The sequence below is a fragment of the Vidua macroura genome, chromosome 1 (assembly GCF_024509145.1).
Source record: "Vidua macroura isolate BioBank_ID:100142 chromosome 1, ASM2450914v1, whole genome shotgun sequence".
Taxonomy (NCBI): Eukaryota; Metazoa; Chordata; class Aves; order Passeriformes; family Viduidae; genus Vidua; species Vidua macroura.
The window spans coordinates 142664539-142725486 of record NC_071571.1 but is presented as its reverse complement, the minus strand read 5'-3'; the positions used below and the strand labels follow the sequence as shown (position 1 = coordinate 142725486).

The 60948-nt window shown below is 40.8% G+C and overlaps 1 protein-coding gene across 2 annotated transcripts; it reads left to right on the top strand.

Annotated features, from left to right (window-relative positions):
- Positions 1-4130: 4130 nt before the first annotated feature.
- On the top strand, positions 4131-35053 carry TMEM65 (transmembrane protein 65). Of its 2 annotated transcripts, XM_053987385.1 has the most exons (8): positions 4131-4561; positions 7262-7501; positions 24962-25006; positions 27066-27133; positions 27886-27940; positions 29132-29174; positions 29821-29926; positions 31513-35053. In XM_053987385.1, the coding sequence occupies exons 1-8, from the start codon at positions 4243-4245 to the stop codon at positions 31603-31605; spliced, it is 969 nt and encodes a 322-aa protein (XP_053843360.1). In that variant the 5' UTR covers positions 4131-4242; the 3' UTR covers positions 31606-35053. The 2 variants fall into 2 exon arrangements, with proteins under 2 accessions (XP_053843360.1, XP_053843369.1); XM_053987394.1 differs by lacking the exon at positions 7262-7501 and having other exon boundaries at positions 4144-4561.
- Positions 35054-60948: the final 25895 nt, after the last annotated feature.

The window sequence follows — 60948 nt, the reverse complement described above, 5'->3', positions numbered from 1 at the left end:
ACCCTAAAAGGCAGACTAGACAGAATATGTGTAACTTCACATCTTGTATTTGATAACCCCATGCATATAATTCAAATAAACTCACTATCCCTTTCAAGGCACAGTGTTCCAGAGGGAGCTTACTTCAGTGATTGTCTACCATGATCTTCAGGTTTGTTCAAACTTCACATTGTGCCTTCCACTTCCTGAATGTTAAAGACATGAAATTATTTACAAAAGAAAGATGAAGAGCAGAAAGGATCTTGACACTGTGTAAGCACTGTTCAGCAGTAACTGAAGCATCCCTGTGTTTTCAACAGTTTTCAGCACAAATCCCAAACACAGCCCCATACCAGTTACTGTGAAGAACTTTAACTCTGTCCCAGATAAAACCAGTAGAGTCTAAGCCAAAAATTGTCTTAAAATAATTTATAAGTGTTTATCAATATTATAATGCATATGATTGTACAAAGCTCTACAAGGAGGGAATTGGTGATGGTGAGAAAGATCCTCTGGCTGCACTTGATCTTCTTTAAGTTCTTAAGCTGGGACAGCAACTTTTTACAGAGGCAGATCATGATAGGAAAAGGGGCAATGGTTTTAAACTTTTAAAAGAGGAAAGATTTAGATTAGATGTCAGGAAAGAGCTCTTTACTCAGAGGGTGGTGGGGCACTGGAACAGGTTGCCCAGAGAAATTATGGATGCCCCATCCCTGGATGTTTTAAATGCCAGGTTGGATAGGGCCTTGAGCAGCCTGGTCTAGTGAATGACATTCCTGCCCATGACATGGGAGTTGGAATGAGATGTCTTTCAGGTCCCTTCAAGCCAAGATATTCTGTGATTCTATGATTATTATTCTAAGACTGGTGCAAAATCTTCTTTTATTCCTAAATGATAAGATCTTACTCATTTTTTTGCACTATTGCAATAAATAATGGTAATTTAACCTCCTAAACTTGTCTTACATTAATATTTTAGACTGTATATACAATTTTTAATTTTAGCAAATGGTCAATATATTTCAGGGCTCCTTTTTTAAGTGAGCAGTTGTGTTTCATACTCTGTGGATTCTTCCACCTGTCAGCACACAAAGGACTATAGGGTCAGCCCCTAACTGGGCTAGCAGGACCAGAGGAGCCACTTGTTTTTCAGAAATGTGAGGCAAAATAAAAGTATCTTGTACTCTCTGGGGCTATTTATCTGCAAGTTACCCAGAAATTTTGACCTGCATAGGTAAAAATATATTACTTTATATAAAAATATAGTACTTAACTAGTAAAACACAAACTGTGCATAGTTGCAATTTATGTTATTGATTATCAACCTTTAAATCTTGGTCTCACCTTAGCTAACAATATTCACTTTTAAAATGGGCAGAGAAATCATCCTTAATAGAAAGTTCCATCATTAATATTCTATTACTCGACCACATAAGAATATAATTATTAAATGTACACCCATTATTTATATAGGATGAGGGCTGCAAAGTATTTCCTGCCAATATCCACAAAAAGACTTGTCTCTCAGCTCTGTAGTCCCTAGAAAGCCCTGCGAATTCTCTTAAATAAGGTTGGCATTTTTCTGCTGCTTTCTACATAAACTGCCTTCCAGTTTTTAAGACTGAACTTACCTAACTTTCTGTGTAATATTTTTAACAATTTCCTTATAGTTCTGTCAGTTGGTGTATAAGCCATCTCTATTAGTCTGGGCCCTCATAATATAAATCATATTAGGAAAAAATTAGGCTGTCAGGAAAAACCCTAAAAAATACAGGGAAACTTATGCATTTTTCAGAACATTGTGAGAAATATGGATTTCAGCAGGTTCTCAAGCTCTGCTGGAGAGGCAGGGACTAATGAAAGTTACTGTACACTACCCACTGAACAGAGTTAAGTAGACAGTCTGATTAATTGAAGTGTCAGTTTAGCCAATGGTTTCAATTTCCCTTTTTCACAAAATAAAAGCTCCAACAAAAAATATGGAAAAAACCTATTAGGTTATTTAGGCAATTTCCTGTCCTTGCAGAATAGTCTCTCCAATGCTATTTTTATTCCAATTTGTTCAATGCAGTTTAAAGGCTTGGAAAGGTGTAAACCACAACTGATGGCCAAGAATTTACTGTCTGCTAATCCCTGATCTCAATCCTGACACACAAGTAATTACTTTTATTTTCAAAACAGTATTGTATATTGTCTACTTAAATAATGTCCTTGCACCTCTCTATAGAGTGAATATTCCTATACAGCAAATACCTAAAGGCTATGCTAGAAACTTCCTGCTCATTGTGCTTCAGTGTCTGAAAAGACCTGCAATGTTTTGAGTCTTGTCAAAACACCTGAAGAATAATCCAGATGCAGTCACCTTTTTTAATATCTGAACAGTGTGATGAAGGCTGCAGTGGTGGGAAAGGGATAAAGTCTCTTTTCTTACCAGAGGCCAGTGTTCCTTCTTTGCACTGTCTCTGTAGTCTGGTGCAATCCAGCTGTGTGAATGTAAAATCATATATAATATATAATGCAATCTGAAATACATCTAATTGAAGTATCAAAGGCTTGGCCTCTGGAAAGTTTGTTTTTTTCCTTATTTTTCATGTGGCTTTTTTTTTAGGTGTTTGTAGCCCCATTGCATGTCCTGCCTTTCCATGTGGAATCATGCATTTTTACTGTAAAAGTGATATGGCTACCAAAATTTTAACAGCATTTTTGAACAGACTTATGAATATTGTTGTTACAGTTCTCTGGGATTGAAAACTATTACTGATTTCCATATGTCGCCCAAAGAGTAGCAGAAGATTCCACTTTTTCAATGAAACAATTGGGAAGATAAGTACAATTCTGAACACCATCAAAGGCTTAGTGGCTTTGGGTCAGGGGTGTACAGAGAGATAAATTGAATAAAATTTTTCCTCTCAGAGGCAGGCTCTATTAGATGCATGGGGAAAATACACTTAAACGAAAATAGTAGCCTACACTTATCTATCTCCACTATTTCACTAACAGGGTGAGAATTAAAATATTATATGTCCAGGCCTTTACAACTTATTTTCTATATTTCTGCACTCACTTTCTGCTCCTTCTGTACTGAACATGTAGTATATGTAAACATCCATAGGTTTGAATGCATAGTCTAGGTAAGGCACCTCTGTTTATCATGAGATCTTTGTCTTTATACCAAATGGTAACTCTGCAGCCACAGAAATGGAAAGAAAATGCTTTGTCCAGCAAAGTTAAAACTTTCTGTTTGCCTTCCTCCAAGAAGGCAGCAGATCCCCCTGGCTGAGGAAACCACCTGGATGGACATCAAATAGGTCTGCTACCTTTGGTGTTAAAGAGCTAGAGATATAGCAGTAAATTCTGAGTGCCTTCTGAAGTCACCTTTGTATTAAATGAACGAGGCATAAAATATGTGAGTTCCTTGTAGTTGTGTAGGTTCTTTGCAGTCTAATTACAGTATCTAACACAATTTGAATATAGTGTTTTGACAAAGCAGTGAACTGTGGTGGTATTTGTGATATTTGTACAATGGATGGTATTTGTAGCAGCAAAGCTAAGAGAGGTTTAAAACCAAACCTGATTTTAGAGCAACCTTTGTTCCCTCGAGATATAAATTCTGTCCTTAATGTGTTTGGTTTGGATTTTTTTGGTTTTTTTTTTTTTTTTTTTTTTTTTTTAATAATTGTTCCGGGTGTGTCAGGTAGAATACCTGCCAATTAATTTAAAAGAAAACAACCGCTATATGCAAGTGAAGTGTACTTAACCTAAAACTGGATGATGCAACACCACAATACTCTAAGGCAAGGGCCTGGAAAACGGAAAGACAAGCGAAACCTCATTTCTGTTGCCCTGCTAAGCTGCTGGAGCCAGGCGCTGCGAGCAGCCCCGTGAGCTCTCAGGCACCACAGCGGAGGGTGTAAGGGAAGGCTTTGGGAAGGAGCGCTGCCCGGGGCCGGCGCCCGGAGGTCGGCGGGTGCTGCCGGCCCGCTCCCCTCAGAGAGGCCGGGCGGGCGCCTGCGCGGGGCCGCCCCTCGGGCCCCTCCCTGCGGCCGAGGCTCCCCGAGCGGAGCGGAGCGGGGCTGGGGCTGGGGCCGGTCCGGGGCGGGGCGGCGCTGCCGCCGCCGCTGCCGCTGCTGGCGGGAGCTCGGCGGGGCGGTGCCTGGCGCGGACCGCCCGGCCCCACCGGCGGAGCAGCCGCGGGAGCGCGGCCCGGGCGACTCGGCCGCGGGCGGTTCTGGCGGCCCGAGCGCCGCGCCCTTCCCCGGCTCCATGTCGGCGTGGCTCGGCCGGGCGGCGCTGCTGCTGGGGCGGCCGGGGGGCCCCGCCGCCGTCCCCTCGTCCTGCCTGGGCTCGCTGCGGGGCCCGCGGTGCTGCTGCCGCCGCCGCCCGGGCAGCCTGCGGGGCGGTGCCGAGGGGCTGCTCCTCCCGCGGGGGTCGCGGGCGCTCGGCACCCACCCCAGGAAGGAGCCGATGGAGGCGCTGAACACAGCGCAGGGGGCCCGCGACTTCATCTATAGCCTGCACTCCACCGAGCGGAGCTGCCTGCTGCGGGAGCTCCACCGCTTCGAGTCCATCGCCATCGCCCAAGGTGAGCCGCGACCCACCCCGAGCCCGGCTGGGGGTGGGGGGGCCGGGCCGGAGCGGGGGCTGAGCCTCTGAAGTTTGGGGGTCCTCCCGCCCTCGGCCAAGCGACTCCTTCGGGCGATTAGGAAACTCCAGCAGGAGGAGGCATGGAGAAGCGCTCGCCCCTGTGTGTTCGCGTAATTGGTATAAATGAGGTACACGACCTGAAATTTACTTTCCAGAAGCATCCGCAGCACCTTTGGAACTTAAATTTGCCCAGTGTGGGAAATCCTCGGTGGGTCTGTCATCTCACCGGGTGTGTCAGAGAGCCACGGGTGGCCATTTTTCGGAATGGGAGTAGGAAAGTGTGTCTCATAAAATCCGCCTGACACCAGGGCAGCAGTAAATTGATTTCAGACCTCTTAAGAGACGCCGGGCTGCTGCTGCGCTGGGAGCTCATTCATGAGTTACACTTCCCTGCACGGAGCGCTGCCGGCGCTGCTTCTTGGAAGTGTCGGTTCTCATTCGGGAAGATGTGTATGTGCTGGGAAGGTTTACAGATGTATCTCTGAACAAAAAGCTATGCAACGCCAATTAAAGTAATTCATAGTGACCCTTCTAGTCTGATCCAACTGTTCTTGCCAACTTCATGCTGTTCCTTAAACAAATCAAAAGCTGACAAAACCAAATCCTCTTAATTACAGCCTCCTTACTTCTAGTTCTGATCCTCAGTTGTAATTTACAATCCCTATTGCAGCAAAGATGATAGCGGGTACTTAAGAGATCAGTGTGCATTTGATCTAGGCCTCTGTGACTTTGATAGTAGCGTGTCCTTGGAAAGGGCATTTCTGTGTCTTGTGGCTCCTCTGTAGATGTCTGGAAAAAAAAATAGGGTGGCAGAGACCAGATCTGAGGGTCAGCTGTAAAAGTGTGGCTTTTGTGAAGAGACAGAACCCTTTCAGGTATCTCTTTGATTTTGTTTGTAGCACACTTGCACTAGTGTTTCTAGTCAGAGTGAGAGTAGTTCATTTAAACACCTCATTTTGGGAGCAGCAGCACTTCTGTTTTGCAGACAGTGAATCAGTTTTATTTGTTTTACAACGCAGAGAGTAGAATGCTTTGAACTGTAAGTTGACAGTAACTTTTGAATACTAACAACTAATACTCTTCCCAAATAATTCCTTCTCAGCATCTGAAGGGTTCTTGCCATGAGGTTTTTGTGTGAGTTTCATCAGTTATTGCTCAGGTTAAACAGAATGGAACTGTGTATCTGGAGGATTGTGTGGTGGATATCAAAATAAGACTTTAAAATTTCAGTATAGCATCTCAATTTTATACAGATATAAATCAACAGGTGGTCGTATTTAATATCTTGTTGCTCAGATGCTGTTAGGTGTAATGTGAAAGTCTGTTGTGTAAAATGCTGTGACTTTCTGATGATTCAGAATTTAGAAGCAAAGTAACAAAAGCATTTAGACATTAAGTTTGCATTTAGACATTTTACTGCATGGGAGATTATTAGTTGGTTTTAAGTTTATTCCACTAGTGGAAATTGCAATTCATTTGTGCCTGAAACTGTAATCGTTAATCTTGCTGGAGAGATTATTTCAGCAAAATCTTAGCTGTGGGCTTAGTAGCCTCATAGGTAAGGGCTGCATAAAGTGTTGTAGTGCCATCAGACCTCATCCTTGGAGTCAGATTCTTGATCTGCCCACCTAGCTTGATAAGACTTTTTTTTGTAGATAACCCTTTCCATTAGCCAGCTCTCTTCATGGGATGTTTTTACCAGACTGCAGCATGGTAACAGCTGTCAGCTTTTACCTACACGAAATTCTGTTTCCTCATGTGTTATGAAAAAAGAAAAATCATAACTGAAAAGGGCTTCTAGTAAGTCTGTTAAATAGAAATTGGAGAAAAACTCTATCTCGAATTTATTACCCATAGCTGTTTTCTGTAGAGGATTGGTATTGAAAGAATTCAGATTTTGTGTGAAGAAGGGCAGAGAGGTGTTGGATATGTATCATCACTCTTAACAGTGTGGAGTGCCAGAAGACGACAAGGTGGATAGAAGGGCTACACTTGAAAGAAAATTAGAGACTTTTCTGAGCTAGATGTTTGTATTCTGTATTTAAAATGCTTTATTATATTTAGAAATATTTTGTGTGGTTGCTCTTTCCTGCTGTTGAAATGGTGACTGTGTAGCAATGACCTGAATAGGTACGCAGGTTGTGAGTAGCAGATGAGGGGAGAGCTATTTGTGCCTTGCTTTCCAGGTACTTTCTTAGATTGACTTGTGTCACTTTTGATCTATACAAATCGTGAGTTCGGTCAAGACAAAACTGTTTTAGAGATGTTGGGTTTCTTATCAATCCTCTTATTCACTGGCAGCATGCTGTAGCTCCCAGCAGCTGATTCTTTAGCTGAAGTCCCCGGTTGTAGTTTTGTGTTGATTTCCAATGAAAGTGATCCAAACGCAGCCTTCAAATTCTCTTCTTTACTGCTTGTGTAAATTCCCATGTTCTGTTTGAATCTGAAAAATCAGTCTCTCCTTAATCATGAAAATGCCTATGCAGTTTTGCTGCTGTGCTTAAGCTTGTTTTGTGCCTGTGATCTTTTCATAATTCTTTATGGAAAGGGAGGTGTTAGTCCATACCCTTCTTAACGCAGTCCTTATTGGGTTAAGTTTTGACCTTCTTCCTTCACTACCTCTTCTGTGCCCTAACAGACCCCATATCAGCTAGGGGAGGCTGTCAGCAATATGGGGAGACCTGGGCACATCAAGAACCAAATGGGGCAAGTTCCTCAGCCCATTCCCAGGCCTACCACCAGAAGGATGCAGTTCCACCAGCTAATTGCCCTAGCACGAAATATGACAGGACACACTATCTGTGGCCTCCGCTAATGGCAGAGGCTGCGGGGAAACCCATCCTTTGCTGCGGCTGCTACGCTGAAGGACGGTCCTCAGGTAGGTGAGCTGTAGCTGTTACCTGTAAGTTAGGTGAGTCTCTGAAGAATTTTTGAAACTTAAAACATCTGTTTGTGCTGTAGTCACGAAAACTGTAGGTGGGGAGAGGTTTGTGAGTATGTTCCTGTCTGCCATCACCTTGTCACCTGTATTACCTGCAGGTTCATGGATAAGCCAGATACCGGGCACAGGAGGTCAGTTAAGCAGCCTAGCTTATGAGTAAACACTGACTGAAATTCTGCTGTTTGTTTTAGTGCTTCAGAAGACAGAACTCTGTCTGTGAGAATGTGATGGCTGAGAGCTGAAAGCCTGAGTTTAGATGCGTTTTGCATAGTAGAAGCTGGGGGGAAGACTGTGAAACTGAGTCTTGATAGAATAGTTCTCAGAAAATATTTTGAAAACTGTCTTGATTTAGACTATAATCTGTATCTTACTATCTTAAAATTTAGTCAAAACATCACTGAGCTGTTCTTCCTGAAGGCAGCTGCAAATCCTTTCTCATCTGGATTTAGTTTTCCTTCTGCATTGAAGTCTTTAAGTATTTTTTTTTTTTTCCCTTGGAAAGATGAATAGTGTCCCATTTTCCCAGGAAGAGCTTTGAAACAAAGTTTTTAAATTTTAGCTTGTGTTTCTTGTAAGCATGTCAGTTGCACACAGCCACACTAGATAGCGACGATACATGTGGAATCGAATACAAGTAATTTGTATATTTCTATTTTCATGGTTACAGGAGCGCTGAAGTAGCAAGTAGGCTGGTTGATTTCAAATATAATAGTCCTGCTTTCTTTTTCTAGAAGTGGTGCCCTGTAAACAAGGCTTCAGATAATCATATTTCTCTTGTTTCTTTCTTGCATGATGGAGATGAAAGTGTAAAATCTTTCAGAAAATATGCAGAATGATTTAATGCTTCTGACCTTCTATAGCAATAGTCCATTGACAAAAGTGGCACTAGGAAGAAGATGGAACTTCTTTCTTAAGGAGCTTATATTTAGGGTTTCTACCTTTAGTTTCCAGTGTATGATATGAGATGATTCATGAAAGATGCACTTATAAGCAGTGCAGCAAGCCTGGTAATGAGGGGGGAAAATATTAAGGGGTTTGACTTTAAGTAAGAAATAGTAAACTTGGCAATTTTGCTGTGTCTTTATTGCTTCCTAGGGTACTGTTGGTCTTTTATGGGCTGCTTTGCAATATTCTTGAGCCCAGATCTAACTACTTTTCATTAATATTACTAACATAGTGATTATCTAGGGCCTCTAGGAAATCTCAGTCTTGACAGTGAGAGAATCCTTTATTTTCCCATCTTTTGTTGCAAAGATGGGAAAACAATTCCTGTTTTCCTATCTTTCTATACATACACATAAAATACATATGTATGTGCATATATGATACGTAAAATAGATGGTTTTAGTATATAATGTGTGTACATTGATCACAATTCCTTTAAAGCACCCAGTTGCATTTTATATTTTAAGTGGAAGAAGACTTTTGTGAAATGATCACTAAATGAAAGGTCTTTTGAAGTAGATTTTCTTCTCCCTCTGCCTGGTGAGGTTGTGTATTACCTGGAAAACATGCAAAAACACCATAGCAGTGAGTCTTGACTGGCTTTGTAATTTAATTTGCAAGTTTTGGAGAATGCAGTTTCTAGCTAGATTCTGTTTGAAGGCACTGGGATGTCATACCATTCATGATAATCTGAGATACATAAATAATATGACCCAAACGGGGCATTCTGATAGAAAACTGTTCATATGTAGTAGTGACTTTATCTTGTTTTTGTTTTAAAAAAACCAAAACCGTAGTGTGCAGGTAAAGGGCTCCACCTCCTTGCATTCAGTTGGGCTGACAGCTGGTGCAGAATCTCAGGGAATTCACAAGGCTTTAGCTGTTGTTGGGTGAAATCTCATTTGGTATCAGAAGAAACCTCACTGGCTTATGTTCTGGTGTTAAATTTATGAGCTCCCCAGTTTACTAGAATCGCTTAGGGAGTGTTTGAGCCTATGTGCCTCTAGTTCCACAGCTTTACAAAGAAAAGTTAATTCAAAAGATGTAGTGTCATCAGATGAGTGGATTTCACTGAGGTTTTTAGACACTCTAAACAAGTCTGTGAAAAAGATTCCCTTTTGTTTAATGAGTCAGATGCTTCTTGCTGATATGAGCAAACTGGTTTGGTTTGTTCACCACTGCCATGGTGGTTTAGGACTGCTTGGATTTTAGCACCTCTTTTTGTTAGAACTGAATCTCTGCTAACACAACAAAGCATAATTCCATCCTTCTGGAAGTACTTGTCTTGTTTGAAGAGTGATTTCACAGTGCAGGTGTGAGGTTTGTGGTAAGCACTGCCCTCAGCCTCCTGAACTGGGAGAACAGGAACTGTTCGTGCTGTTGAGCTTTGACAGGCACTGTGGCACCTGGTGGGGACAGTTCTCTCTTCCTCTCTCCTTCACAGACCCAGCACATGCAGGTGAATGCCATGCTGTGTGTGGAGCAGTGTCATCTACTTCTCTCTCCCTTGCTGTGACCTAGGTCAATACATTTTTTTAACTCTAGTGTTTGATTGCTATTCTGGGAAAAGGTCTTCTGGCAGACTAATTCACAAGTTTGAAGTGCCCTGTCAAGGTGGTAACATGACAAACCCTTGCCAGCCTGCCTTTGTGAGTTCCTTTATGCTCTCGGACCATTGCAGTCTATGCCAGAACTATTACCAATCTCACTGCTGTGTCAAAAATACTAGGTGGTGAAAGAAACACTGTGTTTCAGATGGAAGGATGAGCTACATTTTGCTTTTGAAACTTTTTTTTTTTAATATACCCCCCACCTCCTGCCCAGAGTCTTGGCGCTCTCTCATGAAGGCAGAGTGCAGAAGGAAAAGTGCTACTGAGGCTCTATTGATCATTTTCATTAACATCTGAACCTCATGAATCACAGAATCATAGACTATCCTGAGTTTAAAGGAACCTATAAGATTCATCAAGTCCAGGTCCTGGCCTTGCACAGCACACCCCCGAGGATCATACCATGTGCCTGAGAGCATTGCCCAAACTCTTCTTGAGCTCTTGAGGATTGATGCTGTGACCACTTCCCCAAAGAGTCTGTTCCAGTGCCCAACCACCCTCTGGGTGTGAAACTTTTTCCTAATACCCAACTTCAACCTTTGCTGACACAACTTCAGGCCTTTCCCTTGAGTCTGCCACAGACAAGAGATCAGTGTCTGCCCCTCTGCTTCTCTGGGCTGAGTAAGTTTGGGCTGTTCAGCCTGGAGAGCTTTTCTCCAGTTAGGAAGAAATTCTTTACTGTGGGGGTGGTGAGACACTGGCATAAGTTGTCCAAAGAAGCTGTGAGTGCCCCTTTCCTACAAATGCAGGTTAGATGGGGCTTGAAGCAACTGGGTCTAGTGGAAGGTGTCCCATGGGGTTGGAACTAGATGATAATTAAATCCCTTCAAACCCAGACTGTTAGGTAATTTAGGGGCTGAAGTTTTAATGTCATAAACAAGAAAATTGGTGCATGGTCGCTCTTGGTAAAACTATTCTGAAACTGCTCTCTGAAAATGTCAACTGTAACTGTCTACCTTTTAACTACCTGCAGAAAGGTAATGTTTTCTGAAGTTCATGATTTTTCTGTTGTAGTTTGGTTTTCTTCCATATTCTGAAATTTTACTTGCTCGTAACTTAAAGCAGGTTCTAGTCTGCTTAAATGCAGAAACATTCTCTTACTTTTTTTTGCAGAGAAAACCCTGCAAACAATCAAGTGGAATTGGTGTAAAACCCACAGAAATCCAGTCTTAATATTTCTAAAGGATCTTTTCTTGCTGGTGGATGCTCCAGTATTGATTGGAAGATTTTAAATAATGACTGATTGCTGTTTTGCTTTTGAAAACTCGTTGTAGCATTAAGGTATCCTAAACCACTGGTACCACTGGAGAAGCCAGCAGAGGAGGTAGAGTCACCAGAGACGACCAGTGAATTTGGTACAGTAGAAAAAACCTAAATGGAAAAGTGTGTTTGCTGACATGTGCATTGCATAAGGCCAGCAGGCTGCTAGTTTGACAGACTTCCTGCATGCTTGTTTTGATGCATTTGGCATGTATTGCTGCAAGAAATAGAAGTACACAGTTTTTGTTCGTATTCATATAAAGCCTTCAGTCTCAAGAATTTCAGCAATTCTCAACTTCAGGTACTTACGCTTAATTTGACCAAGGTGTTGCAAGCACAGGTCTTTTGAAACTGCTGCACTATACTAGAGTATAGTGCAGCAGTTAATACTTGGTCAAGTTAATACTTGACCAGAGATTTCAGATGATGCAGCAGCTTCATTTTTTTGAAGCAGGTCAGTATCAGCTACCTTATGCTTTTTTCTTGGAAAGTGATGTGCATTAAATTATGAGGTCCAAATATAATGCAGGAATGATACGATTACTAAAAAAATTTATTTAGTTAGCTGCCTTTGCCCTTTCCTGCCAAAGGTAAAATAAGATTGCTTCAATTAAAATAAAAGATTGCTCCAATTAAAATTTGTTTTTTCTTTTGCATATGTTTCAGCCCCTGATAAATACAAAATATGTATCATGCACAAATATCTTTTATATAATGAATCAGAAAAAAAATCTGATTCTTAAGCCATTGTTCTTCAGCTGTGTCTTTTGTAAAACAGTACATTTTAGAGCTAAAAGGAATCTCTGTCTCCCAATAACTCTCCTGTCCAGTACAAAAGCTGCTTTTGATTCAGGGCTTTTTACGAAGATCACTTGAAATACAGCTTTTACTTAGAGTGCAACTTAAACCCTTGAGAGTGATAGATTCAAAACATTTAGATCTCCCTGGAACAGGCACGAATGAAATAGATAATGTTTATTCTGTGAACACAGAGGTTCTAGTGTGTAACCTCAATTAAAAGAAAAGGAAGTCTGCCGTTTCTCTAAGAAAGAAATTATTTAAAGCTGACTCATTCAACTGAAAGCTCTTAGCTTTAGTCAGCCTCATTTATTATTTAATCAATCCAAATATGAAACTACAGAGGCATCTGTTGTCTCCAGAAAAAAATCCTTTCTAAAAACAACAAGTAAATGGAAAAATAAATATATCATGCAAGCAGAGTACTTAAAGAAGCTGTCTTGGGTGCCTGTGCTGTTGTTGAGATTTTTTTACAAAAATGTCTCATTTTGGGGAAAGTTGGACATGAATACGTGAGCTGCTTTGTGCCTCCCTTCTACTTTATCCTTAAATTAGCACAGTGATATTTCAGATATTCTGAAAGCATGCCTTTTTGTTTCTGTTTTGTTGCTGTGTGTGAGAACTTCCTTTAACAGTGAATGAACATAGAATTTTTGGGATGTGACTAACTCATGCCTGAACACATGGTTCCTCTGAAACATGGGGAGTATTTTAAGGCAAAGCCCACAAAATACTTTTTTCAACCCAGCAGAGTGCATGTTTCATTCAAAACTATGGAATATAAAACCATAGCTGTTTTTTTTCCAGTGTTCATTTGCTTAGGATTCTTAGCTATTTATATGCTAATTGTTAATAAAATACCTTCCCTAGCAGCCATAATACATAGTGATACTTGCTATACTTCTCTCCTGCATCAGTTGCCAGTTTCATTTTGTATGTGTGGGCTCATAATATTCATTCATTTTTGGGTATCTTTTGAGTTCTTATTCAATTTTATTTAGACTGAGATACTTTTGGCAAATATTAACAGGTAAATTTTTTAAAATCACATTATTTTCTTTAGATAATAGAAAAGGGAAATAGCAACATATTTAAGACCCTGTATTTTGAGATGGATCATATTCTGTATTAACTCTCCTATCTCTATTAACTGTCCTTAAAGCAGCCATAAGAAGAAGGTGGTTTGTTTTATTATCTCCTACTGCTTGTGTGTAGGGATAAAACCTTTCCTTAATGCTGTTAAAATACTTCATGGCTTTTAGGCATTTCCAGAATTAAAACATGCCTTACTGTTTGGCAGTGATCCTGGTGAAAGGCTCCTGCATGACCTGGGGGAAGGACACAGCTTTGAAAAATGTTTCTAATTTCAGGAAAAATGGAAAAGTTTGAGACGAAAAGATTTCTACAGTGAGACCAACTTCAACTGAGAGGAGCCAAATACAGTGTCCAGAGTGGCCTGGCCTTAGGTTCCTGAAGCTCACTTCTTGGAGATAGTGTGGGAGCTGTTGTCTGGGCTTCCCAAAACATTCTTAGAAGCCTTGGGGGAGGGTTAGGAGAAGGTCCCTGGTGTGTGATTCTTGTCTGTGCCATGGACAGCTGTCTCTGCTTTGGGTTGTGTTGTTGTATGTAAACTTGTATTGCCACAAAGCTCAGGTCCAAATGCTTACTGGGAGCCAACAATTGCTGCACTTTGACCTGCTACATTTTTCTTTTAGGCATTATCAGTTTCTGGTTATTGTACTGTTACAGTAACTTTTTAAATTATTTGCACTTGATAGCGTTTGACTTTGTGCAGTGATCTATCCCTTAGTGCTGGCCAGTTTGCTGTAACTTATCTTACACTAAGGGTATGAATCATCAGTCTCCATGAGGATATTATTCCATCTTTCATAATAATCTGAATTGGGAGAAACTGTGGTTTTTTGCTTTATTTAATTTTGTGGAAGACTGGAGAAAAATGTGCATGGAACAAACCAATTTCTTTAGCCAGCTGCCCTTTCAAATACCATCAGCTTGTATTTTCAGATTACAGATAACCTCTTGATCCAGTTGTTTCTTTGCTTCAGTTCTGGTAACAGGCTGATTTTCACAAAGTGCAAGTAAAGCTTTGATGTTACAAATGTAAAATTAACTGTTTTGCTCACTAATGAGATTTAACAATTTCCAGCCATATTGTCTGATAAAGGTTTTCACCATAAAGAAGAGATGGGAGAACAGCTTGAAATCCACCACTGCTTCCACAATTTCATTATCTATTTATATTATTTTATGGAGTAAAGTAAATCAAGTAAATAGGTAGCGGCAAAAGTGACAGTCCTGTTACAAATAATCAGCCTGGTGACCTTTTCCTCTTGCAAATATTCAACAGACTTCTTCTGATTCAGTGTCCCTTTCCCTGAACAGAAGAAATAAACCAATGTGCAGTTGAGTTCTGATAAATCACAAATGGCCCAGGCTGAAAAAGACTGTTCTTACTGGGAATTATATGTGACCTTTTATAAGTTTTTTACTTTTTTATTGGATCTGGTTTACAAAAAGAAAAGAAAAAAGTCTGGATTTGTAAAGTTTTCACTGTTGGATTACATCTCAGGAACCTATTGTGTCTACCTCTTTTCCATGCTTACATCAGTTTTTGCAGTTGCATATTACTATGGCTGAGTTTTACTGTGATTTATGTCTGATCCTGTGTTAAAAGCTCAGTTTAAAAAAAAAGCTCACTTTAATTACTTTTCCCAGCCATAGAGAAAAAGCATTCTCTGGGTTTCCCACAGTGGGTAAGAGCAGGCCTGGATGAGCTGTGGATGAGGTGATGTGTAGTAGATGTGACTTGGCCATATGGGTGTGGATTTACTGCTGGCTTCACCTGTGTTGTTGTAAAGAGTATTCTTTCCCTGTCCCAAAAAACCTCTGGGTATGAAAGTCTCAATTCTGCTTCCCATGGTCCCTCTGGAGGTCTTCTCTGGGCCTGGCTGTGTACCTGACTGAGAACAAGTGCCAGAATAAAGGAGAAGTCCCAAATATGTGATCAGGAGGGAATTTAGAAACAGGAGGAAAAGTATCAAATCACCCCTTGCAGTAACAATGTGACTTCAGATCAGTTCAGGGTGCAGTTTTGTATTTGACCTAAGGTTCTGCCTTTCTGTTTTCTCATGGGAAGGGCCAGGAGGGTTTTTGTGCCTCAGGCAGGAGTCTGTTCTGGGATCTCTGTGTCGCTAACGGCACGCGTGACTTGCACTAGTGAGCAATACTGGTTTCATCTCCCAGGTTATCTTTGCAGTTTTGGCAACTACTTGCAATTATATTTTTGTAACATTTGTCTCGTGCCTAGGAAGGGAGCTGTCTCTCCTCTCCCGTCCTCTGGCTGTCTATTCAGGATTAGTCATGGTGGTCTGAGTGGCTGCCCCCAACATCACACAGTACTTTGCTTCAGCACTGCAAAAAGCAACCTCAGCCTGAATCCATCCCCTTCTTTGCTGCTGGAAAAGGGGCTGTGTAAACATTGCACATATTTTGGAGAAGCAGAGGGAGAAGAGAATGAGGGAGGGAAGGATGCTGGAGGCACACTGTGATCAGTCTCCATTGCACAGTGTGAAAAGCTACAGGGTTGCATATTTCATTAAGATCTCCGGTAAACAGTGGCATTGCAGTATGTCACTGAGGTGGGCAGTGCCACAGCATACTTTCCATTGCTATGGGAAAAAGTGTTAAATACATTAGATTCCATATTTCCTTTCCTGTGGAAAACAAAGCAGACTTCTGTATGCAGAAAACTCTGAGCTGAGGATTTGTGTTTGTACTTCACTAATTCTCAAGCTGATTAGGAGAACTGGAGGTGAAGGGTGTAATTTCAACACTCACAGGATTCTGCTGCCTGCTTACAGTGAAGTTGTGACGAAAGAACAGGTTAAAAAAACCTGTCAGCAGAAAAGGGGATATATGTTTTGTTTTTTGTTGAAAAATAAAAACTGTCCTAAGTAACAAAACTGTGTGTTTCATAAACTGGCATTGGGTACGTTCTGGGAAGGTGAAGAAGCATTGGGATTAAATAGATGGACCAGATGTGTAGCTCTTCATAGAGCAGAGGTCCTGAAGCAGCTTTCGAGGGAGTGTGTGCACAGCTGGCACTTGCAGGGGTGTGACAGGAACTGAAGCTTGCATTGGCTCTGCAGCTGAAGCACTTGCGATTGAATCCTCCTGAGAGAGGCCTCATGCTTGCCAGAGGCTGGAGAAACACTGACCAGGAGAAGGCTGTTCCTTTTTTTGTTTTGCAGAATAAAGGCAATTGATTGAAAGAACAAAAAGTGAGCTTAATCAGAACTGTTCACTTCTAGGAAGAGTAGAACACAGTAGCCTTTGTCTTCTGCTTCTTCCTTCTGTAACTTTATTTGCAAAACTTTCAAAATATTTCAGATAATTTTTGTGAACAAAGTGAGTTTTTTATTAGAACTTAAAATTCACGTGCAGAATAAATTATTACATAATGCAGCTGCATAACAACCCAGTAGATATTTCATAATCTTATAAAATAAAAGGTAAAAGAAAATATTTTAAGGTGAAGTTTCATGTGATTTGATCTGTTTTTATATTTTAATCATTCCTTCAGCTATTTGCCAGAGACAGCGGTCATTGCAGCCTGATTTTGACTATGCAGGGAGTCAGATGGGGGAGTCAGACTATTTTCTCAAATGAAGTTTTGCTAAGTTATATGGGGAAGGGAAGGGGGTATCAAAGTGATGAATTTACTGCACTACCTCTAGCAGCAGGTGAAGAGTTAAGAATAACTTCATTCCTACTGCATTCTGTATTCATTAGGCATTTATATAGAGAGGCACAAATTACTTGAGTGTAATTTATGGCTGGAACTTAAATTGTCAGTGGTTTCCTATGGTGTTCCTTTTGCTGACACGAATGGTTAGATTCTTAAGGACTTCAAGGCAGCTCATAGTTTTGTCTTTAATGCCCCTATGCAATGAAAAATTAGGAGGAATGTCATTACACTTAGTATGAATCTGTAACAAAATGTTTGACAATCATTAAGTTTATCAGTCCTCTCTCTCTTATTTTGGGTTGCTTTATTAAATCTGAGACAGATGAAAAGCAATAAACTCCACATGCATTTAAAGTTATTTCAGACAGAAGCTTATGTCTGCAGTTGTACTTGCTTCCAAGGTCATGCTCAGGCAGGGAACGGAACTTTCTGCTTACAAGAGGGCTGGTACTGAGTGGTATGTGATTTAATAGCAGTTTGTCTTCAACTCTCTGTAAAGATTGTAGTCGAGTTTTCTCAAAGGAAAAGATTCATCCCACCAAACATATTCTACGAGCCAGCACACCCCCCCCCCGCCTGATGCTGCTGTGCTGCTGCAGCTGCCTGAGGTGGTGGTGGCTGTGGGAAGGGTTGTTGCTGTCTGAGTGCAGGTACTGCTGGTGCCAGGGGCTGTGGGAAGCACAGCTGTGGCTGAGGCACAAGCCCTTTGTGTTATTACACTCTCTCAGTTTTGTGCCAGGGCAGCAGAAGAGGGAGTGTTCTGGTTCCCCTGTGTTCTGCACAAGCTGTTGTCACTGAGCTGTCTCCTCTAAGGTGTTCTGCTGCTGGCTGCAGGTATCAGACCTGGCCTTGAAAGCCAAAGCTGCTCCCTGTTCTTAAAACCGCTTTCCCACTGGCTTTCTTTCCTGGGGAAAGGAATACAGCTTTGTGCAGGATGGGAAAGGGCATAAGGGAGAGGAGAAGCAGAATAAACAAGCTTGTCTCTCGCCAGCTTTTCAGATTTCTTGTTAAAGCAGGGCCTGGGGGGAACATAAATGAATAAAGGATATTGTACATATAACTCCCTAGATATTTCATGAGCTCTCATGTTTAGACATCAATGCTGCCTAACACAACTCTATTTAAAGGTGATGAAAGTTCTCTAGTAGATCAGATCTCTGATTGTGCACAGAGTGCTGATAATTTTTATTAACAAATCTTATGTGGTGTCCCACAGAATTGCTTTGCTTGTCCTTTTACAGGAATGTATTGCACTCTGATAACCATGCACAGATACCATGGTCTTGTTTCCAGTTCAGCACTCTTGCTGTGCTGGTGCTCTGCTCAACTGCAGACCCATGAAATGATGGCTAAATCCCTCCCTTGAATGAGAGGGGCCCAAGAAAAAAACTTACTGACAGAGAAATGCCAAAACCTCACCTTCTGAAACAGTAAAATGAGTATATTTGGATGACACTAATTCCACTCTGTTAGTCAGAAGGACTCATCTGGTCTTTTCCCAAATCTAGTGGAGAGGTTGTTAATAATCCCAGGCAAAGACTCATTGATCCAAAATGCTATGCCACTGGGAGATGTCTGTCCTTTGACTCCCAAGAACTCCTTGCAGTCCTCAAGCATTGAAATAGAGAGGGTGAGGAGGCAAGGCAGACCCAGCCTCCTCTTGGCAGGATGAGTATTTCATTTTTTGAGGCAGAGAATTTTAACTCTGAAGATGGTTCTTTCCAGTCAGGGAATTGCTATAGGAAGTTTGTTTCTTGGCAGCTCTCAAGTACCACCTTTTTTATTATTATTATTAAATAATAATATAACCATTTACTTCTGGAACACCGATCTCATTATTGTTCCTGTTTGCTCTCCTATCAGTTTGACTACATTCCTGGCACTTTTATGCAAACACTTCAGCTGTTTTTCTGATATTTTCTATTTCTCTCTAAAGGAGACAGCTCAAACTCTATTTCTGTCCTTATGCTGCATCTCTGTTACAAGCTGCAAGTCCTTTCTGTGTTGTCATCACTTTAGCTGATTAACCCCCTTGAATTTCGAGGCAAGCATCTTAAGTCTAATTTTTTTTTTCCAGCTGTGGTTTGAGACCTTTTTTAAGCAAACCACTGCAAATACTATTTTGGCATGAATCTACTTGAGTGGAAATGCTGACCTTCAAATTTATAAGGCACTGATGGAGATGGGGATTAGGTCAAAGATAAAACCTTCTTAATGATGAGAACAGTGATTTGAGCCTCTGGGTACCTGTTTGCATTTCATGCTTTCTCCTACATTTCCAGTTGGGGTTTCCACCTTAGGTCTCTCTGTTTTGTCAAGCATCTTTAAAAGGATATGAATGCTGAGCCTCATTTTTGGAAAGGATAATAGGATAAGTGTATTGTATACTCACTATAGAGGATCACAGGAGTGAACTAAGCCTGAAGTCACTACTGGGGTTTGTTCTGAATGGAATTGATTGGCCAGGGAGCACACTGCATTCCTGCTAAGCTTGTTCAAGCCCTTTGTTCAGTAGATCTAACAAAAGTTTCAAATAAAGGTGATACTCTCCTGCTACTTCAAGGTTTTTCAGGGAGGGTGATGCAACATGATTGCTGTGTAATTCTCGTTACAGGGAATATTAAAAAAACCTGTCCTATTTCTATTTATGTCCAAACAAATATTCTGCACAGTTACCTTCTCCAGTGTAGTAGAGAAATTTCTGTCACCCTCTCTGTCTGTTTGTGCCAGAGCTTTGCCCAGCTTTCCCTCTGCTGGGCATGTGACTGAAGAGGCTGACAGCCAGGTTTATATTTAGCACTGCACAAGTCAGCCTCCTTTCATGCCTTAATTGCTGTAGTAACAGGAAACCACTTGTAAGTTATAACAAATGATGCAGAATTTTTCTTTTCATGTCAACTCATGAATTGTTTCCCCGTCTGGAATACTAAGGGAACCCAACTGAAGATCAATGGGACAAGATTTTTCAATTTTGCTAGATTGCAGTTTTGGTGAAAACATTGAGGAAGAGCAGAGGAAGAAAAAAGGATAATGAGGAGGTGCCTTATGAGTTTATTCTATTAATGAGCTCGTACATCAGAGTCAGAAATTGCTTTTGAGGATCCATCTCTGAACAAAGTAATAACACAGCTCGTTTTTAGGCTCCAGTCCAGAATTTTGGTTGTATAGATCCTCTCATGAACTCATGTGCAAAGTACATCTTTTTGGTAGACACAACAATTGTTCTGATTTCTTGTTCTGTGTAAGTAATGTTTTTGCAGTTTCAGTGATGTGTCTGAAGGATTAGCTGAAATGATCTGGACAGGCTTTTTGGAGGAAACAGATTGATGAATTCAAGACAAAACCCTCTGTAACTTCTAGATTGCATGCATTTGGAGCCTAAAATGATGTTATAATAGATCTAGATTATTAATATTTATTGTATTCCTCTTCTTGATACTCATTGTTTAATAATTAATTTAAGCAATTCAGTCACTATTTAAAAATCTATAAAACACTTCTCATATTTTTCTCTCAGATATGGCAATACTCAGCCAAAGCAAGTATTTTCCTAGGGTAGCTCTGGCAGTAGTACCTGCATTCAGTGTTAGTGTTTCCTGCCCCTGGGTGACAGTAGCAGACTTAGCTATAAAATTTTATAGTGGTGTTAGCTGCAATTTAGATCAAACATAATACATGCCTTTAGGCTTGCATGTGCCTAAAGAATGCCAGTTCTTAAAAAATTGATAATTCAGAAACTGGTGATGACAACTTGCTGGGTTTTGATTGTTTTTTTTTTTAATAAATGCACTCCCATTACCTGTTAGTCAGTTGTGGTTAGTTTGTCAGCTAAGAATAATAATTCTAAAACTAAATTGCAAGTACTTGGCTACAATTGGCAGAGTGGCTTTAACTTGCTGATTTTGGACCAAGTTGTGGATGTTGGTATTATTTATGTTGAGGGTTTTATATTTTACTTCTTCACCCCCATGCTCTCCCCACCCCCCGGTTTCTAACTATTTTAAAAAATATTTTTTTAATATTTTATATTAAAATTACAATTTTTAAATTTTTAAATTTTTTATTGTTTTACCTAATTTTTTTTTAATAGAGAAAAAGATGGTAGTATAAATTTTAAAAATATCAAGAACAGATTTAAGAAGCAGTAAATGTTTTTCTGCTTCCCAGACTTTGCTAATTCAGGGCTCGTGACATGTATTGCACTTGAACCTTGGTTTATAACCTCATTTATGGTAATGAATGTCAGTTAGAAAGTAGCAATTCCTCACTCCACCATTTCATTTTATTCCTTCTGCAATAAGATGAATTCTGTGTCTTTACTGAGTGCTGTGATGCAGGATGAGCTGGTGAATGGCCATCGTGAAATGCAATTCTGGAGTACTTTAGAGTTGGTTTCTTTTTTCTCCAGACATTTAAACTCTGAATCATTTGATTCTGACTGAATTGAGCTCTTTAAAGAGGGTTTTGCAATTTAGATTTTTGTTTTTCCTTTGCTGTACTCTCTGAATATTTTTATTCTCATTTTTTGCTGAGACTCGAAAATTCAAATAGTCAGAACAACTTCCTACGGATACCCTATGCTGAAATACATTTTGCTATCTAGAGTTTTAAAAAATTTGTTTTAAGAAATTTTTTGGCTCTCAGTGCTTTCATATCTTGCAGAATTTTAACGTATGTTATGCTTTAAAAAGGTGATAGTGGAAGTGATTCTGTAAAAAGGTTTTTGGCTTTCATGCCACAGTGGTTGGGCGTTTTTTTCTGCTTTAATTTTTTTTTCCTTTCTCATGTCCCAGCTTTAGACCAATCTTTGGCCTCTGCAAGTAGAGCTGAGCTTTCCTGCAGTGGGCAGTGCTCTGTACCTGGCAGAGGCAGAGCATCAGTTGTCAGAGAAGTTGCCTTTGTTCTTTAAAGCTTTGTTTTGGTGCTCCAGATGGGACAGCTTTTCCCATGAGCCTGGTCCTGCAGGTACCATGTGAGAAGCTCCTGAGCCCCCTGGTCTGACTTGGCCCTGCTCTGTACTGGGGGAATGAGATGCTCTCTCGGGCTCTGTCCTGGCTCAGGCAGAGAGGGAGCTGCCCTGTCCAGACCATGCGCAGGGCTCACCAGCACCAGTTACTGAACTTCATCTGGCTGACTTCTCCCTGTCTCATTAATATGTGTAATCACAGATTGTTTTCACAGATCAATTTTTATCTTGATGATGAGGGAAGCTGTAAACCAGACATGCTTCCACATGAGTTTACAAGACTCTCTTTTATAAAATAAAGTTCTTGCATGTGCAGTAGGAAGATGCCATTACTGGCATGAGCTCCCTATGGCTGATCAGGAGCAGTCTGGTCCCCAGAGCATGGTGCCACCATGCTGTCCCCAGTGACTCTCTTGCAACTTCTGTCCTGATAGTGTTGAAGGACTGCTTGATGAAATGCCTATTTAGCAGGAATCCCATGCTACTGAAACAGATTATATCAATGATTAAGTAATTTTTGTTTATATTTGATCCCCTGGTATTTCCCTCTATCTTTCACTGACTTGTCTTTCCTCTAACCTTGAAGTAGCATCCCCCAGCCTCCCTTCTTTTAGAAACATCCCAAGGTAGTCCTTGGTGTATGTTCAGAAGGAGGAGCTGATGTTCTTTCTAGTTATTGTAACGTGGAACTCTTGTTATGCCTAGACACAAGACATTTTTATTTCTTTTTCCTTCTACCAAACACCCTTAATTCTTCCTTTTGGTGCTAAGTTTCTGAAAATCAAATATTCACTGGGGTTTTTAGCTTTTTTTAATAGCAGTCTAGCTAGACTGAGTAGAGTGTAATTGTGTAGACTGACAGGTGCTATCAAACTCAGTTGTAGTTAAATCCAGGGAGCTGATGTTCTAGAGCTTTGTAATATTTTGTGACAAGCTGAATAGTCTTTTGTATTCTGTATTGATACCCAAAATAGATTGAAATTATCTAATCTAACTGGCTGTCATAATCAGGGAAAACTATGAAAAGATGTCTTTCTCAGAGGTAGAGTGTTTCCTGGAAATGTGTTTATATTGTTACAGTTTCTTATCACAAAATCCTTTATATGGAGACCTAGATCTAGAAACTAGATGGGCACTGCAGCAAGGGTGGTTTCAGTGGCAGTGCCACAGGAAGCCCAGGAACCACAGTGGTTGGTGTGAGGGCTTCCTATCAGAGCAGAAAGCCATGGAGGGCAGCACTCTGTGACCTCCTGTGCTTGTGTTCGGTTTGGGGTTTTTATTCTCTCCCTGGCATTCAGCAGGATGGAGCAAATGAGTTTAGGGAAGCTTCATCAGGAATGTGGCAGTGTTGACTCAGGTTGCCTGGCCACCCTCAGGGCATCTGGAGCTTTTGGAAACACTGGCCTCAGCTAATCTCTTTGTTTCATGGTGGCTCCGGTTTTCCCCAGTGTTGTGGAAATTTACTGTCTCTGAGAAGAGACTGCCCAAAGGGCAGTACTGGTGTGTACAGATAGTTCTTTCTCTGTCTGTTCTTCTGTAAAAGATCTGCTTAAGCCGTGAGAACAGGAGACCATATGAAAGTCGGTCCCGTCCCCAGTCCCATTCACCCTGAACACACTGAAAATTTTGGTCTGAAGTTTTCTTGCTGTCAATACTCAAGGCTTCAGAAGATTGACTCTCACAGGGGCCCCTTCTGTTTACCATGTTCCTCTTCCAGCCTGAGCTTTGAATCTGTGGATTCCTTGGCATTTTCTAGAGGAGAGCAAAGTAATCTTTATTTCTGTAGTATTTGGGCTATACTTGTCCCATTTGCATGGTAAGTACATCTGGTGTTTGTAGAGCTTAGGTAGTGTTTATATTGGGCAGAGGGAGGAAGCACCTCTTCAGTAACTGCTAGAGCTTGGAAGTGTTAAAGTCCTTCAATTAGTGAAATTGTTTTGGAAGTCAGTGTCCTGGTTGGCTGAATACTGGTATTATGATCTAACGTTTTTTCCTCAAAGGTACTTTAAGTGAATATTTTTGTTTCTTCCTTAAAATAGCTTTGAATATAAGAGAGACTTGGATGCAAGAATTCTCACTCTGGTCTGCAGTGCTCAGACATAGGCTCAAATTAATCACACTCTGTGTTTGCAGCATTGTCTTTCCATGTACTTGTCTTCCCAAGTACAATTTGAATACTCGAGTGTTGTAGGTTCCATGTTTTGTCATTTTTAACCTTTATCTGTAGAAGTTACCTCAGCAGAAGTATGGAAGCAACTAATCTCAGGGTTCATAATATTGGAAAATATTTAGGGAATTATTTTTTTCTGTTTTAAATAGGAGGTTTTATGCTCAATATCTACATTAAGAAATGCTCAAGAGAAACCTAAAAAAGTAGCTAGGTTTTTTTCCCTCGCCGCTGTTAAATGAGTAACTTGCTGCTGCATTCTGCCCAGCATCTCTGATCACAACTGTGTTGGTTTCCTGTAGAGAAAGTACTCTGTCAGCTTCAGGAATGATGTCCTGGTCCTTGCAAACTCTTACTGATTTGAGTCCAGGATACCTGAAACATGCTCCAATGACCAAACTTATTCTGCTGTTACCAAAATCAGTGGTCTCTATTTTTCCTTCTTATATTGCTGTAAAAAGTACCTTTTGTGAGAATATAAATGGTAGAATTTGTTTTGCAGACTCTCTGGGGGAAAGAAGGTTCTCTGCTGCATGTTTAGAGGACCTCTAAAAAAATAACATACAGTTGTCTGTAGAAGATTTGATTTTTCTAATTTTAGTGTGGCTTTGTAATTTTCAAATTAAGATGGCTGTTGGACTGGTTCTGAAGTATGCTGTTACTTTGCATAATCACCTATACTAGTGTAAGCTTGTAATATTTTAATACCATGTTAGCTTTTGTAAAAAAAAAAAATGTAGGTGTAAATATTTTTCTTTCCCATTTGAAAGCTGTAAAGTAACATAACTGCTTTTTTGCCTGCTAGAAATTTTGTAAAGACTTGATAATAAACTGAATTAGTGATGAAGCAGCTAACTTTCTCATTTCATTTTGACTTCTCTAGAGAAGTTGGAGGTTGCACCACCATCTCCAGGACAACTGAGACATGGTAAAAGAAAAATGCTTGTTGAATGTGGTTCAGTATTTGTGTTCAGTATTTCAGTCTCTCTTTGAATTGGCTTCATCTTTGTTCCACAAGTGCTGGTCTGTCCTCATCCCTGTTGTATGGAGTAAGAGAAAGCCAAAGCAAGCACCAACACTCACCCTGCTGCCTTTGTTTCATAACACCTCGGCTGGAGAATGTGCAACACTTAGAGAAAGTAGGACAGAAAGCCCAAATGAGAGCACACTGTTCAAAGCCAGCAGCAAACATTGTTTTTCTAAGCCAAGCAGTGTTGGTGCTGCAGTGCCTTGTGGAGGTTTTGTGTTTTAAAAGGACTGAGAAGTGATACAGAATTGCACAGAAATTGGAAAGAGATTATGCATTTATAATACCATGATTCAAATTCTCATTTAGTTTCCAAATTAGTGTGTTTTTGTGGTTTTGTACTCTGCAGTGAGCAAATTTATTTAGGCAAATATTTTCCTTTTCTAAATATCTACTTTTTTTTCTAATTTGTTCCCCCCCTTGTCACTGGAGTTCTGTTTTGCTCCATGAATTCCAAAATTCCGTGCATTTCAACAAGAATTTGAGGTGTCAGTTTAGCTCCAGTACACATATTTTGAAAATACTGGGCATATCTGTGTGCTTGTTTTGTTATTTATGTTTTGGTGGGTTTGCCCTGTGATAGTTTAAAAATAATTGAAAGTTTCATAGGTTTTGTGCTGCAGTCTTTCACCTGTGCAGTTTAGAAAAAAGGTGTATTCTCACAAAGTAGTTACAGATGACCATTCATGTTCTAGTACCTAATGATGAAAGATCTTGAATGTAGCTTTGGATTTTTTGTATGGTCATGGATTCATACTGCCTGCAGAAAGGAATCCCAAAAGGTACTGGGTACCAGTTTCTTTTCACATGACTGTGAGGTTCATGCACTCTTCTTTTGTCCCTCTTCCTAGGTTTGCATCTCTTTAAGTTTATAAAATGTAGAAGTTATAGTCCAGCATGAAGTGAAAAAAATACCCCAAAACTCCAACCAAATCCAAACTGAATGCTGCATTTTAAATGTTAAAAAAATTGAAAAATTTCAACTTTCAGCTGTATTATTGTCATGTAGTCTGTCCTCATGCTGTATTTAGTATTAAGAAGTGAGCACCTTGAAACTCAGCTGGAGATAACACTGTGCAAATTCAATCCCACCCCCATCAAAAGCTTACAGGCAAAAACCTGAGAGAAAAAATTAAGCAGGACTAAAAGGAATGATACAGTAGCACTGTGCTCATTCTTAGAAATTACTCAGACCAGCATGTTCCAAGCTTCTGCAACAGAAAATATTTTCAGAAAGGGTTTAATGGGTTTTAGAAGTAAAAAAGAAGAAAATATGTGAAACAAAAGATGGAGCTTGGTTTCTTAAGCAATGTATTAAGAAGCAGCAACGAGTCTGACTTGCACTGAGGATAGTGCACAAACAAAAGCAAGTTACAATTCACAATTGAAATTGTGATATAATTAACATTATATTACACCCTAGTGAAACCCACCTTAGCATTTGCAGATTTGGCTGAAGGAGTTTTGACAAGAATTGTTTAGCTCAAAACAATGCTTTTAAAATACAGAATTTTAGAAATGTGTGAAGATGGAGCTCTTGCACAGAAATAGTAAGGGACTTGCAGAGAAAGTGCCTTTATTTCAAGAAGTCTGGTAAGACAGTTTGATCTTCAGTGAAACTGCAACATCGCTGTAAGGTCTGTAAATAATACCAGAGTTTGTGTAGTTTTAAGTATTTCTCTTATGCACTAGTAGGTATAAGTGGCTTCCACCTGAAACTGTAAAAGTATTTTTAAAGTAGGTTGTTTAGCTGGTTCTTCACAAGCCATTAGTAGCATTTGTGTGTAGCAAAGGGTTTTACCACACCTGCCAGCAAGAAAAAGGTGGCCGGTAGGAAAGGAATTTTGTGTATTTTGGCTTTGTTTCTCTTAAAACCAATATTAGACATTTCAGTTGTTCCTGTGCACTAGTGAACGCTCTTATAAATATTTATTTTTTCTTTGTTATTTATTTCTTGTAGTGTTCTTCCACAATGCATTACCTTTTGTAGGGTTTGGATTTTTGGATAACGCAATTATGATTGCTGCGGTAAGTTCACTATTTAATTCCTTGAACAAGTCTGTAAGATTCATATTTTTCAGGAGAGCAGAATAGAATGGCCTGTGAGGTCTATCTAGAAAGTCCCCCGCTCAGGACCTTCTCAAGGTCTCTAGTCTAACCTGCTCAAAGCAGAGCCAGCTGTAAGATGAAATCAAGTTGTTCATGTTTTTGTCCTGAGGGACTTGAGAAATCCAAGGGCAGCCTGTCTGAGCAACCTGTTCCAATGCTCAGCTGTCCCCAGGATGGAAAATGATTTGCTGTATCCAACTGGAACACATCTTGTTTTAGTTCATGCACATTGTCTCTCATCTTTCCACCATGTACTGGTGTTTCATAATGTAGACCATGTGGCTTTGTTTCTTCAGCTGAAAACATAAGGAGCTGTGATACTGTGTTTTATTTGTTTGCTTGGTATTTGTAGAAGTTTTGGTCAGAGCTCTACATTCAGCTAAGAACTGCAGTGGGGAAGATGCTATGCAGGGATAGGGGTTGCAGGTTTGTCCACCAGCTGCCTGGTACAAGAGTATGAAATATTGAAAGACTTTCAGAAGTAGGCCCTTGCCTTAGGGGGGAATATATGCCAGGAAGATAAGATCTCTGTGATCTAATACAAGAAATGTCCATTTATCCTTTCACTTTTAGCGTAGACAAGCAATAAACAATACTTTTGGCAGTTGTAGCAATATAATTTATTTTAACTCAAAATCCCTCAAATAATGAGAAAACTGTTTATTTTTCAGGGAACCCAGATAGAATTGTCAATTGGAGTTGTCTTAGGAATTTCAACTATGGCAGGCAAGTATTAAAATTGCAGCACATTTAGACTGATATGGCACATTCCTATATTTTAGGCCGAAAGTAGTGCACAGGGCTGGAAATGGCTCTTCCTCAGTCTTTCAGCTGCTTTTCCTAATAAAGAAACAATCTCTGGGTGAAGCTAGGACATATTCCATTTGTAGAAATGGAATTTGAGTTCAAATAGCTTTTGAAATGCTTGTTGTTGATTTCAACCTAGTAATTCAAATCCTGGGTCAGTTGGGAAAGTGTATTTATGTTTCTGTAATGGAGCTGCCCTAAATTCCCCAGGGCCCAGTGTCAATGTATGTGGATATATGTATTTGTACCTTGCTGTTTGCTTGCAGTGCTAAGGGGAGATCAGTGTTGGTGTCTTTTTACTGCACTTCTTGGTGGCTCCTCTGCCTTAGTGAGATACCACAGGAAGGCCAAGCAGCCACCCTGCTCCTGCACTGGGCCAAGACTGATAAGCTTTGCTCAACAGCTTTGGTGCCTCTGCAGTGTCAGGGGGTGCTCATGGATCCACCAGCTGCAGGTGCAGCATTGCTCAAAAGCACAAGAAGGGAGAGCTTAACTGAAAATGTTACAGCAGAGTGAGTTAAAGATTTGGACATTTGCAGGCTTTGGTTCAATGTAAGACACTCACAGGGAAGCTTATCTTACTAAGGTCTGCTGTGAAATCTTGTATTTTGTGTGTAGCTTTGTTCACTTGTGTACAGTATTTCTTCCTAAATTGACACAGTTCATGGATATATTGACATGTTTATCAAAGCTGCATACCTGAATGACAGCTCCTTCTATTTCCAGTGCTCCTGTGCCTCTTCAGGCGCTGGAAGGCCTCGTTTGGTGTCCAGCATTAGCTGCATGGAGCTGACAGTAATGCACAGCTGTTCTTAACTCTGATCTCAAAAGTTATGTTAATTTCCAGGTGTTAGTGTTGTCTTTTTGTATTTGTCAAGTTTTCTCCATATAAATTGAGCAAAATAGTCGCACCTCTTAGTAATTCTAGTCTGCTGCTCTTATTAAACTGTAATAAGGTCAGAACAAAAACACTAAAATACAAGGAACTTAGGTCTAGTCTTTAATTCTATATAAATTGAGAGTAAGTGAGGGTCACTGGATGGTGGGAGCTGGTTGGTTTTGTTTGTAGCTAAAATAATACCTTTTTCTTTTCCCTCTTCCTTGCTCCAGCTGCAGCTCTGGGAAACCTTGTTTCAGATTTAGCTGGACTGGGGTATGTATGAACTTGTGTTAATAATATTAAGTGTATTCATTGCAAAGTGGAAAAATAATTTTTTGTAATATAATATAGCTCTGCCTAATATACCTTCTCAGGTTGTTATCCCCAACATGATCTGAAGAGATTTCCTTCTCTGCAGCTAAAACAATATCTCTGCAATGTCTTCAGCTCTAGGCATACCTATTTCTGATAAAAACACATACAGCTTATTTTAGTTTTTACAGGAAATTCTCACATAACTGCTGAAAGTAAAGCTGTTTGTTATGCCATTTTTTCCACTTTCCCTCTGTTTTGTTTTCTGCAAATTACAAGACTTGCCACTAACTAGTCTGTGTGTGACCTTTCCTTCAGTAAAGGTTATTTAAAAAGCTCTGCAAAAATACATTAGCAGTCACACCAGATGTGTTGTACTGCATAAGGTTTTTTGGAAATACTGTATATTAAATCAGTGAGATAATGAAATTACATTGAAAAATGTGACCTTTAGAAGTCTGAACTCTGTCCCATAGTTTTCTCTCAATCACTTTATTGGTATGCTGAAGGAAAAGCTCTGGGTTTTTAAGTTCATGTATTTCAAAACCCTCACTAGAAGATACTGTGAGATTCAAAACTGTTTGTTCTTGTTTTCTTGTTCTTCCAGTCTTGCAGGTTATGTGGAAGCTTTGGCTTCCCGGCTGGGTCTGTCAATCCCTGACCTGACACCCAAACAAGCTGACATGTGGCAGACCCGTCTCAGTGCACACTTGGTGAGTATCCTGTGGGCAGCACTGCTGGTGTGGAGCTTTTTGTGTTTAAACTAGCTGATAAATGCTTTTATGTCACTTTTTCCATTTATTCCTTAATGACCACCAACTTAGTGCATGTTCCCTAGAGGGTTTAGTCTTGAGCCCATGTCAGGACAATCAAGAGATTGGATTTTTTTGAGCTTGAGTGGGTTTTTTGTATGCAGCCAGCCCCAAGTGTTGTGGATAGTCTCTGCAATGACTTTGTGTATGCTGTGCAGATACCTGGGTTGAACTCTGGCTATGGTGATAAGATAATTTACTTGGAAGTTATGACCACTTAGTAGTTTACTCCTATACATTTTGCCAAGTGCTTGCTATTCATGTACCTGTGCTGGTTTGTACTAATTTCAAATATTCTATAATTAGCTTGGATAAGAAATCAGCATTTCTCTGGCCAAACTTTTAGCACTTGAGTAATAGTCACTGCCTGTGTTTACAGTTACAGGACACTCACCTTGCAGATGCATTTTCAGGGTGATTACTTACTTAACATTTAAATATTTGAAGTGGTCCCACTTCAGCACTGAGAGCAATGATTCAAGAAACAGATTATCAGAAACTGAGTAAAGAAACAGATACTTCACTTTGCCAGAATGAGCCTTCATTGGGAAAAATACTTTAGCAGATTCAAGGGAAAAGAAATAGCACTTACTGATGAAAAGTTAGGGGAGAAAAAGTCAGGTTTTAGCAGTGATAGATCAAAGCACAGAGCAGTGAAGAGCTGGCATGTTGTCAGGGTGCTGCTCCATAGTCTAAGAGTCTTCTCAGTAAAAGCTGAGCCTGTGGCAAAACCCTGTCATTGCACTCAGTTTGTTCATATTCCTTTTTTGTGAAAATACTTCTCTGCACCTTTTTCTGTATTGGTAGCATTTTGTCTTTTTTACCTGGTGTCTCAAATTTTTCAACACTGTCCACCTGCTGCTATCGATGTGGTTTGGAGGGTGCTTGTCTTACTTTATTTACTCTCCTCTTGACTTACACATTCAGGTCAACTGAAATGTTTTCCAGTTTTTGTTGGTTTTGCCTTGTGCCTTTGAAAGCCATTGTGTTTGCAAGGAGCCACTCATTCCTTTGATGACTTGCAGTACCAGATATAAGCAGATGTATTTATAATTGCACCTAAAATGTGTGTAGGTGTTGTTTGGTGGTTTGTTGGGGTTTTTTTTGTTTGTTTGGTTGGTTTTTTTGGGTTTGTTTTTGTTTTTTTTTTTCTTTTTTCTTTTTTTTTTCTTTTCTTTTCTATCTTCTTGGCCATTCTGCTAATCCTTTGAATGTCTGTTTCCTCCCTTACCACATGTGCAGCTCTTCATGATCATTGCCCACCTCCTTCTTCAGAATTGTCTTTTATCACACCAAACACTGTTTCTAACCTTGTCATATCTGTCTCTCTCTCATAGACTGTGGTTTCTAGTCTGCATGCTAAGAAAAATGTGATTCCCAGCTGAAAACTAGAACAAGGGTTCTGTGTCCCTGGTTGTGGTGGTACATGGGAAATGAGTAATAACTGATCAGTGAAAAACTTAATTTTTTTCCCCCTCTTTCTTTAGGGTAAAGCTATTGGAGTGACCATTGGCTGCATTTTAGGAATGTTTCCTTTGTTGTTCTTTGGCGAGGAGGAAGAAAAACTGGAAGAAAAATAATAATCTTTTTACAAGACATATACAAATGTAAACTACTGTACCTCAATTATTCAATTATGCCGTCAATATTTAGGAATTAACAGACAGTAAAAAATGTATAGACTTGGGAACAAAACCTTCAGCATGTCATTTTATGGAAACACTAATTTATTGTGGCCTTGTTGTGTTCAGTACTTCTTTTTATAAGATATCATCTAACTTTTTATTTAATTGTAAATTTTTGAAGTGTTTTCACTTATGGCAATATGTTTACCACTTTCCCCTTTTAACTTACTCTTTAATGGATTATTCAATAATCTACCATGGATGGCAGTATCACTCTTGAGCTGCATATTGGTTGCTTAACAGTTGTAATTGCATGACAGAAATATCTCTGGTGTTCATCAGGTCCTTCAATGCAGATTATTAAGAAGGTCAGTGATGAGTAATTTGAAGTCCCTCACTTTGCAAGGAGACTGGTTGCCCCTCACCAGCCATCATTTTGCACTGCCTTAGATTACATATTTCATTGATCTTTGACAGTATAGTTTCATTTTTTTCACAATTCTGACTTAAGTGTCTCTGAATTGTCTTCTGAGACGATCATGTTGATGCTTTGACAAGGTAAGTGTTCCCAGTGTAGGCTCTCTACCAAGTCCATTTTTAAAGTGGTGTTTTAACACCTTCTGTACTTCCATATTCATGTCTCTTTTTTTCCCTTTCTAAACAGTGTTTTGTGAATTGAGTTGAAATATCCTTAAAATTGTCTTTCTCTGGTTTGAGTGTGGTATTAAAGAATTCAGACCAACTGTTTCAAAACCACAAACAACTTTTTGTATTGTTCTGCTGAATATAAGGTGTGAATAGCTGATTGGGTAGATGAGGCCAGGGAACAATTCAGGGTATGAATGAATGCTGACATTGCAAGTTTGTAATGAGTGGTTCAGTTTAAATGATAAGTATACCATCAGTCTGGATTAGAGGACCTGATTTGATGATAATACCTTTGTTTTTAAGATTAAGCCTTTCCTACTTTTTTTCCCCTGAGACAATTAGCTTAAAAAACCAAGCAACAAAAATAGGAGAATTGAGGCCTTTTTACTTTTTTTTTACTTTTATTTTTGTAGTCTTACTTGGCGTATGATGGACTTGACAGTGCAGTATCATGTAACTGTGCTTTTTTATATGGTTATGAATAAAATTATGACAACTATTGAATATTCATAATATTTCAGGATCTTACTTGCCAATAGCATAATGCTAAACTGCTAATTATCCCTTAGAGGAGAAGGTTTCTTACTTGTTTGAATACCATTTGGAAAAGCCACTAAAAAGTGGCACAGCCAAGGCACTTTGAAAGTTTTATTGCTGAAATTGCGAGCACTTCTGAAACCTCAAAAGAAATGTTAAAAAAACAATCAAAGTCCCCTGATGAATTTTATTTGCTATAGGAAAAGTCTTATTGTAACATTTGTGTTTTACAAAGCTCATTGCTTTTCTCATTGTTACAAATCTGACTTCTCTGTTCTGATTTCTAGAAACCCTTTAACTGCAATACTGAAACTGACTTTAATGAAGGTGACACTTGTATCTGTTTCTTAAAAAGCAGATGTTGAAAGCTTGGAGTGAGCAGTCATAATAGTATGTGCTGTACTTTGCACATTAAGCCATGAAAATCTGGACCAAGCTGAACTGAAATTGAGCGAAAGCTCAGCCAAGCTTCAGACACATATGCAGAGGAGTTTCGGCTTGTGCTTCAAAGGTGGAAGCTTTGTTAAAATAAAATTAAATAAAAAAACAAATAACAACAACCCCCACAACTCTAACAAAAAAAATTTTAAAACCTCAACCCACAAAAACAATCCAGAAAGGCAATTATGCACTCCTTCACCAACAGATTGCTGCTGGTTTACAGTACTTCAGTGTTCAGAGGTTTTTGTACTCATCCACATATTTGTCTTTTAACTTGAACTTGTCTTGAACTTTTAACTTTTCTGCCTCTGCATGCACTTCTGTTTCTATACAAAGCTGTATGTATTTTTCACGTTTTTCTTAAACTGAAGTACAAGTCAAAGCAATTTTGTATAGCTTCTTTTGTTGCTGTTTTTACAATTACTTCAGCACTGTTTCCCATTATGATACTGGCATCTTGATTGGAATCTTCCAGCAGTGGCCAAATCTCTGGTTTTTGGCATTGTACCATTGGAACACTGTTTTCATCACTCTATTACAGCTCATGAGAACAATTGGAAGGTTGTGCCAGCTGACACAGTAGTATTTGTTTCATAATGGCAATAGGAAAGACTGTGTACTATTGTTAAATAGCTTGTGCATGTAAATTGAGTACCTTTTGTTGCTGTATGTCAAACTATTGTACTGCAACCAGTGCTTTTATTGAGAATCAATGAACTAAAGTATCTTGAAAGAAGTTAATCATGTGTCGTCTTGTTAAACTGTTTAGTTGACCACAAAAATGTGGAGGGCAAGTGACACATGGTAAGAAATATTGGGTATTTCAGTCTGATACCATAATGAAGAAGGTGACTTCTGGGGTTTTAGTATTTGATAAAGGTGAAGAAGAACTTGTGATGTGAGAGGATTAGTGGTGCTGTTGGAGGCTCAGAGAAGGTGTTTGTTGGGGCCAAGCTGCCTCCCTGAGAACCAGGTAGTTTCCTTTGGCTGCAGGATCCACACTTGTGTGGACATGGCACTGCTTTGTGTGGAAGGGAAGATCTGTGCCTGATCTGTGCCCTGTCTCTCCATTAGGAAAATGGGTTTTTCTGGGGTATATGGATGAAAGTAATTGCTGATGCTCTTATCACACTTACTAAAAGCCTAACTGAGAGACAAAGTCCCCTTCATTTTCTGGTATCTTCTCCCTCCTTGATAAAAGGAAAAAGAAAACACTGCGGGGTTGTTAAGCGACTTCAGTATTGCTCTATTTTTTTAATTCTATCAGTTTGTCCTGTGTTAACAGGGATTTCTTTTGCCTTGAAGGGCTGGTAGACCCAAAATTGTGTTTGAAATACTGTCTTCTGTTGTAATTTAAATTATAAATGTATTTTTGACTGTATATTATCTCTAGGAACAAAGAACATGCATCTGATAATAGGGTTACCCAAATCTTCTTGCCAGTATTTTCTCATGCGTGTACTTTTACATAAATTATTTGAATTCAGACAACATATTTTGTATTGTCTTTAATTAAATTGTTGAACTTTCTGTAAACTTTTGTACTACAGCAAAGCTGTTCTGTGTTTCTTTATTAGACCAATTGCTGGAGGGGAAATATTACTAATATCCTGTGGGTATTCAGCCTCAGTTATACAAAACAGGAATTTATTATATTTAAGTTATAAGCAAACAGTCCTTTTTCACTGTCATAGGAAATACCACTATGGAGTGGTACTTCTGTCTCTTCATGCTCAGAAGAGAGCAATTTAGATAATTAAAATATTTGCATGGTAAACTGTGGTGTTTGTGATTAATATTAATCAGAAGTTCACTTGCACTTGAACTTTTGGAATTCACTGAGGTTTTTTTGTATGTAAACTAAACCTTTTTGAACTTTCCTGGACTTTGGAGCTCCTCAAGTTTTTTTTTTTTTACTTATTGGTCAGTCCTTTTTGTGGATGTTTGTGCAAGAAGTGCTGTGAGTAAAACATCTGTACTGTAAGGATTCTCTCATTTAATTTTGGGAACCTGTACAGGCTGGCTGTTGTTTTACTCCATTGTGGTTGTGTTGTGTAGTTGAACTTCATTCCTGCTGTTCAGAGAGTCTGTTACACTTCTACCTGACATTTCCCTTTTCTTGGTCTGATGTTTTACAGGGTCTTATGACAAGCTGACAGAGCAGCAGTATATAAACTGAAGGCCTTAATAGAGTATGGAGGAATTATCACCCTTCTCTAAGAGTCTTATGCCTCTGGAATTTTTCAATCCAAAATATTAAGAAAATAGCCAGTCTTAATAACACAAACTCAAGGTCCCATTTAAAAGTCTTTGTTAGATGTTTGTTAAGGCTTTTCCCTTGTCTCAGTGTTCAGGACCCTTGGCATCCAGTGTTGCTTCAAAATAACGTTGGGGCAGGGCGGGGGCTGTGGGCTGGCGGGGGCTGTGGGCTGACGGTTTGGGCAAACTTGAGATTCTGAAGCCAGGCAAGATAAATGCAGAAGGAATTTTTTTATTTTGTGTTGGAAGACAGCTGTGTGTGTTAGAGTGCTGATGTACTTCTGTAAGTAGATGATGCCAAGGTGAGGCCTTTTCTGGGCAGGAAACAGTTCTGACTTAACAGTCTTCAACTTAGATGTCGACACTATGTGAGCCAATGGCTTGAAGAACTAAATGCTGCTTTACAGTCATGAGTTACTCCTTCTGTGTATGTGTGCAAAGATTAAGTTGCTGTAAAATACCAAAATTATTTGAGACCTTAAATTAAGGCATTTTGTGTTCTGTTTTTGATACTGTGCTTATCAGAGTGTCTTGTTTTTGTCTGTTGATATGAAAAGGACCTTAAGGTTTTGCCTGAAGAGCTTAAGTACTTCCAAACATGTGAGTATTGATTTATCTGTTAGAAAATAGAGTATCTTGTTATGGAATATGAAGGGTCTTGAGTGGGACCATTCACTGTTTAGAAAACTTGGATCCAAAGGGTGAGATTTGCCATATGGGACCTACTGCTGCCATTCCTGTTGAGAAGATGTTTCCACTGAGCAATACCGTGGACTGGTAGAACAATAACAGGGAGTGCTACCTTGTCTTTGCAGAGCTGTGCTGCTTGGGTTTGGCAGGGTGGTCTGTTTGCACTGTGGTGTTTCTTTATAGTTTTGCGAAAATGACTTGTCTGTTACTTCCAGCTAGTAACAAGGAAAGTGAGGAGAATGAGATTCTTCTCAGTCATTTTCCCTACATGGGGATGCATAGGGGTCTTATTAAAACGGGGGGGGAAAAATTATTTTCATTCATGGTACTTTCCTGCTGTTCTCTGTGCCTTGAGAGCGCTTTTGACATGCTGGAACATTGGAAGATTCCAAAGGGCTGGTGAGGTTTCCCTCCCCCAGACTGGCTTCTCTGCTCATCTCAGCTATTGAATCATAGAAGAAACCATGAAAGGAAAAGGGATAAAAAAGGACTGGAGTCCTTGCACAGGAAGAGAAGAATGTTTACAGGTGATTGACCTTTCCAATACAAGTGGCAAGCTACCAAAGAACACACCAAAAGCCAGTTGAATATTAAAAGGGGAACAACCTCTTTTGATGAAGTTTCAGGTAGGCTTTCATGAAGATCTGTGACTGTTTTCTTTTTCTGCATGGTTTCTGCTATTAGTTACTTGCCCCTTTTTATGTAGGAACACTGGAGGGTATCATTTTCCTTCTATACACTGTGTTCCCTGAGAGCTCCACAATGTTCTAAGGAATGTCAGTCTTCAATCAGAGCCAGTGTTTATAGGAAAACATCCCATCCCTATCACAGCCCATGCTGTGATAGGTGGTCACATCTTCATTTGTATTCCTCATTTGCATTGTAAACGGAAGCAGACATGGGGATAGTTTCTCTGGGAAAAGAAATGTTTTTCTTGGATTGTATTAATTTGTGGCAAGGGTTATTGTGCTGACATGCTGAGGAGCAGGGCAGTCCTTCATATGACTATTAAAAAAAGAAGAGGTTTCTCCTCACCCCCACTGGAAACCTTAATATCACATAGGATAGTCCTCTCCTAATCTCTGCAGTAGATGAATGGCCTGGCTGTATGATTTGGCAGATTATAAAGTCCTAGGAAAACCAAAAGGCTGTTGCATGTCATTTTTCTGTAGGTCACCAAGATGACCTGTGAGGGGTTTGGGTACTTGTGAACTCAGTTATATATGGATATCCTTCAGGCTTCAAGGCTCAGTTTTCATATGTTGGGGGAATTCTTAAGATGGGAATTCCCCACCTAAATGTAGGTTTTCCATGCTAAAACTGGGCTACTCCATCTGTGTTACGTATCTCATGACCCCTTTGTGTATGGCAGAACCAGTCCTGCAGAGTGTATTTTGTCTGATGTAGGGTGGAATTTCTCACATGCTGCAGGCAGGAGGGTACTGGCTTACAGCCTCTGCAGCAAAAATACAATGCTGATGTTAATTCCTACAGTCTTCTAATATTCTTTAAGCCATGGTGAATATTTGGAGTGTAATGGAGTTTCAGCCCTGCCTTTTGCCCAGTTTGTACAGGTTTTGATTGACCTGCTGTGTGCCATGTTGCTTTTGGTCAATGAAACTATGAATTTTGCAAGACAGCTTGTTCCATGAAACGGAAGAGTTTATTTCCCCATGAAATAACTGGTTCATTGGATGGAAACTGCTGACTATTTTAAAGCAAGCCAACCTTGTGAGTGGAGCAGCTTGGTAGCAAGCGGGTGACAGGGAAACAAATTACTTCCTTAAAACTTTCCAGCAGGGAAGAGCTGCTCCTTTCTTGGTGGTTGTTCTCTCTGACATTCCGTGACAGCAGCAAATTACAATGTTTTTTTTGTTTTGTTTTTCATTTTAGCTGCTGTGACAAGTGATGCCAATGTTCTGTGTTGCACAGCAGTGGGGATCTCTGTTGTAGATTACTTTGCATGAATAAGGCAGTCTGCTAAATTAAACAGATAATCAAAAAAAAAAGGAACTTAAAGCATACATGAGGCAGTGCCCACACAGAGACCAGAGGGCAAGGACAGCAACTTAGAGGCTGGAAAGCTCCTGCTGCCAGAAGCACCTGTTTAAGAAAGAAACAGTCTGCTGCAGGACAAGTCATAGGTGTCTTCTAACATACCAGGGTTGTCCTCTGATAAACTGTGGTTTTTGCAGATTTTCTCTCACATCCTCATCTAATCTTATTCTGGGTAAAGTTTGCAGGTAGTGTCCTTTAGTTGGTGATGTGGTGATTTCTTTTATATACTCCATGTTGTAAGAAAGTGCAGAAGGAGTGGTAGTGCCACAGATGGTTAGAATAAAAGGTGAGGGGGTTTCTCTATTTCCTAAATATACTTTTTTCTTTGCATGGATGCTCTGGAGATGTGTGAATGTTAGAAAAAAAGTAAGCATCCATAGCTGTTGCCGTCCATAAATGACTGTTCTGCTTGCACCTGGCAGTGTTGTGTCAGATGTTGCAGGCATGGTGATGCTGTAGCTTTTTTACAAACTCTGGTCTACAGCTTTGATATATTTTGCTTTCAATTGTGTGGAAGAAACTTCCTAACCTTCATTTTTAACTGTTCTCAGTTGCTGCTTTGAATTAGTACTCCTCAGTGTTTCATACTGAGTAATTCCTCCTCATGGTAAGTGTATATGCATATTGAAAAATATTTATTGAAAATATGTCCATTCTTTGAACTGCACTTAGTCACTGTTGGAACATAACCACTCTTTTCTGTATATCTCATTAATCCCCTGTAGCACTGTTATTTCTGCAAGTAAATAACTTCCGTTTTTTAGTGCTTTAAAACACAGCATTAAGTACTTCAGAGACTGTCACAAGATAGCTGTAACAAATAGGAAATTCTGAGTTACTTTCCATTCTTCCTGATACTCTTGTCTGTGCAGTCAAAACTGTGTCAGCCTTTATGACTGCACAGAGAAAGGTCCTCATTTTCACTCGCCTTTGGCTTTCCAACCCTGATGCCTCCAAACACACACTGGTCATTCCCAATTTCTGCCTGTGCAATTAGATTTTATTTTGTATTTAAAATGTTTGAATTTTCTCCCAAACTCTTTGAATCCTTCTGACAGCATCCTGCCACTGGCAGAGTGCAAGCAGAGTAATTAAGGGGAAAGTGTATTTAGTTATATATTAACATTAATATTTTGCTTCCTGTCTTCTAAATGCCAGTTATGTCAAACTGTGCTTATTCTCAGCATTACTTACCACCCATGCAAAACCAATTTTTTTTCTGGTTTTCTCCACAATCTGTGTCTCTCTTTTTTTTTTTTCCCACCATAATTTTGAAGAATTATTAAATGTTCAACCCACAGGAGCAGACTCTGGTTTTGCTGATCTTAGTGAATCAATTTATAGAAACTGGCAGTTTTGTCATTTAATAGTACTGCTGGAGGAATCTACAGTATGTCAGCTTGTCATTCTCTTTGCAGGGTAGTATTTGTCTCACTTAACTCTGGCTGTCTAGAAGTTGTACATCCCTCTGAGCCATGCAGGGAGTCAGAGAGGCACCTTTGGAGAATGTTGCATCCCCCTGCTTCCAGAGAGGAAGAATAGCTGACTAACTCTTAATTATGCCCCAAACTTTAGACTTGTGGGTAAGCTGAGGTAAACCCAGTGTTAGCACTTTATGGCTTTTGAGCTGTGTGCAGTTTCTGGCTCCTCAGGACCAAGTCCTCTGCTCACAGCATATCAGACGGTGGGGCTGAGTTTGAAGATTTGCTGCCCAGTCTGAATCCTGGGAGAAGATGAGCCAGCAAAGTCTTTTGCATCTGAATCACAGGGGTCACCCAGCCAGTGAAATGAGCATTTGCAGATGTGATGGATACCTCCTGGGGCTGTCCCACATTAATTTCCCTGACTCCTGGGACTCTTGGCTGTATGATGATTTTGATACATGGCTTGTAGAGTCTAGAAGATGAGTGACTTTTGCAATCAGTGTAAGTGTAGAGAAGAATAATAGTGGTGGATGAGAATTCATTTTTACATGACTGTACTCCAGACTTGGAGTAAATACAAAGCTACAATAAAGTCTTTCTCCTTCAGGACTAAACACTACTAAATTAAAAATAAAGACACTGGTTTTGTTTGTGGTGTGGGATTGGCAGAGTGGCATTTCTGTTGGCAGAAAATAAAAGGGCTGCTGTCCTTCACTGGATAAAGAGGGAGGTTGTTACGTTCTTGGCCTGAAAGAAATAATAGTGCCTCATCCCTATTGGAGACTTGCCTTAATGTCTTAAGTGACTTTTGGAAAAGCAGCTCAGATTCTTTGCTAAACTGCATTCACAGCCTCTAGTTCCCTATTCAGCTCTGGAAACTTGGCAGAGCAGATTCTGGCAATGGTATACCAGGTCTTCTAGACAGTTTGAAGCAGATTTGACCAGGCTGTATCCAGAACACAATAGTAAATGGAAAATGTGCAAAGACTTCTGTGAAATTCAGTGAACAGACAGCAGGGCCTCTGTCCCGTGGCTGCTGGTCTGATTCTCCACAGGGTGAGATGCACAGATCACCGTGGGCATTGTTTGTTTGTATGAGGTGCATGATGGGTGTCTGGAAAACTGGGGAAGCTCCTTTTCCAAGAGCTCCAGTTAAATTTGAGCAGCTGCCACAGGATGAGCACCCGTTGTGTGCACAAGACTGGGGGTAAACTCGTGCTGAGGCCAGTCCAGTTTCCTTCTTGTGATGAGCCGTTTAACTAAAGTTTAGTTGGGCCTGGAATGTCCAGGTAGAGAGGTACATAGGTACAGTGTATCTAACCATAGATATGGTGCATTCCTGCCCTCTGCAATGCTGTTGGTGTATTATTTGTCAATTTACTTTGGTTTTTAACACCAAAGTACATATGTAACCACTAAGGATCCAGTCTGGTGAAGCTGGAGTCACTCAGGTGTGGAAAGTTACAGTTCAATGTCTCCCTGCAGACTGTTCTGGGTAAAAGGGTCTGAGGTACAGCACCAATAGCGAGAAAGGTGTGAATGTCCCTTCAGTCTAGAAGATGAGGACTAACTGGGCACAGAATTATTTTGACCAGGTGATAGTAAAGGTTTTTCTTTAGAATGTGGAAAAATGGGGATTTTTTTGTCACAAGTGTGGCAGATTTTGTCATGACATTGAGACAGGTTTTCCATCCCTGTTGCCTCAGTGTGTCCTCTGCCTGAGACACTCACTCATCCTGTCATAGCTTCAGCCTCCTTGCTGACCTGATGTTTGGCCTCTACTCATGTGGGTGAAGAAATCTGCTAAAGAAACTCATTCATTGAGGAACTGCTGGCAGACAGCATCAGTGACAGCAAAGGGTTCTAGCCAAGTCTGGCACCAGGAGAGATTGGGTTTGTACCAGCAACAGGGAGATGTTAATGCATTTAAATGACAATTTGGCACTGGACACAAAACCCAACTGTCATAGCAGCACAGTGCGAAGTCCAGCTGCTCATACTGAATACTTGGTGCTGTGGAAGAGAGGCCTAAAAGATTGTTAGAAGCTCACAACTGGGAAAAAAACAATGTGGAGTCAGTGAGGAAGGAGAGATAGGAGGAAAAGAGGAAAAGTAGCACTGGAGTCATGGTAGTTAAAATGGGATGTAAGCTTTTTCAAACAGGGATGTGAGATATGTGAGGGATGCCTGCTGCTGCTGTGGAGCTGTACTTAGAGTGCATAGAATGGATGGGTCAAATAGGGAGGTGTGAGAGAAAACAGTGTTTGGGTGTTAAAAACTGGGCTGACGGCGGGGGGGAAATGATGAGTCAGTAGGACAGAGGACAGATAAGAGAAAGAGGGATGAGAATTCACTTCTAAGAAATTGTTAGAAAAAAATGCTTCAAAATGTTATCAGATTAACCAACATATTAAAACCTCATGGGGATGTGTGGACTGTTAGGGAATTAAGGCAGGCAGCTGGAATACACCTTGCCGGTATTCTTTGGGCTCAGATAGTGGGTGTTGAAAATCAGAAATGCTTTGGTTGAAGAGCTTGAGGGACTGCATTTTGTTGCTCTGACTAATCTCCTTGAAAAGTTTGGCCTCTGCGTGGTTTTCCCTGTGATCTTGGGGTTGTTTTAGAAACGTTTGGCATTTTGTTTCAATTTGGCAGAGATGTAAAGTTTTTTGCATTTCAAAATGGAAATTGAGTAAATTTGGTGGGGGTGGGGGGGGTAATTGTGTAACTCAATAGTAGATAGAAGTCAAGATATTTCCCTCTCAACTGGCTTCAAAGGAAGCCATCTTCATTAGCATATATATTTCAGAGCACATACTTAGTCTTTATCCTTAACCTTAATATAGATCATAAATTTAAGTCAAGAGGCAGCAAGAACAAGTCAGCATATGAATGGCTGTGGCATATTCTTTTCACTCAAGAACACATTTATCTTGATGGCATCTCTGCTGGAGCTCTAGCAACTGTGCTTTTCCAGGGGATATATGGGAAGAAATAGCTCCTTACCTGACTGACTGTAATACAAACCTCACTCTGATGTTATAAACTGGTTATTTTTAAACAAAGCAGGAATGTGTGTTGTTCTAAATAAGCATAAAACTGAATCACAGTTCAAGGATCATCATTATTTAAACTTTAAAATAATGTAATGTGTCCTGTGTGTCACTTCTCTCTAGTTCTAACTGAATTTGGGTACCTTTCTACAGGGATGATGGGCAGAGTGGTCAAGCAGAGAGTGGTGGATGTTGTTTATCCTGCCTTTAGCGCATAGACAGTGAGGTGGACTGAAAACTGCCTGAATGTCTGGGCACAGAGCCATGTCCAGCCAGTGGACAGTCACCACTGGTGGCCCAGGGGTTGATACTGGGGCCAGAGCTGTTTAACCTCATTGTTAATGAACCTGGTTGATTGTGCTGCTGTGTCAGCACATTTGCAGATGACGTGAAACTGGGAGGAGTGGCTGTTGCACCAGAGTTGTGCTGCCATCCAGGGTGACCTGGACAGGGTGGAGGAATGTGACAGGATCCTCATGATGCCCAGTCAAGGGATATGGCAAGTGCTGGCCCTGGGCAGGAGCAGCCCCATGCACTGCTACAGGCTGGGGCTGACCCCAGAAAGGCCCTTGGGGTCCTGCTGGACCCCAAGATGACCATAATTCATCAATTGCCCTTGAGGCAGAGGTGACCACCCACATCTGGGACCTGTGCCAATAAGTGGGCTCCTTGTTACAGAAGAGACTTGGACATACTGGAGTAAATCCAGTAAAGGGCCACAAAGATGTTAAGGAATGGAGCAAATGTCATATGAGAAGACTTCAGAGAGCTGAAATTATTTAATCTGGAGAAGGGAAGGTTCAAGGGGACCTTACCCATGTGTGAGTACTTGATTGCGGGGGGAGAGTGAAAAAGAGAGATCTAGTTCTCAGTGTTAGGACATGAAATTCTATTTAAGCATAACAAAACACCCAACATTTTATTGTGAGACTGATGGAACACTGGATTGGGTTGTCCAGAGAGATTGTGGAGTCTCCATCCTTGGAGATACTGCAAACCTGACTGGACATAGCACTGAGCAACATGCTGTAGGTGACCCTGTTTTGAGAAGAAAGCTGGACTAAGTCATCTATAGAGGTTTCTTCCCACCCCAGTCATGATGTGATTCTGTGGGTAGGATATCTTTTTGTTATAATGTGAAAACAAAAATCTTCACTGGAATGAAACTGCAATTGTTCAGATGGTTTCAGAAAAAATAGGAGTGAAAAGCACTGTGTAGCTAAAAGTTCATTGGTAGTTAAAACTCGAAAACATTGCTGTGTTCAAGTCCATGTTTTACCTTTTACAGGATTGTCGGTTCTTGACAGAATCATAGAATGGTTTGGGTTGGAAGGAATGTTAGAAATCCTCTAATTCCACCATGGCAGGAGATGCCTCCTACTAAGTTAGGTTGCTCAGGACCTCATCCAGCCTGGCCTTGGAAGAGAATGAAGGGCACTTGTCTTGAATTACACTAAGAGAGTTTTGGTGGTAGAAGCCTGGCTTGGAAAAAGTGATTTTGAATTTCCTAGCAGGAGGAGCTCCTGCAAGTAGTGTATCATGTACAGGGTGGGTGATGTACCACAGCTGGGGGGAACTCCTAGAAGAGCTTGTCTGCTTCTGTGCCTCCCTGCCAACAGTAAATAGGACCAGGATCTCTATTGCTTTTTAAATGCATCTGATTTTTTGCTCACCTCCTTTTTTGTGTGTTTATTCCCAAAGGTGTTGGTTTTCTAAGTTGGTTGGCTTTGAGAAAGCTGGAAGTATAACAGCTGCAGGGTCTGATCTCCCTGGAATGAGTTTCTTGGAACACATGTGAGAAATGCAGTCTAAACCTTCAGTAGCTTGCAGGGCTTGGCATGAAATTGCTCTTGTGGGTCCCTTCCAGCCCGAGGTATTCTCTGATTCTCTTGTGGGCCAAGTTTATCTCCATGCAACCACTGAGCATTATCTGCACACTCTGGGCTTTCCTCCTGAAAGCCATTATTTTGTAATCCAGCCTCGAGAGTATTGATCACTGGAAGAGAATAACTTGGCAGGATTTGAGGGCTCTGTTTGAACTGGAGGTGGCAGCAGTGGGAGTGGGCATTTCTTTTTGTCTGTAGGCTAGAGAACAAAACTGAAGAATTTTATTCTAAACCATCTTTGGTATTAATGTGTGGTTTAAACAGTGGCTGGGGAGGGGATATAATCTGCAGCTGACTGGTGGTGGCACAAGGAAAAGACTGGTTGTGTAGGTGAAAAAGATGTTAGCAACAAGAGCTTCTGAAGTACTATCTGCTGAATAGTAATCCTGGTTACAGGCACCCCCAGTGTAATTTGTGTGTGAGTGGGCTGTGGGACTGCAGCTGGAGTAGAGAATTTTCTTCTAAATGTATTTATAATTGTGAATAAAAAAAGTGGAAGGAGGTGGGTTTTTTAATTAATAAAAATGTTGGACATCATCAGCTTTATGGAAATATTAAATAAGAGACATGTCTGTGCACAGTGAGATGTAAAAGCTGCTGGAATAAAACTTGGACAACATAAAGGCTCTTATTTAATTGCAAATCAACCCTCATTTTCCCTGTTTCATTCCTTTTCTGCTTTTTGTTTTTGTGCAGTGTGGGGAAGGGCTTCAGACAGCTTTGCTGACAAATTCTGGTTAAACTGTTGTACCTGGAGCCCACAGGGTGACCTTAGGCAATGCATGAGCCTGACATGATGAAAACGTGTTTCTTCCAGCTGTCTGTGTTAGACTCCTGGATCTCAGGTTTCTTTTACAGTCAAAACTTTTGGGCCCATCAGGAAGCAGTGTGAATTCACTATGCCAAAGCCTGCATCCAGACAGAGATCCTGCAGTAACCCTGTACCTTAGGAGTGTATAAAATGATGCTGGATCTACAGGATTTTCTGGGTGAGCCATAGAAACTTTATGCTGATCCCTGTCCCTGGGGATGCAGGGTTGGATTTCTTCATCAAGAAAGAAATCCTGCTACTCTTCATGGACAAGAAGTAGGTAGAAGCTTTCTTCTTTACCCTTTCTTCCCTGACTTTCACAGCAGTCATGGCAGGGTCAGGCTCTTGGCCTTTCCCTGCACAGTAGCTCTAGGGGTGAGTGATGAGGAGTCATTTCCAGTGGGACAGAAAACAGTTCAGGATGGGCTAATTTCCCTGTGTTTCCTCAAACTGTGCTGGTGCTCAGCCCTATGGCACCATCTCAGTACTTGGATAACATGGAGGCTGGTGCAGAGCTGGTGAGAGTTGCTGTCTCTGGACTCAGGCTGGACACTGGAGGAGGCTTTTATCAAGCACTGGGGGAGGAGGTAGGGAAGAGTTATGGTCGAAAATACACAAGAACAGAGGATGATGAGACAGTCAGTGATCGCTGTGAATCATAGCTGGCCTGGTGGAAGGCCACTTAGGATGGGTCAGGGGTGGATCTGGAATACTTATGGATACCTGCAAGGACCTAAACTTAAAATTTAGAGGAAAACTGAAGATTTTCAGAAATTCTGAAACTCAGAGGAACTGCAGCTAACAAATTCTTTTGTGTTTATCCTTAAAGTTTCCCAGGGGCCAGCTGCATCAGTGTGAGCCTCTTTCAGCAGCCACAGCAAGAGCTGATACTTGCTGTTGGTGCGTTTGATCCCGTCTTGTGGAAGCTGAACTGCTGGAGAGTGCTCCTTTCCCTAGGTGTCTGAGGGTGCCTTGGACTCTGAACACTTGAAATTCAGTATGAAATGAGGCTGGTCTTTTTAAATGCAGGAAAGTTGTTGCTGACAAGTGTTTGCAACAATGTCTAAACAAACAAGAGATGATTTGGAGCAAGGAACATGTTATAAAAGTAAATGCAAATATTAGGCTTAGAGAGAACCAGAATTGTGTTGCAATCAATTCTCCAGGCTGTTGGTGCCTACCATTTCATGAGGCTTTCCCATTGGGGGTAATCATTTCCTGTGCCTTTGTACAGAGGCTTTTCAGGTTCAACCTGACCCTAATGCTGGTCAAGACCAAGAAAATGCAAAGACCAGAGATGAGCAGATCACCAGAAGTGAGCCTGTGAGACCAGCAGCATTACAGAGAAACCACAAGCAGGATTCACCCGTTCAGACCCTCTCTCTCTAATAACGATGCTGACAGAAAAAGAATTTACCTCTCTGTGGTAATTAGAAAAGGAAATGGTGAGGCTTAGTTGCCATTCAAGAGAAGATGGGCTGCCAGTGCAGAGAAGTGTGCAGGTACTTGTCTGCTGGGGCTTGGCTACAGCCTGGGCTTGAAATCTGGGAGGAGGAAAAGGAACCAGGTCATGGGGGCCTTTCAGAGATTGCTTCAGAGCAGCCTGTCTTGAGCAGAGAGAACAAGTTCAGTGCACTGTAAGACCAAGCACAGACATGCTGCCGAGTTAAACCTGCAACAGAGGTGCCCATGATGTCATTTGCCTTTTACATAACATGGACGTGAGATCAAATATAACTTGGAGGCAGGATGAGGACTATGCAGCTTGGTGAGCAATTAAATTTTATTTCTATTTATTGAAACCTCTGTAAGGACTGTTGTAAAATCTTGGGTATTGCCTTGGAGTTTATGGTATAAACATGAATAAATGAATAGCAAACAAGAGGGCAAAATGAAAATCTGTGAGCCATTAGGATAGCTTTGGAAGAGAGAGCTGTGTCCTGGGTCTGCCTAGCAGGTTCTTCTGGAGTACAAGGCTATTTGCACCAGGGCTGCTGGGCAGCTGAGCTCTCAGGACAGACACCACAGTGCACCTGCATATCTGATGTAGAGGGTCTCTTCCATGTTTTTGAGAATAGTGGGCTGGTTGCATTGGTATGATCCAAGTGTTCCCTGCATTTGTGCTGCAAACCAGTCATTCCTCTCAGGTGAATGACCAGAACTAAATGGTCATCACCTGCATGCAGGCATTTAAAATGTTTTGTATTATAACTTCACACAAGTTAGAATAAATTCAATCTTCAGGTGGAATGTTTTCCTAGTGGAGAGTGTAATTTCATCAAAATGGAAATGTTTGCCTGCTACCTGCTGATTTTTATGGGTCTCTAACTGGAAGATTTCTTCCACTGAAATGCCTAAGAGTTTCTTTTAGACTTAGGTCTGCAAAGAGGTTACTGTATTCCCTTTGGTGTAATACAATATTCAGACCTGAGTGAGTGGAAAAAATGCAAATTAAAAGTGCCAGAAGGAGCAGAAACTTTGTTATGTAAGAAAGGTGTTGAAGTTTCTTGTCAGGGGCACTACTGGCAATGTTTGTGCTGATTAATAATACATTTTTTAGGAGAATTTATTATAAATAAAATGTACCTCAGCTGTGATAATGTTTGATCTTAAAGTATGGTGTATTTAGGGGCTTTATCAATAGTGATTTGGAGCAGTTGTGAGATTAAGTAATCTGATCTCATAGACTCCTGGAATTTTACTTTAGTATTCTTTCCTAAATTCTGTAACTTATTACCTTAAACTGACCCTTGATGCATTGTGTTGGAGCTTGAATAGAGATGGACTATAATGTCAGATAAACCCTGGGCACAGAGGAAGAGAATGAATGAATGCAAGAAGTGAGCAAGGTGTTGCATTTGGAGGCTGGCGCTTTTCTAAGGCACAGGAGAGGAATCTGGCACACGTCCCAGAGCTCCATCTACCTCCCTCCTCCTTTCCATGGTCTATAGGGGATGATTGGAGGGCCCCAGACCTCCTGCCATGGAGGTGTGGTGCAGAAGGTGTCATTGCTGGTGACTTGTCTTCCTACAGGCTCCAGCTCTGAGGCCAGGCAGCGTTTCTCTGGACCAGCAGGCATGGCCTGGGTGCATGGGACCTGACATGCCAAAGGGACAGTATTCTGCAATCAGCCCCAGGCAATTAGTTTTGAAGAGACGCTCTTGTTTTGTAAAGATGCCAGGCTCTGGAATGAGTCAGGATGTGGATTTGTTTATTCAAATTAATTCACTTGCTGGCAAGCAGGAGAATTCCCTTTCTGGGTGCTGCTGCGGGCACTGACTGTGGTGCCTGTGGCAGCAGCTCTCTGCACAGAGAGAAGCAGGCACAATGTTCCCAGGCATTGTCCTGGGGAAGGCTTTGGGAAGATCAGAGAAAAGAATGAGAAACAATTCTTATCTTCACTTACTGCACTTGTTATTGTGCACATGTGGAATGTGTTACGGAGATTTGTTTACCAAAGGGTGATTTCTTAATTGGCCAGTGGTGATAGTGTTTAGATTTCAAGGACCAATCTGGTCGGTCAGTATCAGACTGTCAACAAGAGCAATGAGTGTTTCTAAATAGAATAATATAGTATAGTATAATATAGTATAATAAAGCAATTCTAGAATCTAGATTCTAGAATCATGGAGTCAATGCTAATTATTACCCAGCTGGGGGCTTGCAGTGACAGGTGCCACTGCTCAGCACTAAGGTAAACCAAACCCCTTCAGGGTTTGTGTAAGGCCCCAAAAATCTCCCTCGATGAGACACTTAAAAGGACTTAGTTGTTTATGTACTCTGAATTAGATATGTGAGAAATGCTGGTCATATTCTCAAGAGATCAAAACAACAAAAATAACTTCATTGGCAACTTTAGAAAATCAAATAACTTCGACAAAAGATTTAGAGCAGCATTCAATCAACGTAAAGCACTTCTCAAAGCATTAACTTAGCCCATTCAACTAGCAAACTCTAAGCCTATCTGATTTTAAGTTTCTCAAAATCCCAAAAGGGAATTAGAAGAAGAGGAAATGTGAGAAAGACAGAAAAGATATTAAAAATAACAAACATAACTACCACTCCTGGTTCCAGCAGTGTTCAGCTGATAGAAATTCTAAGAGAAGGTAGGGTCAAGACATGTGCTTGCCTCATGTCTCAGGTTAAATAACCTTTGGCTTTCTTGGGCTCTTCCCCTAGGTGGAACTTCTGGTCATTTGGCCTCTCAGGAGCTGGACTAGAGGCTCCAGAGATGGGTGTGGAGTGTTGCCTCTGGGGTGCCAGGGATTGACAGCCACTGCAGAGCTGGGATACAGGCTTGGGGTGTGGGGTGTGCAGGGCAGGGCGTCACCTCACCAGAGCCAAGGCCAGACCTGCCCCTTCCCCCCAACATTTCGAGCCTGAAATGTTTTGAGCCAGCAATGCTTCCAAGCTCCCACACCCTGAGGTGCTGCCCTCCCCTTGGCAGGCACACATGGACACCTGTGCAGAGCAGGGGTGCAGAGAGGTGGCCCTGTACTGTCCCACCAGCACACAAGGGCTGCATGTGGGATGTCCCAGTTAGACAGTGTAAGGCTGGGACAAAAGCTGCCTCCCTTCCCAGCTGTATATGTTTGCATGCAATCTTCTTTCTGCTCCTAATTTTTCTACACCTTGACTTAGCAATTTCTGCCTTTCATCTTTCTCCAAAATTCAGTTCTTTTGACTTGAATAGAGCAGAGGAATGAATAACCTGAGGAAGGATGGAATGATTTTATGGCCAAGGCAGCTGAGTGCTTTGTTCAATATATTCATAGTAAACTTCTGGAGGGAGTAAAAAATCAGACCATGTGTGAAAAATTCAAGAAGGATCTTTGGAGGCATAGTGACTGTGCAGAAAACCATGAGATTCCACTGTTTGTAATTGCACAGGGATATATGTGGTGAAAACCAGTCCTAACATCATGTACAAAATGTTTGGCTCTGAGCTGACCATTGCCATTCAGGAGTGGTTTACCTGGGCTGTGATAGCTTGTGTGGTGAAGACATTGTCTCGGTTGCTCAACAGTGATCAAAAAAGTAAGTTAAGGTGCCCAGGAATTAGTAGGAAGATTCTGTGACTCTTGAGCAGTCTCAGGCAATCAAACTAACAACCACCTCAGGATATGGAAAAGTCCAGTCAAATGTGTCATGGGAGCATTTAAGTAATGGTAGGGAGGTGTTATTCATAAGGGTATGGCTGTATTGGAGTACAGGCAAAACAAATTTATACTCTAAACCCATTAGACATTTATCTGTAAGCATCACTTCTGGTGTTGTGCCTAGCAGAAAATTCAGTGATGCAATGTAAGTTTTTACTGGCTTAAATTCAAGACTGAGTACATTATTCATAAGAAGCAAAGGTACCACTGAATTATTCAGGGATTGCTGAACAAGTGTTGAAAACCAGCAACACCACACTAACTTAAGTGTTTTTTCTTTAATTATACCACAGCTTGCAAAGCCAGGGCCCTCTAGCTGCTGCAGTTCTTTCTCTACAGGCTTGGTAGGGTAAAACAATATTTAATGCATAAAAATATGCATATGAGACATCAATGGCTTTTCCTAATCAATGGCTTCATGATAATGTATTGCAGCTCGTTTGCACATTTCCAGCAGCTTGGGGAGGATGTCTCAAAGTGCTGTGGCAGGTGCTGGTAGCTGAGATGGCAGCAGGACCACCCTGCTCTGGCTCTTCAGTGTATTTGTGGAGGAAAAAATGTCTGATCCTCTCCTCCTGAGAAGGCTAAGAGACCAAGACAATCTTCCTGCTCACACACACGGTGCTCCCTCTGCATCCTGGGCAGAGTGAGCCCAGTGGCTGCTGCCAGCAGATGCAGGTGCTGCTGCAGAGCAGTAAGGAACTCTCATTTCCAGAGATTGTAAGATTTGTCTGGTGTTTGTTAAAGGCTGAACATTATTTACCCTGCAAAAGAGTTATATAGAATTTTAAAGAGAAATTCTATGCCTTTGGGGGAAAAAAGAGATTTTATGTGTCATTTTCAGGGTTACTGAATTTTTAAGGCTTTCCTTAGAGAGTGGGTCACATTTTCATCTGGAATAAATATTGTGCAATCAATGTGAAGCTTATACTGGCCTTTTGCCAGTTGAGCATCTGACTTTTTATTAATTTCCTAAAATCCATTATAAAAATTTTTCTTGTTTTTCTCAATGCGGGGATTTTCTTGCAAGGGGGGAAGGTAACTGGCCAGTTATGCACACAACATTGACTAAAAGACAACATAAATAATGAAAACAGGTTAAAATGTGTATCTGTTTTCTCAGAAGCCTTGGCATGTTCTCTAACTGCATAAATACACAACTTTGGGTCAGGTTTCTGGCTGCTAGAACTGGTGGTTGATGTAGAAGGTATTGCCTTTCCCAATATTTAGAGGCATTAGAGTGCAAGCTGTCAAAATTGGAAACAGAGCTAATGGGAAGAGAGCTGATGAGATGGTCAGATGTAAATGATTTCTTTGGGAAAGTCACTGCTGGCTGAGAAAATACCATTTGTAGAACAATACAAAACATTATATCTTAATAATTAAACTGAACAGGGAAATAAAAGTGCCTTTTTGATGCTTTTTTTGCTTTTCCTTTCAGTGTGATTTCAGTGATAGCACTACAGACTTCTGGCTCTACTAGTTCTGCTTCCCAGAGTGAAGCCCTCCTGCTATTAATGGCTGCTATCCAGCTTGCTGAAAAAAGCCACAGCAAAGCCTGAATAAATTCTGTTGATTTCATTAAAGGCCTTTGCTGACCTGCAGTGTCCTCTTCCTGCTAGGTGATGGGCATCATGTAGGAAGACTCCTGGGCCTGCAGAAGCCCCCAGGGATTTCTGGGTCACTGTCAGCTGGGCTGAGGCCAGCACAGGAAATTGCTTTTCTCACACGAATAAGGTGCTGCACTTATCTCTGGTGTGGTCTGAATGAACAGTGCTAAGTCTGTACTTTTTAACTGAATCTCCAATGCCTCTGTCAACAGTTGTCTTTCAAGACTCCTCAGCATATTGCTCACATCCACCTGACAGCTCTTAGACATTCACTTGAAGATTTCATTGCTCAGCTTTTCAGAGGCCTCTTTCCCAGCAGGACCTTGGCCATTTTGGGAAGACTTTCTCAAAAGGGCCTGTAATTTCATAATTTTATTTTCTGTCTGGTGAAGGTGACCTTAAATGCCCTTGTATTCATTGATTCAAATCTTCAACTCTGAGCTAAGTGCATTATACCCTAAAACCATTCCAAATAGCCAAAATAATTTTCTCTATTTCATTATAAGTTTCCCTGGCTAGCTTTGTCACGTGGGTTCTAAACTGATTGTTAAATAGCAAAACAAAAACTATTTTTATGCATGTAGGTTAAATACAGGTTAAACACATCTCATGAATGAAATTTCCAAATTAAGCATGGATATACCTAATCCATTGTAATCTGGCTTTTCTGTGATTACCCATACAGATAAGAATTCCTATTAAGTATTTTGATTTATCTCTCTTTGCAACCCTTTCAGATCAAATAATGTTTTTTTTTTCTATTATGACTTACTATGCCATTAAAAATTATGAGCAAACATTAGATTTAATCACCTCAATGTTTCAAAGGCAAAGTTTGCTAGATGTACTCCCAGGACAGCTTCTCAAAATGCCAAGTTCTTCATCTATCTTAGCATAACATATTGTCATGATACATTTTTATTAGACAGGTAGCAGTTGAAAAAAGAAAAGTGCTCTTGAGCATCTATCTTCAGCTTTAATTTCTAGGTCTGAGTCTGGATCTCCAGCGTTTTACTTGTTGAAGCAAGTAAGTCTCTCATCCTGAGAGGTCACATTTGCTTCAGTTTAGCCTTTTACTTTTGATAGTTCAGTCTGCATAACTTCTATAAGTAGAAGCCATCCTTCTTGTTGGTCTAATCAACTGATTTAATGCTTGAACCATGTCTGTTATAAATTATTTCCTTAAATTTCACTTTTTAATTCCCTAGCCTGTTAAATAAAAGTCATCTGGTTGGTTGAGATGAATGGTAGCGAATCAGAATGCCTTTTGGGTATGAATCATCATTACATCAGTAATAATGACAGCAAAATAATACTGCCTATAATTTAAAACTTGAGAACAATTGTAATTGCTGCTATTTTACACCGGAAGCCACACTGACCTATTAAATTTGTCTAAGCTGCAAGACTGGCCGAGGCAGACAAAGCAATAAATGAGTCAATAACACCCTTGATCAATGCTTTGTGCTTCTTCAAGGAAGATACTTCTCAAGCTCATTTTGCTGTTACTAAAAAATGTTTGCCTTTCTGTTGTTAGATTTTTAAAAATTGAGGGTAGAATTAGTGTCATGGTGTCTAGCCACATCAAAACCCCTGACCCCCATATTTAGTGGAGGAAGAGAGACCTCTCTAGAGATGAGCTATTGCAGCCACACAAATTCCTGTGTTACGTTGGGCTTGTGCTTGTCTTTTGGAACAGCTAAATGTTTAGAATCAAATAGAAAAGCATTTTACTGATGCCCTCTTCAAATGGATTCAGTTATCATTTGAATTCTGTTAAATTTAAGAAGTCTAGATTTTCAGGTGTGTATCTGGCATAAATATTTTATTGACTTCAATCATGGGCTCCCTTTAAAAAATATCTCCATTTTATTTCTGTCAGACTTTCACAGGAAAATGGATGGACTTTAAAACTCCATACCAGTACTTTCTCTTGTACATTTTTACTGTGAAGTGAGTTCGCTTAGTAACATAAATCTAGCTGCTTAGGTTGGGAAAAATGTATCGATGGGTCCTTCTAGGAGGCTCTAAAAATATTAAAACTATTACTTAACTCCCTAATGATCTGTTTTAGGATCTGACTTGCTGGGCAAGGATGTAAAGTCTGTATCTCTCTGAGTTAGTTGGAAATGCTTACCCTGGATGGAGGATAGAGCCTTTGCCTTTTCATAACTATGGTCTGCCAGAACTTGTTAGTTCAGCACCAGAAACCAGCCACCAGTACAACTGGGGCAGGTGAAGGAGACAATTAATGTATGGCTCATCTGATTGCTCACTTGATGAAAAATCATCAATTAGCTTTATTACTATGGTGGTGACAACTCACATCTGTAACCTAAATGGGTTTGTGCCCTTGTCAGTGCTGGGGCAGCAGAGGGATGTCTGATGAGCCACAGCTCCTCTGCTTGACATAGGAATAGCAGAATTGTCATCTGTACAGAGAGGATGTGATACAGTGAGAGGGCCCAAGCACAACACAGATAAGAACAAGCACCTGGTGCCTCAGGTGCTGTCCTTCCTAGGGGAGCTCTTCCACTCTCTCCCTGTGCAGAGCATTAACATCATAATGCAGGGGGTGAAGCATCACAACAGGAAGAGGTTTAGGAAGGAACTGATGTGAGGTGCCTGTAAATAGGTGAGTACTTTTCCCTGGGCAAATGGACTTCAGTTAATGACAGTCTGGGTCCTTCTATTAACAAAAGCATTTATATCTGAAAATAAAATGGCAAAAAAAGAGAAAATCACACTAAAGTGACTGTAGAAACCTTGCACTGGTGTTAAACACTGGAAAGTTATTTTCATCACATGTCCTGTGGTGGCAGAGGGAAGCCAGTTGTTTGCTGCAGGAGTAGCAAGTATCAGCCACTCTCAACAACCCAAATGCCTGTCAAGTGTCATTATATGCTCTGCTAGAAGCCAGAAGGAGCAGTGCGCTGGAAAAATTGCTAGAAAAATGGAATTGGCTTCTGATGGGGCAGTCACTAAGTATCATAGGGCATCATTCCATCCTAGTATAAGAAAGAATTTTTTTAGAGTGAAAACAATCAATCACTGGAACAACCTCCTCAGGGATATGGTGAAGTCCCCATCAATGGAGATTTTCAAGGTGTGATAAGATATGATGCCAGGTCATTTCATCCAGGCTCCCCTTTCCACAAAAGGTTGCCCCAGGTGACCTTTCAAGGTTCCCTCCCAACCTGGTCTATGATTCTAAAAGTGACATGGGCCTGGGTGTGGGTATGGTAAGAGCCATGAATTTGTTCTTTGATCCAACTATGTGTTATACTGATAAAACTTATCTGATGAATAGGCACTAAGCTTTCTTAGGGCAGAGTTGCTGCTGAAAGATGCCAGCAAGAGACATTCTGCTTCAACATTTGATTGCCCATACCAGAATGTGCCAAACCAACTCTACTTGGGCTCAGCTCTAGTAAATACATTGCTGTTGTTCCTATGCAGGAGTAATTTCTACCTTATTTGATAGAAAGCCAAGCAGCACAAATCTTACCTGCTTCCATCACTTTCCACACTTCGGTTTTGCACTCTTGAAATTCAGTGTTCCTTTGGTTGCTTCACACCACCAGGTTAACACATCATTAATGAAATCAGAAGCATTTTTTCCCTCTGAAGTCCTCATGCATTGATTAGTTGGGAGGTGGCAAAAGAAGAAACAAATGTTTGTATATCCTATTCCAAGCAGCTAAAGCACTGTGCAGGTTGCTGATTCTCATTCCAAACACGTCCTAGTGATGCGTCCCACACTGGGAATAGCACAGCACGAAGGAGAGGTGCTCAGGATAAAGATCAGCAGTGCTAGTCATCAATTTTGTGTTTGTGAGCTAGTGAGATTGCAGAGTCATCACTACAAAACTCCACTTGGTGCACCAGTGTCACTGAACATGTGTTGCTGCTACTTAGGGAAGTAGAAAACAGCGGGAGAGGTTTTAACCAATCTCAGGGTGATGTGATTCTCTTTGGTGAGCCCTTCCTCACTGGGTCTCACAACAGCCACTGTAAGTTCTCTGCACCAAGGCACTGCTAGGAAAGGGCCAGGGGAAGCTCAAGAGCTCACTGGAAACCCAAAGAGTAGAGTGATTTCTTGAGTTCACCCAGACAAGCGATGCTTCTGAGCACACCCAGGCTTAGGAATATCCTCATTCCCCTAAACACTTGTACAGGATTTACCCAACACTTCACCTGACATCAAAGTTGCATCCTTCATGATTTTCTACCATTATGACTCCTTTCTTTCCTCCCTTTATATTTTCCATTCCTTGTAATGTACTCAGCTCCTTTTGATACCCACTATCTTTCTTCTAATTTACAAATGATGACAAAACCAAACCTGGAACACAAGCTAGGATGCAGATATTTTTCCTTTTGTTAATAAAGATACAGACAATCCCAAACCATTTTGGGGCTGACTCATTTGATGTACTGCCCAGTAGCCATAGCATCCAACTTCTAATTGTTGAGTTTGTAAGGATATTTACTGTAGAAAATCTGCCAGCTCCACACTGCTAACAGACCTCAATGGCACATGGGTCATGGTTTGAAAAGTACTGCCTGCAATGCAAAATAAGACCAGTAACTGTGACACTGTTTAGCAGATGGTGACATTGTCATTCAGTTGTGGCAGAAATGGAGGCTGCCATATTCATCAGTACTGTCCTGTTGCAGGTTGGCTGTGATAGGGAAAGTGGACTTGCCTGTGCAAGGCTGATGTAGAAGTGCTTCTTCTCTGTGCATTCTGAGACTGTGCAGTTACCTCCTTTGAACCCAAACAGTGTGTCCTAGCGACCCCAGCACTGTGTTCCACCAAGACAACTGGAGATACCTGCTTTGAAAGCAGGGAAAGTTTTCCCAAGACAGATCCATGTCTCTTTATCCCACTGAAACCCCCTGCAACTCTAGGAGCAGGCTGGGCAAGGATGTTCACTTTCCCTCAGAATTGAAGGATTTGATCTAATCTAGGGGAGGGGAAAACATGTCCTCCATTCCTTCATCAGGCTTTGTGGGTGACCTTCAACAGCCATTTCAGCTCTGTGCCTCAAGTGCCCCCTTCTAAAAAGAGGTAATGGCACCAACCTGCTTGTCTCACATGGGTCAGAAATATTCAGAGAGGCTGGCTAAGCACCAACAGTGCTTGTGGATGGGAAAGCTGCCAGTCACTGGTTGCTGGTGGCCTCTGTGTCATATCTAGTAGCAGAGGGACAGCTCTTGTGTGTGTCTGATGGGGAATTGAAATTCTGTCTAATGGAGAATAACGGCAACTTCTGACAGCTTTGTTCAAAGTCACACTGAGAGCAAATGATCTGGTTTATGATTACTTGTATGGGTTTGGTTAAGAGATGAGGAGAGCTATGGCTTCATCTCCTCCTTTACAGAGCAGTGACAAAGCACCAAATGACTGTGAGAAATGTCAGTGCAGGCTGGAAGTAATGAGCTGCATCAGCAGGATGCAATTGCAAGGGGCAGGGGCCAAGAAGCCTTTGCAAGGTGAGCAGATGAGTAGCGGTTGTCTCCATACAGATGTTGCTGTTTTTCTCACAAAAATGCCTAAGATGCTTAAGCGGTTAATCAGAAATTTATGAAGGGCTGCATGGCAGCTGGCCAATGCTTTATGAAAGACAATAGCTTCCTTAAAATAAATGAGGCTGTTAACTAATCATTGGGTTCTTGGCATATATTTATCAACATGCATAGGAAAATCAACAAATGAAGAATTTCATTAGCTTATTCACAGTGGTTTATGCCCAATGAATACTAATTTAAGTGTCAGTAAAAATGTGAGGTTAATTCTGGCATATCTAATTACAACATAAGTAGGTTTTACTTCTCACTATTGAGATACTCAGTTAAAATCTAAAGTGAATAAAATTACTCTGGAAGCCTCCAGTACCCTGCAGAGTCTGCAGAAGAAGAAACCTCACCCTTGCCCATGGGCTCATACTTGAGGCTGAGGGCACTGTTTAATGCCCCACAGAGGCAAGCAGAGGCAGGTATGGGGTGGGAGGTGAGCTGGCAGCTCCTGGCAATGACGTTTCCTCCCTGGTTTGCATCAGGGATTTGGTGCCGCTGCAGCTCCGTGCGTGCAGCTGAGCTGTGCTGGCACAGGATGAAAACACACCAAAGTGGAGGTGCAGCTGCAGCCTTCAAAGTGTGAGTAAGTGGGATAGGAGGAAGAGGAGGAATGGAAAGCTGCTGATATTCCCAGGTTACAAATGAGATGTGAGGAGGGATAAAATTGCTTTGCTTAAGTCGCACAAGGCAGTACCACTGAAGCACTCAGCTTCTGCCCCCTGCACCCCAGCCCAGCATCTCACATGGGCCCTGCCTCTTAGCTTGCTTCCCCTGGCTTGCTCCCATGGCAGGGGAAGTCCTTTTTCCACCTCTTTTTTCCTTTTTTTATATGGGGATATTTTTATATGGGCATATTTCCCCATATGATCGCATCCAAAAGGAGTGGTTGGATTTTTTCTTTCCCTGTGATTCCTCATGAATAAAGAGCTGCAGAAAACTAATTACAGTAAATAAATGCTGATTGCAGTGTCAGAGTGAAGCAATGAATTGTGAGGGTAGCAGTTAACTCTCTGATTCATCTGCTTATTTTTTGCTTTGTGGATATTTTTAAAAATCCATAGCTCATCAGTAGGAATCCGTGAGTCAGGACCCAAGGCTTTTCCACAGAACTTGATACAGTGAAGAAGTTACAGGCAGAGGTCAAAGGGTGAAACTCTTCACCTTCTCTAGTCCCATGGGGATCCCCAGAGTCTGGATGGGGTCTGTGCCACGTGTGAACAATGCTGCAGGCCTACAGCCTGTTGTTAGAAATAAGTCTGTAGCTGGAGTTCAAGAATTTTTTAACAATATGTAACTTCTCCTTTGGGTTCATATGAGAGACAAAATGAGCATAAGGACATAGGGGCTGTCCTTGAGGAACAGCCTGCTTGAGAAAGTTTGTAGATGCTTTTACTGAAATCTGCCTCTGCCTTCCCCATAAAAATCAGGATTTCAGCCTTCCTGTACTGGTTTCAGCTCCTAAGTGTGTATTAGTATTGCAAGAGCACTATGAAGAATTTAGCCCTAAACAGCAAATATCACAAATTAAACACTCAGTTCTATGCCAAAAAATATTATCTCCATAAATAGAAGAAATGTTCCAGGATTGACTGGAAATAAATAAAAGCAGCAAATAGTCTCCGCAGCAAATAGTCTCCACAGCAAATAGTAGAACAGAAAAATATCTTGTCAGCTTTGTGCAGAAGCCAAGATATTGTTGAAGAAAGATGAGTAGAAAAACAATAGAAGATTATACTGTTTATTCTTTTAACATAACAGGTGCGAGTGAGGAAGGGGTATGAAGAAAATGCTTTTTACAAACCCACTATCTGAAGCATCAAATCAATCAACATTGTTAAGAGAAAAAAATGGACTTGAACATTTGAAAGGCAACAAATGTCTGAATGTGAAAAAGACAGAGGCAGCCAGTCTGTTTATCAGAATCTCTGAGGCAACAGTGACTTTACAATTGGATGTTTCTTCTAATTTGTATTTATTCTGTCTCAGATTAGTCATATCATGGTTATCTATGCTCTTTGCTGTGTTTTATGGTGGTAGCCTGTTCCTTGACTCTGAGACTCAGATTTACTGAACGTTTTACAAGTAATGCCTCCTAAATCTGGAAGAGGATGAGTAAAATCTGTCAGGTAGAGATTGGAAAAATAATTGAATTCTACCAAGTTGAAATGAGCCTCTCTGGAGCTGATATTTGGCCTTTATTGAGCTAACTCTGATTTCTTTGAACTCAATAGGAATACAAAGCCTGTGTAGGGCACTTTTGAGATCCTCACTGACTTTATTTTCATATTATCCTGAGAATACTGCTGTAGTCAGATGCCTCTGGCCTGAATTAATGTTTTTTCAAATGCTTCTTTGTGGCTCAAGGTAAGGTGGCTGACATTGTCTGTTGGAGAGGAGATGTGAGTTGGCAGATGTCATTTCTTTGCAGACTGTGGTGCCAGAGGCCTTGGGGTGGGGAACAGCTCACCCAGAACCTAGCAGAGAGCAAGGGAAAAGCTGCCATCAGCAGAAAACTTTAAGCAACAAAAGTATTCCAGAGTTCTTAGATGTCCTGTGGCATTCACCCTGCAATTAATCAGCACCACAGAAATGCACACACCTACTTAGGTGCTTGCTGGCAAAGCTGAATTTGCTTATTGTGATTCAGCCTCTTCTTAGGGCATAGAAACCACTTGAAAGCCAAATGAAAAGTTCTTGTTTGCACCTTAGTTCTATAAATATTATACTCATACATAAACTGTCCCCCTGTTTTGCTGCCTACACTTCACTCACATGTATAGCTCCATCCTTTGCTTTCTGCTCCCTATAAACAGCTCCATAGGATCCCAAAAGCTAGATTTTTTTTCTTACATTCACTCAACACATCACTGGAAACCATCTCACTGACTGCAGTCTGTTTTGATTTGGGTTGTAGGCAAGTGATAGAGAAGATACAATGTCAAGTTATTAGAAAAAAGCAGCATATATTGTATCTTTGCTACTGGGCAGTTGTATGGGATTTGTTTCAAGACAGCAATGAAAACACAAGTTTTCAGAGCAGTTTCAGGGAAGAGTGATCTTTCAGAGCTGACCTGTTCTTGTTTCAGAACAGTAAAGTAGCCAAATTCCTCAAGGGACACTTCCGTATAAATGCTAATTT

What these genes read in the sequence shown, in the direction of transcription:
- TMEM65 (XM_053987385.1), top strand. Translation starts at nt 4,243, where the DNA reads ATGTCGGCGTGGCTCGGCCGGGCGGCGCTGCTGCTGGGGCGGCCGGGG. An exon ending in GTCCATCGCCATCGCCCAAG is followed by an intron (nt 4,562 to 7,261) that starts GTGAGCCGCGAC and finishes GTGCCCTAACAG; the next exon opens with ACCCCATATCAGCTAGGGGA. An exon ending in AGGAATTTCAACTATGGCAG is followed by an intron (nt 27,941 to 29,131) that starts GCAAGTATTAAA and finishes TCCTTGCTCCAG; the next exon opens with CTGCAGCTCTGGGAAACCTT.